This window comes from Balaenoptera acutorostrata, chromosome 4 (assembly GCF_949987535.1).
Source record: "Balaenoptera acutorostrata chromosome 4, mBalAcu1.1, whole genome shotgun sequence".
Lineage (NCBI taxonomy): Eukaryota > Metazoa > Chordata > Mammalia > Artiodactyla > Balaenopteridae > Balaenoptera > Balaenoptera acutorostrata.
In genome coordinates this window covers 148,277,910-148,349,018 of record NC_080067.1, presented here as the reverse complement: position 1 = coordinate 148,349,018, position 71,109 = coordinate 148,277,910, and the positions used below count along the sequence as shown (strand labels likewise).

The window sequence follows — 71,109 nt, the reverse complement described above, 5'->3', positions numbered from 1 at the left end:
TGTAAGGCTGGGACGTGGGTGAGCAGGTCGTCATGGTCACCAGAGCACCTGCTGAGAGAACGAGGGATAAAGATCAGACACCAGGACGACTGTCTCACGTTTCCGAGGTTCCCCCTACACCACGCCTCAACCGACTCTAGTCTCGGCCAAGTCAGAGCCCCTCTGGGTTCAAAGATACAGGCCAAGGGGGAAGAGGGGGAGAGGGAGGGATGGAGTGGGAGTTTGGGGTTGGTAGATGCAAACTATTAGATAGAGGATGGATAAGCAACGAGGTCCTACTGTAGAGCACAGGGAACTCTATCCAGTCTCCTGGGATAAACCCTGATGGAAAAGAGTATTGACAAAAGAATGGATATACGTGTATAACGGAGCTACTTGGCTGTACGGCAGAGACCGGCACACTACTGTAAATCGACTACGCTTCAATTTAAAAATAAAAAGATACAGGCCTCCGAGTCTGGAAAAATCCACAGAATGGACCTGCTGCTGCAGGGCCAACTTAGGGCAAAGTAGGGAGCTGGGGGGCAGGGCTCTGGGACGCGGGGCTCCCCCTCCCGCCTGCTCGGGGGTCTCCATCCGCTGCCCCTCCCTCTCCGGGCTGAGGAGCATCGCGACCGATGGGGGAGGGGAGGCAAGACCCTCGACCCTGAGCGTGGGGGGGCTGGGGCCTGGGCTGCCTCTGCCCGCTCAGCCCCCAGGACCGCTTCCCTCCGGGGACGCTTGCGCCTCGGGAGAAGACGAGGCTCCGCTTGGCAAGGCATCGGGACGGTCCCTGTGCTGAGGTCAGATGCTGGCAGCCGAGGGATGGGCAGCGCCGCCAGGGCTTCGGGACCGTCTGACACTTGGACGGGGTCTGAGGTGTGCTCAGGGACCCCAGGCCCAGTGTCCGTGTCACCCAGAACCACAGGGACCCCCTTGGCCTCCCATTTCTTCAGCCCTGCCGAGGGCAAGATGCTGGCTGCCAGGAAGAGGGGAGACCCATGCCAGCCCTCGGCCGTGAGGAAGGCGGCCGCGCTGCCCTGGACCCTAGTCACAGGGCAGCGCGGGGAGGGCCCTCCTGCCCAGTTCTCACGGGGCCCTGCGTGCACGTGGGGGCCCAGGGAGAGAGAAGGTCCAGAGGCTCGCAGGACCTCAGGTCAGACTCGGGCAGGCGGGGCCGGGGGCGGGACATCGGCTCCCGCTGGCTTAGGGGACGGGCGCTCGGCTAGGCAGGGAGTCCCCCCGCCCCGCCCACAGGGCCACCGCCCTCTCTGCCCCCAGCCCCACCCCTGGCAGTTTTCTGCTTCTGACCTGAGTTCTGGCTCTTCTTGCTCAGTGAGAAGACCTCGGGGCGGGCCTGGGTCTCGGCGGTCTTTCCCGCCGCAAACGTCTGTCTTCGCTTCTGCATAGTAGGTGCTCAGCCAGGACTCACTTGATCAGCGGTTCCACGGCTGACCCTACAGGGCCCTATAAAGTCTGCCTGAGGCTCAGGGCCTTGGGGAGGGGAAGGATTCGGCAGCATCTCCAGCGCCGCCTCCCCCGAGCCCCCTGGAGCAATGAGGATCCGCCTGGGGCTCGGAAATCTGCAGACTCCAGCTGTGCTTGGAGCACCTTGCAGGGAAGCGCCGAAGCTTCTGAGAAACCAGGATACAGATGTGGCCTCCTCCCACTTATCGAACCAGAAACCCTGCGGGTGGGGACCCGGGAACCTGTAATACAATCCCCGCCCCGGGGAGGGGCTGGTTCCAGTGCCGGTGAAAGTTCCGGAAGACCCTTCCCAGATCCACTCGCTCGCAGAGCGCTCCCGCGTCACGGCGCGTCCCAGCCCATTTACAGGTGAAGCCTGGCCAGACCCCTCCGCGGGGAGCGCCGCTCGGGTGCTGCCTGCATGCCGCCAGCCCCAGGAAAGGCTCCCTCCACCGAGGGCTGCCCGCCCTCACCCCCAGCCCAGCCAGGCTCCCTGCCCTGCTCTCTGGTTCAAGTTTACACTCTCCCCAGTGCCTGTGAGAGGGCTTCACGGTGGGAGGGGCTGCCAGTGCCCCCTTGGGCCCCAGGGGCCCCCAAGGGTCGCTGCTGCTGAGCACCCAGCAGGCTGGCCCTCCCTCAGCTTGGCCTCCGTGGCTGTGCCCTCCTGACGCCCAGCCTTTTGCTCATTTGAGGCCACAGAACTTTCTAGACTGCATTGGAAGGAGAGGGCAGAGCCACAGGAAGGAGACTGTGGCCCTTGCTGTCTGCATTTTCTAAAGATTCTGAGATAGTTTTCACAAAACATTTCTTCTAAGACTGCCAGCCCCAGGTAAGCTCACGCCAACAGTGCGTGCGTGCCCGGCCCTGAACCCTCGGACCAGCCGCTGGCTGCGCCCTGGCCCCTCTCTCCTCCCTCCCCGGCCTCTGTCCTGTTCCCTGTCCCCTGGCTTCTCTGCCCCACCGCTGTTTAAGGCTCTCCTGCATCTGTCTCTCATTACAAGGTGCAGAGGACACACCCTTGCATCTTAATACAGACACGGCGTCCAAACTCAGTCACCCTGCAGGGGTGTCCTCTCTCACCTCAACTGGCGTGAATGTGATGAGCTGAGAGCTAGTTAGAACTTTTACAGACGGGTGTAATCAGAGCTCCACAATTTGTGGAGATACATGTTGTCGATGATCTGGGGGTCATTTACCATTGAAAATTCTGCATGCTAATTATAGTTTTCTCTCCCTCTTGGTTCCTTGGGGTTTTGTTGTTGTTGTTCTTTCTCTCATTCTCTCTTTTTTCTTTAATCACAAAATCTACAGAGAGAATACTGGAGTGAGCTGGTCAACTTTGCAATACTCGGGCTTCCCGGCAACAACTTTGTGAAAGAGAAGCGCAAACAGATCATCGGTTCGGGCCACAGGGAAGGAAGCCTCGCTGTGCTGCAGGCAGGACTCTGGCCCCAGGTGGGCAAAGCTGGCGCCCGGAGAGCCGGGTGTGGCCTCGGGGGACCAGCCTGGGGCTTCAGAGGTTGTGAAAGGGGACAGACACCCTGCAGAAAGATGAGAAATACTGTGACCGTTTCAATCTGATCGATTCTACCCGGAATCAAACCCCAGGATAAACATATTAAATCCTGGGTCCGCCTGAGGTGGTTTTTACGCTGCGCTGAAACACGCAAGTCCCCATGGTTACCCGCATGTTTATTTTGCTGAGCTGACGGCAATTTCTGCTACGCTCAAAAGCGTATTTGTAAACACTTTGTGAGATGTGTAAATTACGATGCAGCCCCAAACGACGGAGAGAACGTCTTCCCCTGCACACTCTCGTTGCCTTCACTGGTCGGTGCTGGTTGTTACACGTGGCCGGGGTCAGGCGCCTCTGAGCCGAGGCCCCGCCCCCTTAATCCAGAGCTGCCTGGGTCCTGCGGTGATTTCCCTGCTCTGTAAGGAAATCAGAGGGGGAAGCAGGGAGGGCCGGCCTCCCAGTAGCCTGGGCACCTCTTTAGGAGGACTCAGCCCTCAGAGGGGCCCTCAGGTGCCCTCAGACATCTACTCCCCTTGGCACCCCTGGTCCCTGTGCAGTAGAGGGTTAGCTCAGCGGGGGTGGGTGTTAAACCCTGCACCTTCCCAAAAAGGGCCCCTTTCTGCTGGGTCCTGGGAATGTCCAACCTGCTAAGAGGGTGTCTGTGCACCTGGGGCCTGGGACTCTGCCTGGTATTTGTGCTAACGGTGCGATTGATGGGGGGGGGGGGCGTGGGCTGAGCACATCAGTTTTTTCTTTTTTTTAATAAATTTATTTATTTATTTATTTTTGGCTGTGTTGGGTCTCCTTGCTCCTTGGCTTTCTCTAGTTGCGGCGAGCGGGGGCTACTCTTCATTGTGGTGCACGGGCTTGCTCATTGTGGTGGCTTCTCTTGTTGCGGAGCACGGGCTCTAGGTGCATGGGCTTCAGTAGTTGTGGCACGTGGGCTCAGTAGTTGTGGCTCACGGGCTCTAGAGCGCAGGCTCAGTAGTTGTGGCGCACGGGCTTAGTTGCTCCGCGGCATGTGGGATCTTCCCAGACCAGGGCTCGAACCCGTGTCCCCTGAATTGGCAGGCGGATTCTTAACCACGGCGCCACCAGGGAAGCCCCTGAGCGCATAAGTTTGACCTGGCGGGGGGAGGAGGCTGCGTTCTGAGTAGTTCAAGTCGCCCACGTGGGTGCCTCACACCTACGCAACTGACCTCCAGTAAAACCCTGGACGCCAAGGCCCACGAGCCTCCCTGGTTGGCAGTGCCCCACACAGGTTATGACACGCCGTTGCTAGACAATTAGCAGCGTCCGCAAGACTCCACTGGAAGAGACAGGGCGAGCTCAGCCTGGTGTCTCCTGGTTTCCTCCCCGTGCTCCTCCCCCTTGTTGATTCTCATCTGCATCCTTTCACTAGAATAAACTGTAACCTCTGTGTCCGGTGAGTCTTTCTAGAGGGTCATCAAACTTACAGGTGGTCTTGGGACCCCGGCACACCCTTCTCCCCAGAAATGTCCCCCACTGGAGCCTCCATCAGAGCAAGATTGAGATGATTCCTGCCCTTCATGGGAGAAAGGGACCTTCTAATATTCTCATAACAGGAGGATGGGTGGATAGCTGTGAAGGGGAAGAAAATGACATCGCCTCCTTTTGCTGCCACTAAGACTTGAGGTCCCAGCAGATCCGGCCCAGCCCTAGTCCCCAGCGTGAATCCCAAGGGAGGGTGTTGGGCCTCTTGTCCCGGGTTCTAGGACGGTCAGAGCAGTGTCGTGCCCGTCCTGTTAACAGCCTCGGTCTTGCTCTCAAGCCGGGTTCCTACACTGAAGCCGCCCGTGGTGGTCAGCCGCTCGGAAGCCTGACATCACCACCACCCATGGGCCTCGTGCGAGGTCCTTCCTCTCTCCGGGCTCAGTTTCTCCACCTGAAGAATGAGGAGCAGGGCTCCTGCCTCAGAGGGTAGATGAAACCATACGATCTATGCAAAGCACACGGCTCAGTGCCCAGCACGTCAGTGTCAGCACTGGAAATGGTGTCGGGGTGCAGTCTCAGCCCTGAACCCCAATCAGCAAGGCTGGCAGCTGTCACAGCCTCCCAGGTTACTCAGCTTCCACCGGCTTCTGTGCCACCTGTGAGACGGGGACGGTAACAGTTCCTGCACAGCGCTGCTGTTGGGGGCCATGAACCCCGACACACACCTGAGACGAAGTGCATCTCCAATGAAAGCCAGCTGTCGTTATCCGAGGGCACTAGTCAAGTGACTTTGATCAGCCCCCTATTGTGTCTTAGCATCAAGTTCCTCACCTCGGAAACCAGGAACACACCCACTACTCACTTGGTCTGTGTGGGGCTGGGTGAAGCTTAGCCCATGCCTGCCCGGCTCCAGGACCTTCCTCCCCAGGGTGGGCCTGGGGGAGGGGTTGCCGCCTTGGATGAAGCTCCAGGGGTGGGGGCCCCCGACAACAATCCCAGGTCTCTCTCTGAGCGGGCCACTGGAAGCCATCCCGCTGGGACTTCGTCCAGGACGGTGAAGGTCAAGGTTACAGCTTGGCCAGGCCTGGGTTGGAGGCCCAGTCTACCATGCGGTCAAGCAGCGGAGACGTCCCATCGTAAAAACATCCGTGTGGCCTTGCTGAGCCAGCCGTTCTCACATTTGTTTGAACACAAACCCTCTTCTCCACGTGGTCCACACTTTGGGAAGCGGAGTAATGGCCATGGCCGAGGACAGCCCTGGGCTGACGTCCAGCTCCTGTGCTTACTGCTTAATCAGGGGAACTTAGAATGTCTCAGGGCCTCTGCTTTCTTCCTATGGTCTGACGCTTGCCTCCCAAGACCTCAGGGCTCATGGTGAGCGTTCTGGAAGCATCATCACCGCCAGACACACTCAGAGGTTGAGTACCAGGGCCCTGACTCTAGAGGGTAAGTGGTTTCTCGGCATCTCCCTCAGCTGCCACAGGCAGACTCAAAAGAGAACTCACTCAGGCCCACCCAGGCTCCCCCAGGGCCCCTGGGCGCACACCCCTCACCACTGTCAGGGCCCCGGCCTTCCTCCTGGGGAGGGAGTCTAAGTGGGAACTATCCAATCAGAAGCCATTGCTCGCCCACAAAGAACATTCTGGAAGAACGATTTGACAAGGCTGGGTTATTCTTCCTCGGCTCCCAGAAAACATCCTGGGAGATGGAGTCCATGGAACCCAAGGGAGAGAGGCAGACGTCCACACAAAGTGATCTGAACCATTTCCAGTCCTCTCCTCTTCACTGGCGCCAGGCCTGGGCTGCGTGAATCAGGAATGTGTGTGTTGATTTCCTGTGGCCTCGGACTGGCTGAAACCGACCAGCATGGTGTCACCCCTCCACCTCCCATGGAAATGGCTCCGAGGCCCAGGCCTCAGCAGTCAGCACAGGACGTCCTTCTGGCCGGAGCAATTGGCTCAGGGTTGGGATAGGACACAGGATGTTTCAATCAAGAGATAATCCCAGCCCCTTCGGTCAATAGTTGAGGAGACACTGTCTTTCTTTCACTGGACACAAATGAGAATTTCGTGCTGGTTACTGCTTACAGGTATTTGGGAACTAAGAGGGAACTTCTGGTTGAAGCTGGAGCCGTGGAAGAAGAGCGAAAGGAGGAACAAAGCCTGGTCCTTGGTTGCTGCACGAGAGAACCGCACCTGGAGTCCACCCTGCCCTGGACTTCGCACTTGCAAGATGTCGTAAATTATCGTTTATCATTAAAGCCCCTTAGAGGTGATGCTTCTATTACTTGTAGCCCCAAACTCCCTGATTAATGCTAGTACCATCCCCATTTCACAGGTGAGAAAACTGAGGCTCAGAGAGATCAGGTGACAGGCCCTGCAAGGCAGAGCAGGTGCCTTCAGCCTCAACAGCACCCTGACTCCCACAGTCCCCGCTACCTTGTGAGGTGCAAACTCTATTGCCTGGGCTGAGGAACCCCAAGCTAAATCCTTACTGTCCATTTCTTTCCACCAGAATCGCTTTGGTGTCCGGGATCTCGACAAGCAAGAACCCACAGTCCCTGATGATGGAATGACGTTTCCCTGCCCACAAGGGCGCAATGTCCAGGCCAGAAGCACTTCCACTGGTGACACAAACGCTTTCCTCCTCACGCTGGCTGGATCCCCAGCTTTGCTGGCGGCCCCAGAACCTGCGTTCCCCACCACACCCCAGCCCTGGTCCAGGGAAGCTCACTCACTCAGCCCCGGTTCCACGGCACAGAGACACTGTTTCCTGCTGAGGCTGCCCTTTTCCTCCCAGAGACAAAGACGGATGAGAGAGAAGGCGTCCCCTCCCTCGGGGAGTCCAGGCAGGAAAGCAGAGTCCACACGGGCTCTGCCCCTGCAGTTGCCCAGACCGGCACCTCTAGTGCCCCTGCTCTGAAGGCACCGGGTCTGTCCACCCTGAAAGACCAGTGATGAAATAAAAAATTCCCCTTTTAAGGCAAGACACGTAAACTTTAAATATAAACCTTTTTCTCTGCTGTTTGGCCTGTTCCCTCCCTTCCCTCCAATGTGCATGGTGTGTTAACCAGACCTCCGCAGAGCAGAAATACCTGCTCAACCATAAAGACCAATTTTTCTTCTCCTGACACCGGCCACGTAACTCCTTAGAAGACAGTGTTCCTTTCTTAATCCTGTAAGGGGTCACGATGACCCACCACTCACTTTGTACACGCAGACATCTTCGGTGACCTTTATGTAAAACACCAATATATCATTTCCCTTAAAGATAGCGATTAGAATAGACTGCTCAGACGACCTGGGGAGATACTGGGCCGCACTTCTTGGAAGTTCCGAGCTTAAATACTTACTCATGACCTTATTAATGTTACTAGCTGTATTACTTGTATTCTGTCTATTTTACAAGATTATTGTTTCTTGTATCACCAAATGTGTGACTGAGCCTCAGATAAAATTAATGATGACAAGGTGACCAAAAATGATTGACCAAATATATAGTCCTATAAAATCAATTATTGTTAATAGTGTAGCTCTAGATGTGGGGAGAAGCAACAAGGGGGACCATTTCCTGGACCAAAACAGACCAGTAAGACAGGTGGTCCAGAGGCTTTCGGCCCCTGTTAACAGGGCCTAGTTCAGGGAGAGCACGTTGAGGGGCCGATCAACGAAGTCCTCGCCTGACCTGGGAATGAGCGTTCCTAGCGCTGTAGGGTAAATTGGTCCTGAAATGCCTCCCAAACTTTGGCTGAAATTAAGACCGAAAGGGAGGGGATTATAAAATAAAGAACGTTGCCCACCCTCCAGTTCTACAAGAATCAAGCCCTCAGCCACTGCAGTCGTGGACCTACAAGGAATTCGGGGTGAAGATCAGGATGAGGCCCTCTGTGCTCTGGGAAAACTGGCAGAACTGGCCTTCAGATAGATATTTCAGGAGAAATTTTGTATGATCCTGGATTCTTGCCTCTTTCCATACTTAGAAAAGCACCCAAACCATTAACTGAGTTGTCTGTTCCTGGTGACCAGCAGCAGCCTTCTACTGACGTGTGTGCTTGGTTGCACGTACCCCTTCCCCCAAATCACACACATGCTGACCCCCCATCTCCTCGGAACAGTCCCCAGAGCTCCTGAAAGGCTGTCTCCTGGGTTATAATCAGGTTGGCTGGAATAAAAGTTTTCATTTCTTTCATTTATTTCTTAGAATGACTGTTGATTACTTTTTCTCGTTACCACCAGCGTGGTTATCTGAGCCTTACGCCAGCATACACGTGCGCTGGGAAGCTTTGTGGAATGATTTCGGATTCCCTTCGTTTGCAGGCGAGAGGCTCAAATTGGGCGAAAAAGAACAAACCGGAGAAGCAGCGCTCTGGTTGCTGTGGAAACAACAGGACTCCCGCCCTGGTCTGCGGCGCCATCTCGTGGTACCCCCGCGGTAGTGCAGCCTGGGCCGGAGAGTGCGAGGCGGGCGCCGGTGAATCTCCATCGACCCTCCGTTTCTATCAGACCCTCCGCCACAGAGCAGATCACAGGGCTTTACAAGCAGGCAGACCTGGTTCCAATTCCACCTCCTCCACTTATAAGCTCTTTGACTTTGGGAAAGTTGCGTCCCCATTTCCTCCATTTTAAAGTGAGAAGGCGCGTAATTAATATCTGCAAGGTAAGGGCACAGCGCGCACACAATCCCCGACCCTCCCTGGCGGGAGAGACCACTCAGTCCGTGAAGGGGTCTTCTGAAGGGTCTCCAAGGCTTCCAAGTCTGGCCTCACAGGTTGTGCCTTGCACAGCCCTGGAGGTGACCTCTGCATTGGAGAGCAGTGAACAACCTCTACAGACGTCCAGGGCCACCCTGGATCCCTCCCTTCCTTCTTCTGTTTCAACATGCTTTTAATCTAACTCCGGAGCCATGCCAGCAGAAAGAGTCTGGGATCAGAGGCATTAAACTACAAGCAAGATGCAGACTGAGTCTAATCCTACACAGCAGCATCCCAGAGCCCTCCCGTAGAAGTCTGTCTCCCTGCCTCCCTTCTTGGCCTCCCTGACTTTACTGCGTGTAGTATTCACAGGGGCTTTTCTTTAGCTGGATTTTGAGTTCCCCAGGGCAAGCACCCTACCTCATTCTTTTTTTCTTCCTAATGTCAGCCTAAGAACTGGAACTCAACAACATTCCTTGGTTGGATGGATGGATGGAAGGAAGGACAAATGGATGGATGGGTGGATGGATGGATGGATGGATGGGTGGGTGGGTGGATGGGTAGATGGATGGATAATGGATGTATGGGTGGATGGATGGATGGATGGATGGATGGAAGGACAGATGAGTGGATGGATGGATGGATGAGTGGATGGATGGATGGATAGATGAGTAGTTGGATGGATGGGCAGATGGGTGGATGGGTAGAGAGAAGAATGGTGGATGCTTAGATGAGTGGAGGGGTGGACCAGGTCAGGGTACCTCACAGCACACATGCACTTGTCCGTTTCAGCACATGACCCCCATCACCTGTTGATCTGAGTAGCTCTCTCTCCCCAACAAGACCATGTGCTCTGTGAGGGCAGAACCAAGCCTGCCTCTCTCACAGTCATCCGTAGCACCGAGCCCAGGGCCTGGTGCATGGTGTGTGCTCAGGAAATATTTGTTGAAAAAGTGACTGGGGCAGTGGAGGGAAAAGGGGGTGGGGGGGAGACCAAATTTTCATAATTACAGAAAACACAAACGAATGGACACAGTAGTTACTGAGATTACATGAACACTGTAGATGGAGTTTTTAAATGCACATCAACTACTTTACCTGAGATCCAAAGAGCCACACGGTGATGGGGCTCAAGCCTGGGTTTACTGAATACTTATTGTCTCTTCCTCAAGAAAGGTAAGTTAGGGCTTCCCTGGTGGCGCAGTGGTTGAGAATCTGCCTGCCAATGCAGGGGACACGGGTTCGAGCCCTGGTCTGGGAAGATCCCACATGCCGCAGAGCAACTGGGCCCGTGAGCCACAACTGCTGAGCCTGCACGTCTGGAGCTTGTGCTCCGCAACAAGAGAGGCCGCGATAGTGAGAGGCCCGCGCACCGCGATGAAGAGTGGCCCCCGCTTGCCGCAACTAGAGAAAGCCCTCGCACAGAAACGAAGACCCAACACAGCCATAAATTTAAAAATTAATTAATTAATTAATTTTAAAAAAAAAAAGACAGGGTAAATGCTTAAACCTTTCCCTTTAAAAAAAAAAAAAAAAAAAAAAAAAGAAAGGTAAGTTAGAGGTACCAAGCTGATGTCAGAACAAGTGGACGCAGCTCAGGAAGAGCCAGAGATGGGCTCTTGGTCTCCCTGAAACGCACAGCACAGCGTCCGCCCTCTTGGATGCCGGGTGAGCATGTGATGTGGGTGGAGCCAGACAGAGCAGTCAGCACGGTCACTTTTCAGTGTCACAGCAATTTATTCCACTTGTTCAGAATTGGCATCCATGGTATTACATATTGTAATTCTGTACTGACTATGTGACTATTCAATAAATCAAAATAGTCACATTTCCCAAATGTTCTGTGTTAATGGCAGTTAATTACCTTTGACAAAATTAACCTCATCAATTAAAAACTAAGACCAGGTGGAGGCCGAGTCTAGAAGGCAGTGAGGAAACATGCGGAGTTGGAGTCTCCCCACAACTAGGGCGCCTGCCAGCTGCTGGTGTGGGACTCTGATGCCCAAGGAGACGGGAGGAACCCCCAAGTGAACTGGTAGGATGTGGGGGGACAGAGGGGGAGGAGAAGTGGAGGCCAGACAGGATCGGCGCCCCTGAGGCCGGGGAGATCAGGAGAGGCAGGCGGGAGGGGCCCTCCCAGACCGGAGGAGCAGGACAGGAGTGGAGGGCAATTGCCCCGCCCACTCGGGCACGGGGAGCCTCCTGAGCTCCCAGGCTGGTCCCCCATCCTCCAAGCCCCCCCACAGCCACATTGGTCCTGGAGGCATAGGAGGGAGGCTGGGGAGATCAGGAGAGGCAGGCGGGAGGGGCCCTCCCAGACCAGAGGAGCAGGAGAGGAGAGGAGGGCAACTGCCCCGCCCACTCGAGCCCAGGAAGCCTGCTGGGCTCCCAGGTGAGGTCCCCGCCCTCTGAGACCAGGGGTGGGGGGCACGCCTGGGCCCTGTCTGTTCCCTGAGCCTAAGCCCCACCCCCCCAAGCCCCAGTGCCTTTCCCAGCCCTGTGGGTCCTGAGCATTGGCCCCGCCCACCACCCAAACCTCGCCCTCGCTTAGGCCCCGCCCTCCAGAGCCAAGGCCTTTACCCCCCTTTTTTTTCTTTTCACTCCTTCTCTTTTTTACTATTGTGGTACTGATGTACCTTCTGGTTGTTGATTCATCTATATTTTTACTTTCATATTCTTTCTAACATAGCTGTTAGTTTCCCAGTCTAATTTTATTTTTTACTTTGTTATTGTTTTTTTTTTTTTGGCCACCCACGTGGCTTGCGGGAACTTGGTTCACAAGCCAGGGGGTGGGCCAAAGCTCCTGTGGTGGGAACTCCAAGTCTGAACCACTGGACCAACAGAGAACCTCAGACCCTAGGGAATATTCATCAGAGTGAGTCCTCATGGAGCTCCTCATCTCAGCACCAAGACCCAGCTTTACCCAATAGCCTACAAGCTCCAGTGTTGGAAGCCTCAGGCCAAACAACCAGTAAGACAGGAACACAATCCCACTCATAAAAAAAAAAAAAAAATGAGACTGCAAAAAAATATGTCACAGATGAAGGAGCAAGGTAAAAACCTACAAGACCAAATAAATGAAGAGGAAATAGGCAATCTACCTGAAAAAGAATTCAGAGGAATGATAGTAAAGATAATCCAGAATCTCAGAAATAGAATGGAGGCATGGATTGAGAATATACAAGAAATGTTTAACAAAGATCTAGAAGAACTAAAGAACAAACAGAGAGCAACAACACAATAACTGAAATGAAAAATACACTAGAAGGAATCAATAACAGAATAACAGAGGCAGAATAACAAATAAGTGAGCTGGAAGACAAAATGGTGGAAATAACTGCTGAGGAGCAGAATAAAGAAAAAAGAATGAAAAAAATTGAAGGCAATCTCAGAGACCTCTGCAACAACACTAAATGCACCAACCGTCGAATTATAGGGGTCCCAGAAGAAGAAGGGAAAAAGAAAGGGTCTGAGAAAATATTTGAAGAGATTATAGTCGAAAACTTCCCTAACATGGAAAAGGAAATAGTCACCCAAGTCCAGGAAGCACAGAGAGTCCCATACAGGATAAACCCTAGGAAAAACACACTGAGACACATATTAATCAAACTAACAAAAATTAAATTCAAAGAAAAAATATTAAAAGCAGCAAGGGAAAAGCAAAAAATAACATACAAAGAAATCCCTATAAGGTTATCAGCTGACTTTTCCACAGAAACTCTGCAGGCCAGAAGGGAGTGGCAGGATATACTTAAAGTGATGAAGGAGAAAAACCTACAATCAAGATTACTCTACCCAACAAAGATCTCATTCAGATTTGATGGAGAAGTCAAAAGCTTTTCAGACAAACAAAAGCTAAGAGAATTTAGCACCACCAAACCAGCTTTACAACAAATGCTAAAGAAACTTCTCTTGGCAGGAAACACAAGAGAAGAAAAAGACCCACAAAAAGAAAACCGAAAACAATTAAGAAAATGGTAATAGGAACATACCTATCAATAATAACCTTGAATGTAAATGGATTAAATGCCCCAACCGAAAGACACAGGCAGGCTGAATGGATACAAAAACAAGACCCATATATATGCTGTCTACAAGAGACCCACTCAGACCTAGGGACACATACAGACTGAAAGTGAGGGGATGGAAAAATACATTCCATGCAGATGGAAATCAAAAGAAAGCTGGAGTAGCAATACTCATATCAGGTAAAATAGACTTTAAAATAAAGACTGTTACAAGAGATAAGGAGGGACACTACATAATGATCAAAGGATCAATCCAAGAAGAAGATATAACAATTATAAATGTTTATGCACCCAACATAGGAGCACCTCAATACATAAGGTAAATGCTAACAACCATGAAAGGAGAAATCGACAGTAACACAGTAATAGTAGGGGACTTTAACACCCCACTTATACCAATGGACAGATCATCCAAACAGAAAATAAAAAAGGAAACACAAGCTTTAAATGACACAGTAGACCAGAAAGATTTAATTGATATTTATAGAGCATTCCACTCAAAAGTGGCAGAATACACTTTCTTCTCAAGTGCACATGGAACATTCTCCAGGATAGATCACATCTTGGGTCACAAATCAAGCCTTGGAAAATTTAAGAAAATTGAAATCATATCAAGCATCTTTTCTGACCACAACATTATGAGATTGGAAATCAGTTACAGGAACAAAACTGTAAAACACAAATACATGGAGGCTAAACAGTGTGCTACTAAATAACCAAGAGATCACTGAAGAAATCAAAGAAGAAATTAAAAAAATACATAGAAACAAATGACAATGAAAACATGATGACCCAAAATCTATGGGATGCAGCAAAAGCAGTTCTAAGAGGGAAGTTTATAGCAATCCAATCTCACCTCAAGAAACAAGAAAAATCTCAAATAAACAATCTAACCCTACACTTAAAACAACTAGAGAAAGAAGAATAAAGAAAACCCAAAGTCAATAGAAGGAAAGAAATCATAAAGATCAGAGCAGAAATAAATGAAATAGAAATGAAGAAAACAGTAGCAAGGATCAATAAAACTAAAAGCTGGTTCTTTGAGAAGATAAACAAAATTGACAAACCCTTAGCCAAACTCATCAAGAAAAAAAAGGAGAGGACACAAATCAATAAAATTAGAAATGAAAAAGGAGAAATCACAACCGATCCTGCAGAAATACAAAGGATTATAAGAGACTACTACAAACAACTATATGCCAATAAAATGGGCAACCATGAAGAAATGGACAAATTCTTGGAAAGGTACAATTTTCCAAGACTGAACCAGGAAGAATTAGAAAATATAAACAGACCTGTCACAAGTAATGAAACTGAAAGTGTAATTAAAAATCTTCCAACAGACAAAAGTCCAGGACCAGATGGCTTCACAGGCGAATTCCATCAAACATTTAGAGAAGAGCTAACACCGATCCTTCTCAAAGTCTTCCAAAATATTGCAGAGGGAGATATACTCCCAAATTCATTCTATGAAGCCAAAATCACCCTGATACCAAACCAGAAAAAGATATCACAAAAAAAGAAAATTATAGACCAATATCACTGATGAACATAGATGCAAAAATCCTGAACAAAATACTAGCAAACAGAATCCAACAGCACATTAAAAGGATCATACACCATGATCAAGTGGGATTTATCCCAGGGATTCAAGGGTTCTTCAATATATGCAAATCAATCAACGTGATACACCACGTTAACAAATTAAGGAATAAAAGCCATATGATCGTCTCAATAGATGCAGAAAAAGCTTTTGACAAAATTCAACACCCATTTATGATAAAAACTCTCCAGAAAGTGAGCATAGAGGGAACCTACCTCAACATAATAAAGGCCATATATGACAAACCCACAACAAGCATCATACTCAATGGTGAAAAACTGAAAGCATTTCCACTAAGATCAGGAACAGGACAAGGATGTCCACTCTTGCCACTCTTATTGAACATAGTTTTGGAAGTTCTAGCCACAGCAATCAGAGAAGAAAAAGAGATAAAAGGAATACAAATTGGAAAAGAAGAATTAAAACTGTCACTGTTTGCCAGTGACATGATATTATACGTAGAAAATCCTAAAGATGCCCCCAGAAAACTACTAGAAATAATTAATGAATTTGGTAAGGTTGCAGGATACAAAATTAATGCACAGAAGTCTCTGGCATTTCTATACACCAACAACAAAAAATCAGAAAGAGAAATTAAGGAAACACTCCCATTTACCATTGCAACAAAAAGAATAATATACCTAGGAATAAACCTGCCTAAGGAGGTGAAAGACCTGTACTCAGAAAACTATAAAACACTGATGAAAGAAATCAAAGATGACATAAACAGATGGAGAAATATACCATGTTCTTGGATTGGAAGAATCAATATTGTGAAAATCACTATACTACCCAAAGCAATCTACTGATTCAATGCAATCCCTATCAAACTACCAATGGCATTTTTCACAGAACTAGAACAAAAAATTTCACAATTTGTATGGAAACACAAAAGACCCCGAATAGCCAAAGCAATCTTGAGAAAGGAAAACAGAGTTGGAAGAATCAGGCTCCCCAACTTCCAACTATACCACAAAGCTACAGTAATCAATACAGTATGGTACTGGCACAAAAACAGAAATATACATCAATGGTACAGGATAGAAAGCCCAGAGATAAACCCATGCACATATGGGCACCTAATTTATGACAAAGGAGACAAGAACATACAATGGAGAAAAGACAGCCTCTTCAATAAGTGGTGCTAGGAAAACTGGACAGCTACATGTAAAAGAATGAAATTAGAACACTACCTAACACCATACACAAAAATAAACTCCAAATGGATTAAAGACTTAAATGTAAGACCAGACACTATAAAACTCTTAGAGGAAAACATAGGAAAAACACTCTTTGACATAAACCACAGCAAGATTTTTTTTGACCCACCTCCTAGAGTAACAGAAATAAAAACAAAAATAAATAAATGGGACTTAATTAAACTTAAAAGCTTTTGCACAGCAAAGGAAACCATAAAGAAGACAAAAAGACAACCCTCAGAATGGGAGAAAATATTTGCAAATGAAACAACGGACAAAGGATTAATCTCCAAAATATGCAAACAGCTTATGCAGCTCAATATCAATAAAACAACCAATCCAGTTAAAAAATGGGCAGAAGACCTAAATAGACATTTCACCAAGGAAGACATACAGATGGCCAAGAGGCACATGAAAAGATGCTCAACATCACAAATTATTAGAGAAATGCAAATCAAAACTACAATGAGGTATCACCTCACACTGGTCAGAATGGCCATTATCAAAAAATCTAGAAACAGTAAATGCTGGAAAGAGTGTGGTGAAAAGGGAACCCTCCTGCACTGTTGGTGGGAATGTAAATTGATACAACCACTATGGAAAACAGTATGGAGGGTCCTTAGAAAACTAGACATAGAACTACCATATGACCTAGCAATCCCACTACTGGGCATATACCCTGAGAAAACCATAATTCAGGAAGAGACATGTACCACAATGTTCATTGCAGCACTATTTACAATAGCCAGGACATGCAACCAACCTAAATGTCCATCAATAGATGAATGGATAAAGAAGATGTGGCACATGTATACAATGGAATATTTCTCAGCCATAAAAAGAAACGAAACTGAGTTATTTGTAGTGAGGTGGATGAACCTAGAGTCTGTCATACAGAGTGAAGTAAGTCAGAAAGAGAAAAACAAATACCATATGCTAACACATATATATGGACTCTAAAAAAAAAAGTTCTGATGAACCTAGTTGCAGAGCAGGAATAAAGAGATAGACATAGAGAATGGACTTGAGGACCTTGGATTGGAGGGGGAAGCTGGGGTGAAGTGAGAGTAGCATGGACATATATACACTACCGAATTTAAAATAGATAGCTAGTGGGAAGCAGCCACATAGCACAGGGAGATCAGCTCTGTGCTTTTCGGCCACCTAGAGGAGTGGGATAGGGAGGGTGGGAAGGAGACGCAAGAAGGAGGGGATATGGGGACATGTGTATGCATATGGCTGATTCACTTTGTTGTGCAACAGAAACTAACACAGTATTGTGAAGCAATTATACTCCAACAAAGATCTATTAAAAAAAATCTTTTTAATAAAATAAAAGCTTGAGAAATGAAAAAAAAACTAAAACCCTGTTATATATAATTCTGTCTAAGTTCATCACGGAAAAACACTATCCTCTCAGGTGTTAGGTATCAAATACAATTCCATTTGCTTTAAATAAAGTGAAAAGCATTATCAGTTAGCATGGTGTAATGAAGAAAATTCTAGACTAAAATACTTAGATTCTAGAGCTATTTCCTCATGAACTCATTTTGTAAACTTATGTAAATAACTCACCCATTCCTTCTCCGGTTTCCCATTATGCAGTGGGTAAATAGTGCCTCACCCCTGGTAAAATTATTTATTTAATATCTGTGAAAGTGCTTGGAACAATATAAAATAAGGATATATATAATGTTATTTCTACTTGCTATAAAAATTTTTGTATTAATAGAGTGCCTTTTGAGTCACTGCTGTGTAAATAAAAACAATATCCTAGTAATGCAGGACAAAAGTTAAAGAGTATATATGTCTACTAAAAATCACATTGGCAGTATTTTTATGACTCACCTATTTTTATTTTTTTATTTAATTGTATTTTTTTATACAACAGGTTTTTATTAGTTATCTATTTTATACATATTAGTGTATACATGTCAATCCCAATCTCCCAATTCATCCCACCACCACCCGCCCACCCCCGCTTTCCCCCCTTGGTGTCCATATGTTTATTCTCTACATCTGTGTCTCTATTTCTGCCTTACAAACCGGTTCATCTGTACCATTTTCTAGATTCCACATATATGTGTTAATTTACAATATTTGTTTTTCTCTTTCTGACTTACTCTGTATGACAGTCTCTAGGTCCATCCACGTCTCTACAAATGACCCAATTTCAATGACTCACCTATTTTTAAAAGAACTTCAACTGCACTGTCAAATAGTTTCGAAAATGTTATGTATTTGACAGAGGGTCAAATGGATGGATGGATGGGTGGCTGGGTGGGTGGGTGGGTGTTAGGTGTTAGATGTCAATGGTGAGCAAAGCCAGGAAGGGCTGCCTGGACCACTTAGGGTGGTAAGGGGCCTGGGAGCTCTGTGTGGTGGAGGCGATTGCGTGACGGCAGAGCTGCGTTCGAGCTTGGTTCGAAGATCCCTGTGTCTGAGGCTCTGGGCATCCAGCTCCCGGCCTGCTTCTCCACCAGCTCCGCTCGCCCACTTGGTGCTGCCTTGTCTGGGACCCAGGCAGAGGACGGGCCTCCTGGGGGCAGGCAGAGGCTGTGTTTTCACCACTTCTGGAGCTCATCCAGGCTCTGGATGCGGGACAGAGCAGACTGCCATCAACACTTGAGTGAAGACTGGAGCTTGATTCACGGCTACCTGTGCGGGGAAGGAGATCACCTGCGTCAGTCTGCAGCAGGAAAGGTTGGGTTGATGCTGGAAAGCCCAGAGTGGGTCGCGGAGGTTACCACCAACCCCCAGGACACGACATCTGTGCTTGCCGAATAGTGAGAGATTGAGCCCAAATAAAAGGGCAGCGAATCCCAGGAGGCACAGGAACCCCGGTCTCCGGTGAGTGCAGCTCCTGCAAGTCAGCAGTCAGGTGAGACAGGTACACACACCTGAGCCGGACGGCCACACCCTCGGGGCTTTGTGCCTTTGCACTATCTGTGGACCACCCACCCGGACATGGGGTTCATCACCGAGTGGGGCTGTACCACTGCCAACCTTGAGGATGTTTATTTGTTTGAGATTTTCAAAAAGCAGATTTTTTCAGGAACTTGAGAACCAGATATAGATGTTTTTTACTTTGGAAGACAGAAGTCCCAGCAGAATAAGAAAAGAAAAGGGGCCAATTTTCCCTCTTTTAATTTCGAGGAGGGGGCCATCCAGCACGGCTGAGGCGCCAACACACAAGATTTCCTTAGAAATTCCCCAGGACAAGTGTTGGCCTCCTTGTTGGAATTCATTTTCTAAATATTAAGTAAAAGTTGCTGAAATTCCCTTGCGATTCTATGCGGGGAGGTGATTGGCCCTGGTCCAACCCTTCCCATCCAGGCTGTAATGGCTCCGAGGCCCTGGAATCACGTGAGCTCTTGGGTCCTCGGAGCAAAGGAGGCTGAGACAGGGTGAAGACATCACGTTTCCAGTGTCTGCAGGACCAGCCCCTGGAGGAGGTGACATTTTCTCTGACGACGCTGAAGTCACCCAGAAAGGGACGTTGCCTTGAGGGGAAGTGCGCTGTAACCCCGCCTCTGCTGTGTGATGGGGGTGATTCACTTGAGCTCTCTGAGCCCCCTTTCCTCATTTAAGGGATGAGGCCAGGAACTGCCACACTTTGAGGAGCTGTACCAAAGGTCCGTTATCTCGAGAGAATGAAGAGCTGAACGTGGGGAAGGTGGCCCAGCTGGGGACGCTGCTGACCCAGGCAGGAAACAGGGACCTGGGCCGGCCACTGCGGGGCATGTCCACGTGACAGGACTCCCGACGGGGGCAGGATGGAATAGGATGGGGAAGTGGAAGGGTCTTCGTGACCAAACCTTGCGGGCCCCCAACCAGCCTGGAAGGCACCCCGCCAAGGCAGCTGTTATCTTTATTATTAGAGGAAAGTTGAACTGAAGTTACCGCTGTTCGTCCCCTATCTGGAGCCTCAACGGAGCACATCTAGCCCTCTAATCACGCGGCAGTCTCTCCCAGCAACCGGCCCCCATCCTAAGGCACAGGCCAAAGGTCACCTCACTAACATAGCAAAAACATCTTTACTGCCCTCAGCACTTATGAAGTTCCAAGGGTTTCAGGACCTCTGTGCCAGGAGCAGCGGATGAAGACCAAATATATATTTCTGATTATAAATCACAGTATCACAGGCACGAGACGCCGAAACCCACAGATCTACCCTTTGCCAAACCCCGCGGGACGCGCTGTGCAGGCACCCTCGGCGGCAAAGGCAGGACTGGTGCATCAGACGAGACGGGCCTCGCTCCTCACCCACCTGCGGGCAGCCGGGCGCCTTATTCATGGAACACCTGGTAGCTGAAGTTGTCGGACTGGGTTTTGAAGTTGTATTTTCCGGTCATCCTCTGGTAGCGCATGATGAGAAGGGCAGCTGGCCCCGCCACCAAGGCAAAGGCGGCCACCAGGATGAGGACCAGGTAACCGGCTCCCAGGCCCGGCTTTGCAGCTGGAGGTTCTCCTGCAGGGATGAAACAGGCACAGCTGGGAGGTCTGCCCAAAGCAGCTGGGCCTGGTCCCAGCAGGGCCCCAGCATGGCCCCTGGATGGAGGGCTCGGGCCGGGACGAACCTGTGATGGAGCAAGTTCTCACGCGTCAGACGTCCAGCGTGCCCGTGTACCCGTCCCAAGCCCAGGAGAGCACAGCAGCCAGGACGGGTCTGCCTGCCCACGTTCTGGATAATCACTGGCCAAGAGGAGGAGGCCGCGTGGGGGCCACAGGCCCTCCAGGTCGGGGCAGAGCGCTCAGCGTGCCCCGCACAGAGACACACTGTGCCCGCACACTGCACAGCGCCGGGAAGCCGGCCTTCCCCGGACTCGGGGGCAAGAAAGCACAGGAGAGCCTGGACCCCAAATTGCTGAAAACAGGGACTCAATAAATACTCATACACGCGGCCTCATAGCAGCATATCCAGAACAGCCGAAAAGGGGAAACAGCCCCCAAATCCATCAAAGGATGAATGAATAAACAACATGTGGTCCATCCACCCAGTGGAATAATATTCGGCCGTAAAAGGAATGAGATTCGGCCACAGGTTACGACATGGATGAGCCTTGAAAACATTCATTGTGCTGAGTGAGAGGCAACAGTCTCCAAGGACCACACGTCGTCGTGTGACCCTGTTTCTAGGGAAACCAGAGACAGGAAGCCAACCTAGGTAGTTTCAGGGGCAGGGGAAGGGCTGGGGAGTCACTCCCTCCTGGGGGCTCGGAGGTGCTTTGGGTGATGAAAATGTTTTGAAACTAGAGAAGGGTGGTGAATGTGCTAAATTCTGCCCAATTATTTATTTTAAAACAGTTAACTTTATATTAGGTGAATTTTATCTCAATTTTACCACAGGAGCTTATCAGAAAGGTCTGGGTAGGAAAGCATTCCTGGACGATAAGGGACACTCGAGATCCCATTTTCCATTTCTGGAGCTGTTTCCGGAAGTGGCCGCAGCTCTGGGTCTCCCAGTCATGGCTCAGACGAGTGCAGACACCAAAGTGATCCAACAATGGCCTAGAAGAGGCTCCCACCCGACTGCCTGGAGGGTGGGCCAGCTGGAACCAGGCAAACCCCTCCTCCAGAGGGAGGACCACACTGGGCTAGGGATACTGGGGACAGTTGCTGGAGCGGCTGCAACCTCCCAAGGAACCTGAGGCCTCCAGACTCTGGGGCACCAGCTTCCTGACAACTCCTTCATGGCTGGATCTTAAATCCATCCTCCAGTGGGTGCTACAGTGGACCCTTCCCCCTCCTCCTGTGCCTCATGTAGGGGACCAACTTGTGAGCACAAGGGGGGCTGTCTGCCCTGAGGATGCTGGAGCAGAAAGGCAGAAGAGGCCCCCTTGTTGGTCTCGTGGAGCCCAGCCCCAGCCCCAGACTGGCAGCTACAGAGATGACCGAACCTGTTCGGTCGCTGCCTCTCCAGCTGGGTTTCTGTTCCCTGCAGCCGAGCACTCTTAACTGGCCACTGGCTCAGAGCTGCTCCGAGTGGGGTCCACAGGCCAGTGCCGTCCACTGGTTACCATGGTCCAGGAACGGTTACTGGTCCAGGAGAGATGTTTACAAATAGAGAGGGAGCCTGTGTCGCAACGTGACCTGCGCTATCAGTGGGGGTATTTCCTTAAATATAGTATCCACCTGTCAGTCCATGATGGACGAGATGCTTAAATAAAAGACACTGGTCCTCCCGCAGGATAGCAAGAGCAGTCGGCACCACGCACAGGGCTGTTGTGATATCACGGCGGTGATGCACGTGATCAATCTTTTTGCAAAGACACTAACCTATCGCTGCTCTTGTGAAGGGGACACATCTCGGTGAGGGAAAGTGATGGAGGACCTCCCGGCACGCAAATAACCCAGGAGCAGGGTACATATAACCCAGGCCCCTTCCAGAGGGTCCAGGTCCTTCCAGAGGTCTGAGGTCCAGCTCAGCTGTCCTCTGGGGACACCCAGGCTCTTCACTTCTGAGCTGCCTCAATAATTGTTCCAGACCCTTCCCACTGGGACATTTCAGGATCCCACGGACATTAATCTCAAACATTCTCTACCTCTTCACACAAAAAACTCTAGTGAGTGAGAAATAATGTTCTCTATAAAGCAAATGGCCATGGATGATTTCCAAAAATTAAGTGCAAAAATTACAGTGCCGATATATGATTTGTTGGTAGCACAGATTCAGCAACGATTACCAGTTGGACGCTGCCTTAAAATTGCCAACACACAGTGTTATGTGTTGAAGTGTATCCCTCCGAAATATGTATGTTGAGTCCTAACCCCCAGTGCCTGAGAATGTGACCTTATTTGGAAATAGGGTCATTGCAGACATCTTTAGTTAAGTTATACTGAAGCAGAAGAGGCCCCTAATTCAATGACTGGTGTCCTTGTAAGAAGACGGAGACCTTCAGGAGAAGCCATGTGATACAGAGGCAGAGGCTGGAGGGATGCAGCCACAAGCCAAGGATGCCAGAGCAGAACCACCAGAAGCTGGGAGAGAGGCCTAGAACGGATTCTCCCTCAGGGACTTTGGAAGGAACCAGCCCTGCCCACCCCATGATCTTGGACTTGGGTCTCCAGACTGTGAGAGAGTATTTTCTGTTATTTTAAGCCACCCAGTTTGTGGTTCTTAGTTTCCTGTGTCACTAGCCCCAGAAAACTAACACCCGTGGTGTGAAGGCTGGGGTGGACTGACCCCTGGAAAGGAAGCCAGTGCAGCCCCTGGAGACCAAGGGTGGGTGGGTTAGGAAAAGCCTGGAACTGCTGGGAGAGGCCCAGCTTGTCCAGGTGACAGCTGTGTGAGCTTGGACATGTTCCCTGAGATCTCCCAGTGTTCTCATTCTCCCCCAGAGTAGAAGTGATGTGATAGCAAGGGACAGGTCATGGGTGCCCAGTGGGAGGGGCCGGGGTGCAGGTGCCCAGTGGGAGGGGCAGAGATAAAATCCTGAAGGTACTTGTCTGCCAGCTTCTTTTCACTCTGTGTCTCCAGCAGTATTTCTGTTACTACACAGTATTAAAATGTAATCACCTGCCTACCAGCTGAGAGATTCCATGTTTCTAAATGATGTTTCTGTATATTTGTATGACACAGTTATGAAGCAAAAAAGCTAATAATACAATGAGAAAGAATGATGAACAAAATGAGTAATTATAATCCTTGTTATTGAGCTTGACCGTCTATACCCTTACTGTGTTTGGTGTTCTCTGCAATGGTTGTGTTAGTAAAGTGCACTACCAGTTAGGAAGGACAACAAATAACACTTACCAGTAACTTCTATGGACAAGGCACAGTATGAACTAGGAATTGCCATCATCATTATTGTTGTTCCCATTTTACAGATGAGGGAAGTGAGGCAAATGCAGCATGCCCAAAGTCAGACCCAAGTTTTGTCTCCAGGCAACCTAGCTCCAGCATCACAAATTTTAGCCTCACAGAGGATTTTTATTTACTGTAATCTTATTGGCCAGGTATGTAGGACTGTTGTAATAACTCCTATGATGTAGAGAAAAAGCACAGGCCTGACATACAGTAGTTAGAGGAGATAATGAATAAGTGGGTAGATGAGTGGATGGATGGAGGAATGATGGATGGATGGATGGGACTCAGAAGACTCAGGAATGTTCCTAAGACCACACAGCTCAGAAGTGTGAGAGCCTATATTTAAACAAAAGCCTCCTGACTCCAAACCCAGTGTTTTTTTCCACTCTGGTTTTGACATTATCTGTAATATCCACGAATAAATAGAAGTTCTGTTTCTATAAATAATAATGCAATTCACATACATTCTCTTTCATATTAGATCAATCAGTTCTCAGCCATTTAAGACAATGAAGAGGGTAGGAAAAGCACATTGTCCCAGGACCCAGGCCAGCGATCACCCAAGGACCCGTGCAAACACCAGGGCCTGGAATCCAGCTCCAGAGACGTTGAGTTGGTGGGCCTGGGGCATGGCCTGGGACCTGTGATTTTCTTTTTTTAATTTCCAAAATCCTTTGGATGAGAACCAGCAGTTGAATATCACTGGCCAAGAAGACCTCCCTTCCCAAGCCCTGGTTAGCACACCCATGCCGGTTTACACCCTGCATCCAAAACCCAGAAGTTCTTGTATGGGAAAATAGGGAGGCAAGGAGGGCCATCCAAATCAGGAAGAAAAACAATAAAAAAGGAAAGTCAACTAGGATTAGGTTTAGCTGTAAGGAAGAGAAAAACCCGAAATAGCAGCGACAAAGAAAATGGAAGCTTATTTCTTTCTGGCATAAAAATTGGAGGTCAGAGCCCAGGCCTGGCCCTGCAGCTTTGCTCTGTGGTGCCCTGGGGCACCCGGCTCCTGCCCCCATGGTGCTCATGGCCCCAGATGGCGGCTGGCTGCAGCCGCCTCCCCTGAATGTCAGGCAGCCGGCTGGGTACCAGATGTTTATAAGGCAGGCACCCTTAAAAAGTGGTCACTTGACACTCTCTTTTGCATCTCATTAGCCAGAGCTCACTCATATGGCCACTCTTGCTGTGAGGTCGGTTGGGAATTACAGTTTTTATTCCTGGCAGCCCCCTGTCCCCTAAAAACTGGGGGTTCTATTACCATGGAAGGAGAAGAAAACAGATATTTGGGGACAGCTAGCAGTTTCTGAATCAATACCCGAGTTTAGTTGTCTAAACCAAGTCACCAACTCACCTTCGGACCGAATCAGGGGCCCCCAGGACATCTGGTGCGTTGCAGAGGGCTCACCATTTCTCAGCGACCGAAAGTCATCGCAGTTCTGTAATTTTAAAAGGAGAAGAAGTACAAATTAGTTGAACAATGTTTATGAGAAATGTACCCACTATCAGCGTTGATACTCTGATTCATACATGTTCCTTCCAGCTGGAAACGTCAAGTCACGATGGATGAGTTCAGTCAGGGGAGAAGGAGGAGGGGGGAGGCTGGACCACCTGGGCCTCGGGGCCGTGCCAGATGGGATGTTCAGTGGGACGGGGGAGGACTGGACCTTATGGCTGTGCAGGCAGGGTGCCCAACTGGATGGGGGAGGGCTGGGCAGCAGGAGGGTTGGAGGAAGCAAGATGTAGCCCCCTGTGCCGTCTCCAGTTTCTAGCTCTGGCCCCTTGGCCCCTGGGGGCATCGTCTCAGAGTCACCCTTTGTTCTCCACAGCCTGCGGCAGACACCTGCTCCTTTTAACACCTTTGCCTGATGAAAAGTTTCAATGACATGATAGAATCTGTCTACCATATACCTGCTATGGGGTGCAATGTGTCCCCCAAAAGATGTTGCAGTCCTAACCTCAATACCTGTGGACGTGACCTTATTTGGAAATAGGGTCTTTGCAGACGATCAAGTTAAGATGAGGTCATTAGGGTGGGCCCTAATCCAATATGACTGTGTGCTTGTAAAAAGAGGAGATTTGAACACAGACACAGATATGCACAGAGGGAAGACATGTGAAGACACAGGGGGAAGGTGGCATCGATCAGTCAGGGAGCTGGACCTGGAACAGATTCTCCCCCAGCCTCACAAGGAACGGCCCAGCCGACGACACCTTGATCTCAGACTTCCAGCCTCGACTGTGCAAGGATAGATTTATGTTATTTAAGCTGCCCAGCCTGCAGTACTTCGTTACAGCAGCCCCAGGAAACCAATACAACGCCCATCCTAGAGGAGCTTGGAAAGAAATACGTGAAGCTCATAGTGTAGAGAATTTGAGAACTGGAAGCTCCTTGTCAAAGCTGTCGTGGTCATTAACACCCTAGGGTTTCTAAGGGGCTGATACAGGCTTGGAGCCCCTCAGCGGGCAGGCACCAGGAGTCTGTGTTCCTTTCCTACTGTTGTTCCAGAAGACCTACTGTCTGAGAAAAAGTGACAGCAAAATCAGGGCTCACTGGATTTCTTCTGCTGTGCATTCTGACTGATGTTTGGCTCTGATCACCCAGGAAAACCGCCCAAGTTTCGTAAGGAGCACAGGAACAAACGCGTCCCCAAAGGAGAGAGAAATATGCAGTTGCTGAACCAAAGGCCAGCAGAGCCCTCCGTGCCTTCCCCAGCCACAGGTGACACATGACAATCACTTCACATACTTGTCTGTGGATGAAGAATAACTCTCCAACCCAGAAGTGCAAAGCACATTTCAAATTCAAAGTTCTGAGGAAATGAGAATGTAAAGTTATTCATAATCCCAGCATAAATGCTGAACAGGAAAGAACAAAAACCTGATTAAATAACCTCGTGGCTAGGATTCAGCAGTGTGCTATCGACTTGCTAAAAATAATTTCAAATTAAAATAACATTTTTACACCGAAATATGCATTCGATCACCTGGAGGAGAAGCATTACAGCACCATGACAAGCAAGGTCTGATGTGATGGCCAGTGGAATGGTATGGTCTAAGGAAGGACTCAAGTTAGCTGCCCAGCGACACTGGTTCTCCACCCAGGACTGCCCACCATTGAAACCTCATTTCATGTCTTTTAAGGGCCAAGTCTGCAGGGCCCAGCACCTCCTCCCTGAAGTCTGGCCCCAGAAATGCCCAGGCCCTGGGCTTCTGATCACAGAGCAACCCTCCTCATAACAAAGAGGATGAGTCCAGAGGTTTAGAACAGCAAAACACCTACTATTTTGCACGTGGTTCCAGGGGATTCCATGCAGATGCGGAGTTTGCAGTGCAGATAGACTATGGAGTTGTTGATGAAGGAAAAGATTTTCAGCTTAAACTGGGCCTTGTTGGAGTTCCCGTTCTCAATCACATTCGTGTGTGTATTGGGGATAGGGCAGCTGGGAAGAGGGAAAGTGGCTCATTAGTTCTAAACTGGCCCTCCTGTCCTTGTTCCCAGGTGAGTTTCCTTACCGTGCACCTGAGTGCACACAGGGCATCCCCACTAGGCTCCAAGAAGGCAAGGATGGCTAGGTCTCCAGTTCCCAAGAGGAGGGTCTCCTGAGGGCACCACCTAAAACCCGGGTCTGCATCCATGCACGTCTGGAAATTCAGAGGGTCCAAAGAAGGTTACACAGAGGGGGTGGGTGCCCAGTGCCCCCTGAGCCCCTACCTGTTGTTAATGAAGCCAAACATGACCGGGTCCCTGGCATTGCTGGATGGCGTTGCCCAGCACTCGGTCAGGACCACCTTGAGGTTGCTTTTCTGTTTATAGAGCCCTACTTCAATCTTGACGTCATCACTGGCAGACACGGTATAATTTTGAGGAATAGGAGAGTCTCCAATAAATAACTGCATTTCAGTGACAAAACTTCCAGCACCATGGAGGTCCTCGATGATGGTGTAAACCCTGCAAGAGGGAGCGTTTGCAGGGGGGGGTCTGCTTCTGTGACCCTCCTGTTCCCATTTCTCCCCGAAATACTCCAAAGAAAGATGGAATTAAAAGAAGACCACCCAAATGAGAACAAGAAAAGAAAGGCTATTTTTTTTTGAGCTGGCTAGGGCTGGGGTCAGCCCCGGTCACTAGAGTTTGGTGGAGACTCAAAGGCAGGCAGAGGAGGGGTGAGCTTCACAGGGGAAACAGGGAGACAGGCGTGCCCTGATGGGGGCATCCTATGTGACTGGCTAGGGGAACAGATCTGGCTTTCCCTGGTTGGTTCTAAACTGGAAATGGGGACAAATCTAGGGAAGCTGGCAGTTATTAATCAAGTCTTGGCCACTGCCTTTTGTATGTTCAGTCTCTCAGAAGGGTCCTCAAGTGATTAAAACCCTAAAGAAACCCCCAAGTGATGGTGCTGGGAGGAACGTGAGCTGCAGGGAATTGGGGAGAGACCTCTGCACTCACCCCCACTCCGGAGTGTAGCCCGATGACGTCAGGAGGTCATTCTGGAAGGCACAGTGGATGGGGCTCAGGATCTTCAGGTGATGGATGATGCCCTCTGGGGACAGGTCGTTCCTCAGCGTGGTCCTCACCACCGTATTCGTCATGTTCTGAACACAGACGGGAAACGAGTGAGCTCCTGGGCCCCAGCAGGCCCCCGACATGGCTACGGACCACAGTTCTGGGTGCAGGGGTTGTTTAAAGCTTATCCCCACAAATATGAAAACCTTGACAACTTTTTCCCAGTATAAATTGCAAAAGAGAACATAACGTCGTGACATCTGGTTTAGCCTATTTCCTGTATCCGCTTTCTTCATTAAAAGAGAACCAGAGACAGACTAGATCAGATGATACCCCAAACAATAGATTAGATTCTTCCCCAAATAATCCCCAAGTACATTTCTGAAAATTAGAGAGCAAGCCCTCACCAAAGGAATCGAGTTAAAATAAATTGGTTAAAGTCTGCAAGTAAGAAGTACTAGGAATGTCATGATAAATATAATTAGCACTGCTGTACTTTATATATGAAAGTGGTGAAGAGGGTAAACCCTCAGAGTTCTCACGCCAAGGAAAAAAGTTTTTTCTATTTCTTTAATTTTGTTTCTATATGAGACGACAGATGTTCATTTAAACTGTAATAACCATTTCATGATGTACGTAAGTCAAATCATCATGCTGTACATCTGAAACTTATACAGGCTGTATGTCAATTACATCTCAATAAAACTGGAATAAAAACTTTTTTAAAAAGAATCTTTAGCTGTTGAATATTATTAGTCTCTCTAAGTTTTTATACAGATGCTGAAATTAGAATGATTGAAAGTCATAGTAATTTTTAGAATTCATTTTCCTTGGTAGAGATTCCTGATGCATTAGCTTCTGGGAACAAAGGTGGATAGGTTCTTAATTGAACGATCCAAAATGGAAACATTTAAACACATTTGAATTGACGCTATCTTCTTTGTTTGCTTTTTAAAATAAAGTGCTTGTGTTCGTATCTCCTATTTTTAATTATCTGCATGATGTTTACAGGTCCTGTGGTTTCTTCAGCTCAGAAGCAGACCCTCATTCAGCACATTAGTTTTACAATAGCCATGAAGCCACGTCTCGGATTGGGCTGTATTAGAGGCACCAAGTTTAGAACATGTGTCCTCACGGTGGTGGACATTATGTGCCTTGACTCACTTTGAAAAATGCCTCAGAAAACCTGGACAGTCCCCTGCTATCTTCACAAGAATTTTACACGTATTTATGAAGATGATTCTGTACTTCGTGAATCTCTGGGGCACGGGCTAACTTCTCTCTTCCTAGTCATACTCTAAACCATCTGAATATGGTATATCAAACTGAGAGGTGAGACCTTAAATTTAACGGAAACGTAGATAGGATGAAACATAGTCTGATGTATATAGTACATTAAACTGAGAGATGAGACCTTAAATTTAACTTTTTTTAAAAACAAGGAGGTCAATAAAATTTAACCCCCTTCCCCCCAAAAAAGAGGAAGAACCTGCTAACCGTATCTAATCTGTTGTATTTGTATAACTATGTCTCCAGGGGGAAACTTAGTTTTTGACAAATTTCAGAACACAGAAGAGTTCCTGTGGTTTCCAGGGCCTGGATGACTCATAAGAGATGAATTTCCCTCTGCTCTGAAAGGACCCTGAATTTCACTGAATTTAATTGCTAAACCAGGTGTTTGTCTACCACGGAAAAACAAGCAAGTGGGAGAGCCCACGCCTGCAGCCTTGTGTCTGTGCCTCCGAGTAGGAGGCGCTGACTCCCCCGAGGGCAGCCTGGCCGGCCCATCGCACCTGAGCACTGCGGGCAGGACTGTCTTATTTTCTAGCATCTGTCACTTGAGGTCTGCAGGTCCTGCACCAACGTGGACCTGAGAACCACAGCGGCAGCTCTGCCCACACCCGTGCCCGCCCCCCGCCAGCTTGTGTGCAGACTCTGGCTCAGAACGGAAGTCGCCCAGAAGCTGCGGCCCCCCGCACTCCGCACCTCCCACCATGGCTGCTTGCCCCCTCTCCGTGCGCCCACCTCCAGGTGAGAGTCTTAGGAATCTTTAAGAAAGAGAAGCCAAACCCTGGTTATTTTTCAGTTGTGCTGGCTGGAGGGCTTGGAGGGGGACTGATGAAGGATGTGGTCACTGGAAACGTCCCAGCTGGTCCGTCAACCCAGCGGCCCTGTGTGTGGGTCTGAGGACCACCCCACCCCCATCAAGGGGAAGGTGGAATCACGCCTGAGGGCGGCCAGCCGGGCCCGCAGGTGCGCGTGGTCCTCCAGCTGCCCGGGCAGCACTCGCCCGTGTCTGACCTCCAGGCAGGCTGGTACCTTGGAGCTGCCGTTGCCCCGTGCCCCGTGTCCCCTGCCTGCCCTCCCCGGGTCTCTTCTGCGAGAAGTCCCCCACTGTGTCTGCCCTGCCTCCCCTCCCCAGGGCACTTCCTACTGAAGCCCACGCCAACTCTGAGCCCTTCAGCCCGCGATGTCGCCTCCCTGTGCCCCTGACCTGGGGTCATCAGCAAGCCTAGCCCATCCAGAGCGTGGGCTCACCTGCCCCACGAGGGAGCTCACCCAGGGCTCCAACCAGAGCCTCTGAGGGTGAGGGTCCCTTGCCCACCCCGTGCCATCTAGGCCCCTGGAGAGGCAGAGTCGCAGAGGCCGCAGGGCTGGTCCTCGGAGGCCAGGAGACCTTGACCTTGACCACCGCCCCCATAGACCTTGGTGAGCCTCCAGGTCCCACTGGTTAAACGTGGATGACAACACCTGGCCTGGGGGTGATGAGGGGGCTAGACACCCAGCCAGCAGGTCCTTGGGGTCCTCAAGGCCCGGTTCCCTCTCCACCCCTGTGCTAGGAAGCAAAGCCGGAGACCCTCAGCCCCACCCCCGCCCAGCCCAGCAGCTCAGCATCCCTGAGGACCACCTTCCCCCCAGTGCCATGGCCGGGCCCCTGCTGAGACCGTCCCCCAGCCCACCTCCCACAGGAGGCCCTTCACCTTCGGGCCGCCATCCCACCCAGGCCCAGCCGTCCCACTGGCCAGAGCCACTCAGACTCCCTCCACCTTGTAAAGCCTCCCCCATTTCTGGCCTCCCTCATCCGGCTATCTGCACTTGCCCCCTGGGGTCATGGTCCACCCCCCATACACCCCTTGGGACCACTTCAGCCTCCTTCCAGAAGGCCCCTCCCCCCCCCCCGGGCCCAGGAAGCCCAGCCCCACCCTGCTCTACTGGGTGAAGGCACCTCCCGTGCCAGGACCTCACATCTCTCCAGGGACAACACCGCCCGATGCTGTTTCCGCTCTCCCCGTGCCCGGCGCTGGCTGGACCCATGGAAGGTGCTGCCCGTCGGCCTGGCGTGGCCTTGAAAGCAGCGGCCAAGCGTGGGGAGCGGGAAGGATGGGGGGTGAGGGGTGCAGGAGCGTCACTGTGGCCTAGAGGCAGCATTTGAAGACGCAGGACCTGGAGCCATCAGCCCACCACGTGATGGATGCTGCAAACCAGAGGTGCTGACATGGGCCCAGGACCCCCAGCCCAGAGTCACCCCAGCACTCGGGGAGGCATGGGAGCCCCTCTCTGCACATGAGATGCGAATGCCTCCCGGCCAGGACAAGCCCACTCCCCGCACTGCGCTACAGAGGAAAGGCCCTCAAGTAAGGAGATTTTGGATGGGCCACGGCTCTCCAGCCACCCCGCATCCCCACCAATGCACGGGCACATACAACCGTTCACACATTCTTCACAAACACACTCCCACATGCACACACATGCTCGCCAACACACATGCACACGGACACATGCTTATACACGTGCACGCATGCGCACACACACGCTCGCCTACGCACATGCACACACGCACACTCACCTATGCACATGCACACGAACATGTTTTCATACACGTGCACACGTGTACACAGGCACACACGTTCACGCACAGGCTCCTGGCTTTCCTGCCCTTTCTCCTCCCCCACTGGCTCTCCACCCCTCCTGTGCATCAAAATCACTGGGAGGCTTTTGTAAACCCTGACTTTCCACCAGAATCCCTGCACCAGGGTGCAGCCTGGTCCCCGGTGAGAGCTCGGTCCTATTCTAACCCTTGGCTGGGTCCTCCTGCACTTAGAGTCGGAGGCCTCGGGGTGCAGGGTCTTCCTGGCCCCCCAGGCCACACGCGGACCCTCCCCGGATCGAGATCCAGCCTCCCGGAGCCCCCTCCCCGCGCCCCATGGTGGGTCTGAGCCCGGCCTCACACTCTGCACGACGGTTCCGCACTCGCCCCACGCGGCCACCAGGATCACGTGTGTGCTGTTGTGGTCGCTGACATTGCAGGACGGGTGTCCCAGGTACAGGGAGGATTCAGGGATGGACTCCTGCTGCAGGAAGCGTCTCTGGATGGCGATGGCCACCTTCTCGATCTCACAGAGCACCCTGACGGCCCCGGTCAGGTTCAGCCGTGGGGACAGGCCCTGGGGGGCTGGGCGGGCACCCTGCACAGAGGCAGCCCCAGGTCCTGCTGGGGTAGGGGGCTGCTCTGGGCCGGGGATCTGGGATGTGTTGCCAGGAGAGTCGCCTGCAAGGCACGAGGAGACAAAGGCATAGGGTGGGTCTGTGCTTCAGGACAGCCATGTGAGCCTGGCCAGCAAGGTGGCACAGGGTGGGGGCAGGGCAGGAAGCAGACAGCAGGCGGACCACTCTGCACCCTGCAGCAGCGCACACCGGGGTCGCACGTGCCAGCAGAGCCACACACGTGCGTGTTGCATGTTCCTGCCAGCCCAGGCATCTGGGCCTGCCCTGGTTCACCGTGGCCCCCGTGGCTGGGGGACTGAGGGGTCCCCTGCCCTCCCAGACTCTCCCAGGCTGACACTGGGCGTGTGCTGAACCCATGGGCTTGGGATCAGCCATCACCCCTGGGGGCCCCTGAGTCTTATCTGCAAACTGGTTTAATGAAGTTTACTTTCTGGATCCTTGCGTCCCTTGCTCCTACTTCAGCTTCCTGCTTCCCTAAAACACACTGGGTTTCGACCTCTAGAAGAACACGAGGCTCTGTAAGAGCATCCACCGTCCTCGGAGGGCAGACCCAGGACATGCCTCAGCCCTCCCGGAGCCTCCTCTACGGCCCGGCTCTGCCGCCTGCCACCCCGGCATCTGCCCTCTCATCTCAAGGTGCTGCTCACCTGGCTCCCCGGCCCCAGGATGCAGTCCAAACCCCTGCTCGTGGCGTTAACAGCCTTCTCAACTGGCCTCACCCGGCCTCGCTGGGCGGGGTGCTCCCCCTCTCTCCCACCCATCTCCTGTAGGCACCACGCTGCAGCCAGACCACGCTGCGTGCCTGGACCATGCCCGCCTTCAACAGCTCTGTTCTTACTGTTGCACCCACCCACCACACCCTGCCCCACCTCAGCCCCCTCTGCTGGTGCTGTCTGAGCCATCCTTTAAGACTAGCTGGAAGACACCTCTTCCAGGAAGCCTTCCCTGACCACACTCACGGGACTGAAACAACTTAGTCTCCTCAGGGCCTCCTGCTTCTGCCTCAAGTAGAGCATATTCCATATTCCTTGAGACACAGTGTTCACTCCTATAAGCATCTGTCTCCTCTACTTGACCACAGATCCCTGGATGGCAGGGGCCATCTCAGGGTCAACAGTGAATCCACGAAGGCCCCATGTAATGGGAAAAGTGCTGCGTGGACAGTGGGGCTGAGTAGAAACGCTTCCATGTCATGTGTCATTTGTCACACAGGCTGTATGTTTTGCAAGATCATCTTTTAGCATCTGAGAGGACGCACCTGAGTTGATGTGTGTATTTTCTCATCAAGGGCATCAGAAGAAGCACTCGGAGATGAGGCACCGCCCAGAAGGCTGGAGGGATGTGGAAGGATGGGGCGGCACAGGCATGTGCACACACACACACAAACACACGTGGTGCACACATGTGCACACACATGCACGGTACACACATGTGTACACACATGCATTGTGCACATGTGCATTGCACATGTGTGCACACATGCACGTGTGCAATATGCATTTTGCACGTGTGTACACAATGCATTGTGCACACTGCACACATGTGTACACACATGCACATGTGCACGTATGCATGCTTGCACGTGTGCACACACACGGAAACTTGCCCAAGACATAAAAACATGCCAATCTCGTTTAGAAAATACGCACTTTGGGGATGAATGTCCTTCAAAGAACAGGCTATCTGAGCGTATTCCGGACAAGGGATCCTGAGGCTATTACCTTCGCAGGGTCTTCCAGAATATTCCACGGGGAGGTCGGGGGTGCCTCCCTCGCAGCTGCAGGTGAAGGACCCCAGGCTGTTGCGGCAGGAGGAGCCCGGGGCGCAGTCGTCCTCCCCGCTGTCACACTCATCGTAATCTGCAGCGTTTAGGAAACAAGACAGGAAACCCTCACAGGAGGCTTGAGCATCGCGGCTCTGCCCACTGTTACAGGCAGCCTGCATCTCAGGAACCAAGGTTAAAATTATCAAATGATAGCAAAGATGGCCAGTTCTGCAGGGTTCAGGAGACAGGGCGGTACCCCGATTTTCTGCCGGGGATGGGGGTGGGAGGCGGGTGGCAGGAAGTCTGCAGGGGCTGTTCTGGAAGGAGAATGATGGGGGCGGATGCGGGGGGTGGGGGAGGGTGCAGGCAGCTCAGCATCCCCTCAGCTCCCTGGAGACCAGGAGACCAACGGGCCCCACCTGGACCCTGGTATCAGGCAGAGGGACCCCGGCACACACTTGCTTTCATCTCTAAGCTCAATTACCTTATGAACCATAATGCGGCTTTACTGCAGAAAATGGATAAAAACCAGGACAGCTTAGCAAAGAACATAAAATCCCCCCGTGAGGCCACCTCCCAGGTGTAAGTGTTTGCATGTTGGTGTATTCCTTTCCAGCCTTTTGAAAGGCAGACTGCAATGCAGCTAAGATCACGTTTTATACACAAACGTGAGTCCTGCTTCCATCCCATTTCCTTGGGTCAGGAATATTTTCTATCTCAGCAAACCGCATTTTTAATAATTGCCTGATAGTCCATGGCATGGATTACCAAAATTGACTTACTACCTTCCCTATTACGGGACTGTGGGTTATTTCCAATCTTCTGCTTTTAAAGTAACACTGAGAAGAATGTCTTTGCATGTAAACTATAGTCCACATGAGTTCTGTTTCCTTAGGATGGAGTCCTATAAGTGCTATGATCATGTGCTACATGCAATAAGCAGGATAAAACATTAAGGAAGAAAGACAAATATCATTATGATATAGCTTATTGGTGGAATCTAAAAAATTGGTACAAGTGAACTTATTTACACAACAGAAATAGAATCACAGATGTAAAAAACAAACTTATGGTTCCCCAGGGGGTGAGGAAGGGATACATTGAGAGACTGGGATTGACATATACACACTACTAGATATAAAATAGGTAATTAATAAGGACCTGCTGTATAGCACAGGGAACTCTATTCAATACTCTGTAATGACCTATATGGGAAAAGAATCTAAAAAAGAGTGGATAGGTATATATGTATAACTGATTCACTTTGCTGTACAGCAGAAACTAACGCAACATTGTACATCAACTGTACTCCACTAAAAATTAAAAAAACAAAAACAAAAACAAAAAAGCAAAGTAAAAAAAAACAAAAAAACAAAAAAACAAAGTGGATGAAACATTTTTAAAGCTCTTGACAAATACCAGGAAGTGTGAGCAAATCCTATTCTCCCAGCATTGTGTGCAGGGGCTGCTTCGCTATCAGGATTATCTTTAAAAAAAAAAAAATTCCTTGTAGATGGGCAAAAAGAGTAACTCATTTTAATGGGAATGCCTTTGATTCTTCCATCTTTGTTAGTCATGTGGGAGTCATCTTTCACATATGGTCTATTTGGGTCTTTTGTGCCTGTGTCTTTTGGGTTCTTAGTATTTTATTACCAATGTGTGTGATCGCTCTTTATTTAGGATATAATACTTCATCAGATTGTTGAAATTACTTTTTGGTTCACTGCTTGCTTTACAATGGTGACTGTTTTGTTTGACATGAGAGCTTTAACTTTTTATAGAGTCAGAGTCCAGGCTCTTCCTCTGCAGGCTTAACCCTTCTCATTCCAAAGATCAGAAAAATATTCATCTATATTGTCTTTGACTTCATCCATACATGTAATTATAAGCTTTTTATCGTTTATTCCAGGCATGCTATGTGCTAGGGTCTGAACTGTGTGTCCTCAAAATCTGTGTGTTGAGGCCTTGACCCCCAGTGTGACTGCATTTGCAGGTGGGCCCTTTAGGAGATAATTAAGGTTAACTGGGGTCGTTAGGGAGGGGCCCTGATCCCATAAGACTGATGTCCTTATAAAAAGAGACAGCAGAGCACTCCCCCTCTGCACACACAGAGGAAAGGCCATGTGAGGACACGGCAGGAGGGCGGCCGCCTACACGTCAGGAGCGGGCCCTCACCAAAATCAGCCGGCACCTTGATCTTGGACTCCCAGCCTCTAGAACTGTGAGAAAATAAATGTCTGTTGTTTCCATCCGTGGTATTTTGTTACAACTCCAGCTGACTAATACAATGTGAGAAGAGACTCTAAATTGCCTTTTCTCCCTGCTTTTCTTTTCAATTATTTTTCCTAGGATCTCCTTGGAAACTGTGCTTGGGAGGAAGTCTGACAGCAGAGAGGGACCTGTCTGCCCTCAGCCCATGGAAGAGCAGCAAAGGAGGGAGGGGCAGGACGCAGCCTGCAGAAAGGTTGCAGCATCCCCGGGAATCTTTGCAGGTTCACCCGAAGATTTTTCAACCCTTAAACCTTTTTTTTAAAAAAAAAAACATAGGAGCAATAAGAGAGATGAGGGTCCTATCTGTGTCACATTCTCATCTAACGCAGGGAAGCCCTCAAGAGGAGGCGTGTCTTTCAGGAACAAAGCCAGTGGCTAGGATTTCACTGCCTCTCCTTTGCAGCGTGAGCCGCCATCAGGGTCCAGCCTCTGCCTACCCGTTATGAAGGGGTCACCTCCGACCACCTCCAGCAGAGGGGCATTCTGAAAGGCGGCCAGGAACGTGGCAGACACCTCCCGGACATCCACGTCTGCGATGACCAGCAAGTTGAACTCCACCACGACGCTGCCGCTGGAGATGCGGGTCACTTCCACCTGCACCCCACCTGTGTCCAGGTGCTGAAGCATGGAGGCTGGCAAGGAATTCCGCACCTTTAGAGAAACAGGTCTGGTGAGAAGAACCGCGTGCCGAGAGAGAGGAAATGGGGTCCTCGTCCTAAGGTGGCTCCTCTGGGGATTGCAGCCAGCAGCAGCGCTGGCCTTGGGAAAGATGTCAAGGCCACAGGTCAGTTCTGCCGAGTCCCCAGGCCCAGCACGAATGCCGGTGGGGTCTGAGACACGGAGCCCTGTCCCCCAACCAGAGCCAGCCGGTCAACGTGGGGCTAAGTGCCAAAGCTCCCCCGCTACGGGGCTTGTAACTTGGTAGGGGGCTCACAGCGGCATTTAGGATCTGCTGCTCTTAGCTCAGAGCCCCGGAGGGCAGGGCTGAGCAAGTGGTCCTAGGGAGGGACACCACCTCCCCGACTGCATTTTTTCCAGGACAGTCCTTGTGACCCGCATACTGCAGAACACTTCCCCTTCCTTTCTTCCTGCTGCCTTTCCGAAAACTGCTTCCCCGTGAGCACCCTACTGAGACAGATAGTTCCTGCCTCTAAGAGCCTTGTTCATTATTCCATCAATTTGGACAGAATCTTACATCACACACCATATTATTCCATTCTAGCCCATCATGGCCAAAATGCCCAGAAAGGTACCCAATCTTGTAATGAGCTTTAAGTTGTGCATATAATGCAAATGTGCTATGGAAGAGCCCACCTCCACGGTTTGCCCTCACAGAGAAAACCTGGTCTGCATCTGAACTGCATGAGGTTCAAGGCACAGGCTCGTGGATTCCCAGCCTTGGGACAGCCAGTGTGAACAAGTCTGTTGTCACCCATCAGAGGGTGCAGATGCCCAGGAGACCCCAGAGCCTCCTGCAGTCACATGGCTGCAACCTTTATCATTGGAAGAGTTGGTCTTCTCTCTCTCTCTGTCTCTCTTTCTCTCTGGGATTTCCAGAGAGGGATCTGCCAGAGTCCTGGATTAATATCACTTTTATCTGCATTTCAAGCCAGTCTCAAAGCGAAATGAGTGAACTGTTCAGCGAACTGTTCCTGTCAGTTGCTAGGAACTGACAAAGAACAAAGTGACACATTAACCCACAACCTCCCAAAATGTATCCTAATGTCCTATGTAGGTGTTAAGTTGCATAATTATTTGCTATCCTGAAACTCTAGACAGACAAAAACTGTCCCCCTAAATAGGCAAAAGATGAAAAGTTTTAAAAAGGAGAGATTAATCAAGGAACTTAGGGTAGCACTGAAGCTGCCTCATGTGACCACCAGAGCTATGTGAACTGATTTCAGTGATTGTTGTTTAATGTGACGTGTAACTATCATTTAACCTAAGGAAGATTTGATATTGTTGTTTAATGTGATGTGTAACTATCATTTAACCTAAGGAAGATTTGATATACATATGAATCAAACCATCAACAGCTCTTGAACCCACACACTGGGCCAGAAGCTGGGGACCTCAGAATAAGTAAAGCAGGATCCCCGATCCCCAGAATAAATTAAGCAGGATCCCCGATCCCCAGAATAAATCAAGCAGGATCCCAGATCCTCAGAATAAATAAAGCAGGATTCCAGATCCAGAGGAGTCCCAGTGGGGCAGTTCCTGGAGGCAGCATGACTGTTTTATCAGGAACGCTGATGGGATTGAACGGAATCACCAAACAGCGCGGCCACCAGCGTTGCTAAGGCTAAGGCGCCACCGTGTTATGACTCCACCAACAGGTGGCGCTGCCGAGCTCTCTCTAGTCTGCGTCTTAAACCCCCAGAACAAGGAAAAGCTAAAATGTATGAGACGTCCTCTATGCAAACAAGATCATGACAAGTGCATTCTCTATTCATCAAAGGGTAATCTAACCACCAGCAAAAAGAATATTGAGATTGCTCTTCTAACTAGATTGTAACAATATACCATCCCAAAGAATGCCAGTGGGTTGGCGGAGGGCACTGCAAGGAAGAGTAGGAAAAAGAATTTTTTTAAGGTCGGATCATAGTGGCATTATTCACAATAGCCAAAAAGTGGAAGTAACCCAAATGTTCATCAATGGATCATGGATAAAGAGAATGTGGGGCTTCCCTGGTGGCGCAGTGGTTGAGAATCTGCCTGCTAATGCAGGGGACACGGGTTCGAGCCCTGGTCTGGGAAGATCCCACATGCCACGGAGCAGCTGGGCCCGTGAGCCACAATTGCTGAGCCTGCGCGTCTGGAGCCTGTGCCCCGCGACGGGAGGGGCCGCGATAGAGAAAGGCCCGCGCACCGCGATGAAGAGCGGTCCCCGCACCGCGATGAAGAGTGGCCCCCGCTTGCCGCAACTGGAGAAAGCCCTCGCACGAACCGAAGACCCAACACAGCCAAAAATAAATAAATAAATAAATAAATAAATAAGAAAATCCTTTAAAAAAAAAAAAAAAAAAAGAGAATGTGGTCTGTCCATACAATGGAATACTATCCAGCCATAAAAAGGAATGAAGTTCTGATGTTGGTACAGCATGGATGAATCTTGAAGACATTATACTCAGTGAAATAATCCAGACACAAAAGACACATACATATTGTATGATTCCATTTCTATGAAATACCCAGAACAGGCAAATCCATAGAGACAGAAAACACATATCTGGTTCCAGGGGCAGAGGGAAGGACAGATGATGAGCTAATGGGTTTCTTTCTGAGAGAATGAAAACTTTCTGGAATTAGCTGGTGGTGATGGTTGCACAATTCTGCAAATACAGTCTAAACCACTGAATCACGCACTTTAAAAGCGTGAGTTTTACGGTATGTGAAATAGATCTCAATTTTTAAATTTTTTTCTTTTTAAGGCCGGGGGAGGCTTTCTGCTCTACGGGATCCCACATCAATAAAGAAGTTTCACTGAACAGGAAATGATGTGAAGTAAGGATGCAGCAGAGGAAAAGGTGTGTCTCCCACCTGCTGATGTGTCTGTTTAATGGCAGATCCAGGACACAAAGGCACCACACCAGAGCTGGAAGTCCCAGCTTCCTTCGGAAACGAGAAGTCTATAGCACCTTCAGGTCTGGGTCCCATTTGGCTGCCACTAGGATGCTACCACCTTCCTCCTTCACATCCCAAGAGAAAATAAGGACCGATTCCCCAACTTACCATCCTAAAGAATAGCTCTAGGAAGGCCTGGTACTCCTTGCTGCTTGCGTTGCGGAAGGATTCTGAATAATTGACATTTGCTATTTTGACTTTTCCACTGAGCTTCTGGGCCGCTGCAGGATGGAGAATAAACACGTTTGCAATGGTATCAGGTAGCAGATTACCATCTCTATCTTAATAACAGTATTTTTACGTTGGCCAGGAAGAACATCAAACTGAGGCTGATTTGCACTCTGTAAAGAAGGAACAGCGCCTGGTACGCACAGACACAGCCCCCAGCTCCGGAGGACGACGGGACAGAGGCTGGGTGCAGAGGGAGACCCTTCCGGAGGCCGCAGAACCAGCTCAGCCCCTGCGTCTCTCTCCTGCCTGCCTGGAGAGAGTGTGGCAACAACTGGAGAGTGTGACCTGACCTAAAAGCCATCAGGAGCAGGAAGGTGCACCGGTGAGAGCAGAGGTGGACCCATCTCAGGCCGGGGTCACACACGCGCGGGCCGCTCCTCCCCGTTACCTGTGCACGAAGTGGCCACGTAATTCACCAGCAACCCGGGATAACTCTGAGAGTGAAAGGAGGCACGATCTGGTAATGATGCCGAGGCTCAGCTGTACGCCAGCTGTGCAGGCAAACCAGGATATAGATAGTGTCGCCTTGCCATGCGTCTGCTTGGATCCCACAGCTCAGGACAGAGCGCCCAGAGGTCCTGCAGCAGCCAGCTCTCCCTCCGCCATCCCCACAGCCCTGCCTCTCCCTGCTTCGCACTGGTCTGTTCCATCTGAATCTTCTCCCTCCGAGTAGGGCTTCTAGGAGTACGTGGTCCAGGAGCATCGCCCCGCTGCATGCTGGGTCCCGAGTAGCAGCCGTCTCAGTTCTTGTTCAGTGATTCATCAGGTATCTGTGAAGCCCCTGCTATGTGCGGGGTGTTCTGGGCAGTGAAGGAGGAAGGCTACGTTGTCCTGTTGAGTCTGAGTGTCCCTCCCCCAGGAGCGTGTTGCCCAGACGTGTGACAGACCACAAAGCTGTCCCACTATGCGTTCCTGGATGAACCCCAAACCCTGTATCTTCGGGATCATGGCTGTCACTGTGCCTGAGGGCCACCGGTCCAGACTCACAACAACTGGATAGTGTGACCCGACCTAAAAGCCATCAGGAGCAGGAAGGTGCACCGGTGAGAGCAGAGGTGGACCCATCTCAGGCCGGGGTAACACAGAAGTGCAGGCCGCTCCTCCCTCCAAGCACGGGTGAGACCTTCAGATGGCAGATGTACACGAAAGCCCAGCACCAGCTCTCCTCCAGGGCTGCCCTGCCTGACCGTGCGGCCAGCAGCGACCTCCACTTCTCCAGCTTGCCATGAACTTGCACTTGCCTTCATCACCCACATCTCCTCTCTAATTTCCCAGTTCACAGCTAATTCGTATTTTCAAGCATATAAAAAGAAGTTCTAAACGTTTATGACTTAGGCATCCCCCAATGGGTCATCTTAGGCATCTCCCAAGGGATGTGCACCCCATCTCGAAGACCACTGTCATCAACTCTTAGACAGTTGCCCAAGATTTGAGGACTAATCTGCAATATCAGGTCTGCCCTTGGCTGTTCAGGTAAGCTGGACATCCAAGAAGACATGTGGATGAAAAATGCTAATGAGGAGAAAAGAGGAATTTTGTCTGAATATATAACTATTGACAAGGATCAGCTCCACCTTATCAGAGGCTACGTTTGACTTGCTCAATTCTACTCCTCTCCCTTTTACTCTGCGGCCCCAGGCTCAGTGGGCGGGGAGGGGGGCACTCACAGATCTGTCCATCATCATCCTTCCTGAAAGCCAAGTCCAGGTCTGTTAGGAGTGAGGATGGTCACAGGAAATGGATAGACTAGCACTGCACCCATTTCCCTGCCACGTACCCATGAGGACACAGATGAGCGAGCGTCTGCAACCTCTGCAGAGTCTGGAGCGCTTTGCAAAGCAGCCTCTTTGTCCACCACCTGTCCCTGAAATAAGCCCCCTCCTGTGTGGCCTTTGAACACCAGCTGAGTATGAAGTGAGCCAGACATTCCTACACTGAGAGGAAAATGGAATCCCAACATCCACAAGTTCATGCAGCTATTTTAAACCTTAACCCACCAAAAATCTTTTTCATGCCTTTTCTCCTCCTTTTAAGAACCAATGGCAAAAGCGTTTCTGAAGCCCGTTACCTGTCCTCACTTTCAGGTGGGCTCTGGCACTTTCTTTTCCACATGCTTTGGCCACGATCTCCACCAGGTACAAAACGCCAGGCTCTAGGCCAGACAGTGTCAGGCTTGCGTTCCGGGTCTCCAGGTGCACAGTGGGGGTCCGCGCAGAAATCAGGGTGAGCTGGAAAGTGGGGCGCAGGGTGAGATCCGCCACCCATGCCACGTGAAAGCCCGTGCTGGTCACATTGGAGACGATGACCCTTCTGATGGGCATGGGAGCTGAGAAGTGGAATATAAACGCCCTGATTAAAATCAGTCCAACGTTCCCAGGAGACAGGAAGGAGAACCAAACCCCCTCCTCGGGGACATGAGAGTCCTCAGGGGAGGCCATCCCAGGGGAGTCAAGTCCCCCAGCTGCCAGCTGCACATGTGGATGCAGAGTCCCTGGACAGACCCTGAGCCCTGGGCTCCCAGGGACGGCACCCCTGACCCTTAGGTTTGCTCTGTGTCCACCCCTGAGGTCCCGGGACCTCTGGCAACAAAGTTTTCTTGAGCAGGTTCTGGGCGGCTCCTTCAGAGCGGCTGCCCCCCTCAACCCCTGGGAAGACTTCCCAAGGAATCAGCATGGTGGGCTTTGCTGGCTACAGACCATTGCTATGGGGGACTTGGGTGATTTACGTGGGCTTAAGAGCTTAGTTTTGGATCTAGCACTGTGCAGCAGAGGAAATGCATCCACGGAGCTGCATTTAACAGTTGGATGCAATCCAGGGCCAGGCTAGCTCAGTGAGCTCACACAGGGATGCCAAGCCAACCTCCCTCCGTGGGAGTCGCAGGGCCAGGCCCGTTCCCTGCACAGAGCGGCTGCCTGTCTCCTGGGGTATCACCCAGGGGTCTTGGTGATGGCTCAAGCCTCTACAAGTAATGGGTAATGTGGAACTGCCGGGGGTCAGTACGGCTGGGAGGGTACAGAGCTGCTGGGGGAGCTGCAGCAGGCTGGGGGGGGGACAGAACTTCCGGGGAGGCACAGAAAGGTTGGGGGCCCAACCCTGCTGGGGGGGTGTGCCCCGTGCTCAGTGCACTTAATGCAACACATGCCCAGCTTCCTGCTCCAGCTGTTGGCAACCGGGAGGCTTAGGAAGGGGGAGGCCCGGGCTGGAGAGAAAGTGGGGAGACCGAGTCCTCACCCTTACGAGACCGGAAGCCGACCGCCAGGGGACAGAGCTGCACTGCGCTGGGTTTGCCCTACCCAGTGCTGCTGGACTGCCCTGGACTGGACGACTGTGTGAGCCTTTGCCCAAGGGAGCTCACACACCAGCAGCTCCACGTGGCCCCTGGGACGCACCCTTCTTGCCACTCACCGCAGGTTGGGGTCTTCAGAGATGCAGGCGTGGTGGCCGAGGGCAGGTCTGGGGAGCCGGAGGGTCCAGGGTCTGAGTTTTTTGGCCATGCGGGGTCCAGAGGTACTGGCGGTGTGTCCCTTGTGGGGAGGCTGGCATGCCACTCAACGTGGTCCATGGGGCCCTGGGTAGGAGCGGGCCGGAAGGGCGGCTCCGTGGTGGAGTTCGGGGGCAACCATCCAGGGGAGTCTGGTAGGCTGTCCATGGCCCCAGGAGGGGAGTTGTGGGTTGGCCCAGGAGCCCGGGAGGAGAAGGTGGTACCAGCCACCCTGCTGGCCGTCCACCGGCTGGTCCCCAGGCCTGGGGCCACGCTGGCCTCCTCCTCCACGGCTTGCCCAGTGCTGTTCCTGCCATGACCGAGCATGCCGCTGCCCCCTCTCCTGGGTGGGAGCCCTGGGGTCCAGGCCTGGCCTGCTGCAGTGGTGCCCCACGGGTATCCAGGGCTGGGGGACAAGGTGGGGGTCTCCAGGCCGAGGGCTGTTGTTTCTGTGCTGGGACCTGGGGCTGTTTCGCCTGTCACCGGAGATGGTGCACCACCCGTGGGGCTCAACGCATCACCTGCCGAGACACATCCTCTCTCAGACGGGGCGTCTGGTCTACTCTGGTCAAGAGCCCCCCCAGGTGACCTTGAGAGGGGGCACAGGCTATCCCCACGGGTGGTTAAGAATGTTTGACACGGCCCATGTTCGTGGTCTCCCAAGAGCTCTCTCGGAAGGCCATGGAGTCTCTCCATTTGATCAGTGAGGATGCCATGACCCCGAGATTAGGGGGTCCACCTGGGAGGCTGCAGAACCAGGACATAAACGCAAGGCTTAGTTCTTGCAGGCCTCAGATGGATCATGGATCCACGGGCCTTTGGGAAATTGGGATAATTTCCTCCAAATGTGTGCTCAGTGTGGGGCTAGGCTCTGGTCACTCTTATCAGCTTGCTGGGCGACACAGGTATAAGAAAAAGGATGGGAGAAGAGAAGCTGTGTGGGTCTTAGGAAGGAGGACAATATACACAGTAGTTAAGGACTAGAGGCTTTCTCCCAGGGAACCATTCTCTGCTGCTTCCTCCAGCCAGAAAGCCTTTACAGGGATGGCAAACAGGTAGCTGAGCACCTATGCTGCCCACCCTGTGTCCAGAGCAGACATTGCTAGTCGATCACAGCATTTTAAGTCTGTATATGACCTCCTCCTGCTTCTGAACTCAGCACGCCAGGTAGCCCCAACAAGCTGATCAGACCTGGCCCCAAAAAATATTAGGGCAGAGACATGCCAAGAATGGGGCTCAGAGGCCCCACATCAAGGCCTTCTCCATGCTCACCGGGCTCCTACACCATCTTGGGCTCCTGTCCACACAGGGAGGGACCCCTGCCCACCCAGGGAGGGACCCCTGCCCCCAGGGGTTTCATCATGACTTTCTCTGACCCTTTCGTTCATAAAAATAATTTAAAATCATACTTTCAAACGTCATTGGTATAAAGACTAGATTCGTAATTGATATTTACTGTTATTAGATTATTTTTTTCTTTTGATTTTAAAAGCAATTGAATCATTCTCATGGGCCCCTGACAGTATGGTGGGCCCCGGGCACTGTGCCCACCCTGCCTGAGGGAAGCCGATGCTGCTCCACCCCAGGTCCTCAGGGAGGGGGCTCAGCCCAGAGCTGGGGGCTTGGGGACGGGGCGCACCGTCACAGGCCCGGCCCGGTCTGGAGGGGTGGGCGTCCCTGGCCGTCCGGCACTGGCAGGTGTACGAGCCCTCGAGGTTGATGCACTGGGCTGCCGGCGAGCAGTCGTGCTCCAGGCTGTCTGCGCACTCATCCCAGTCTGTGGGCGGGAAAGAGACAGGACGGGAGCGGGTGAGAGAACCGCCGGAGGCTGCTCAAGCAGAGCTAGATGGTGGCAACTTCCTGCTGACCGTCTTTGCAGAGAACGACCAGAAGGATGGAGCAGGGCGTCAGTGAAGCCCTTGGCATCCAACACCCGGGGCTGGCGGTGGGGTTCCCTGCGCAGAGCCCTCCCTGAAGCTCCTATTTGGGCCAAGGCGACGAACCGAAAGCCCGCCCTTGCCCACCTCCACCGCTGGCTGATCTGGGGGCAGAGGTTAGGGAACGTTGGGATTCCTGTGGAGGTATTAGCACCCACAGGTGTGAATATATTCCCCTCTTGTTTATTCTTTGTTCATAAGGTGCTTTCTCTTCCCTCTGATGTGCAAACATCCCCTCATATTTAGTGTCTCAAGAAAGAAACAGAAAAGTAACTGAGCCAGGAGGTGTCCAGTTAGTATAACATGAACTTTCCAAGACACAGATAGGACGGCTGTAAATACAGCCTCCCCGAGTCTGGGAAATGACTGTGAGAGACCCCAGAGCCCCGTGCCCCCGGGAAGCCCTGACCCTTCTGACCTGGGCAAGGAAGGCTCAGTGAGCCCCCCAGCCCTATAAATCCCCCCAAACCCTCCCCTGCCACCGTCCTTTCTTGGCCTCTGAACTTGAACTTATTTATAAAACAGAAATAGAGTCACAGATGTAGAAAACAATCTTATGGTTACTGGGGGGAAAGAGGGGAGGGATAAATTGGGAGATTGGGATTGATATATACACACTACTATGTATAAAATAGGTAACTAATGAGGACCTACTGTACAGCACAGGGAACTCTGCTCAATTCTCTGCAATGACCTGTATGGGAAAAGAATCTAATAAAAGAGTGGATATACGTATAGGTACAACTGATTCACTTTGTTGTACACCTGAAACTAACATAACATTGTACATCAACTCTACTCCAATAAAAAATAAATAAATAAAAATAAACCCTTAAGGAATCAATACTCAAGCTGTATTTCAGGCTGGGAGGAGCCGGGGGTCGGGGGGCAGTCTTCCCACGGCTCTAGAAATCCATCCTTCAGCCCAGGTCCGGCTCCACGGGTCACTGCCTGTCCCATCCCCGCCCAGGAGAGCAGGTGGTTGTTAACAGAGTTGCATCTGCCAGCTGGGGAGGCTGGGTGCCTCGACGGGGTGAGGTTACCCTTCGGAGGTGGCTACCAGGCTTCCCGAGAGCTGCAGGCGGGGTCCCCGAGCCGGGCTCAGGGAGCCAGCGAAGCCTGGACTTGGCTGGACTTCAAGTCAAGATAAGGCATGAGTCCAGTTTCGTGCAGAGAAAACTCTGCCACTGGGTGCTCCGAGGCCCGTCTTGTGGTTTTCAGTTTTGCTTCATGTGATCTTCACAGAAGCAGCCCCCACCGAGCCCAGCAGACTCATCAGCTGACGCAGCAGTTACACCCCGACCCAGATCCCCCTGGAGAGCAGCCTGACCTCCAGGTGGCTCGAAAGTGCTGGGGCGTTAAGGCCGGGGCTGGAGCCAGACCGGCTGGGCAGCAGGGCCACGAGGAGAGCGGAAGCCCCCGTGGAGACCTGAGCTCAAAGCGCAGAGCACTGGAAGTTATCTTGGGGAGGTGACTCCCCACCCCCTTCTCTCCGCCAGCACGTGGCTCAGGGGTAAGTCTGAGTAAGATTCAGACAGCTCTGCTTTGTCGTGTACAAAAGCCAGAGGCCTGGCAGTTCTTGGGTTCAGAGCGGGAGGCGGTGTGCGAGCTGTGAGAGCTGCCAGGCGGCCTTTGTGCCTCCTGGGCCGCCAGACGAGGACGTGGACCAGCTCCTGGTGCAGGACCCGCCCTCTCCTCCTGCCGGGCCTGAAGCCGGGATGAGGATGTAGCCCACTTCCCGGAGGAGGGGGCAGCTGTGACAGAGCCAGGACTCCTGGCACAAGTAAGCCCCCAGGAATGAGGCAGGGAGGCCCAAGGATAAGCCGCCCCATCCCTGAAAAGGCAGGCTCCGCGGGAGGCCCCAAACTGTCTTTGGGGCCCAGGTGGCCTTCAGAAGTGAAGCCTGGCCAGAGCCCTCAGCCCTTCCTGGGGGCCAGAGTCAGATTCTCACTCAAGGAGGAAGGTGGTCACAGAGAACTGGTTTCTAACGGCGGCAGGAACAGAGACTGGACCAAAGGCAGTGCCACCGAGTCTGGAGAAAGCAAGCCCAGCCCAGCAGGCCAGGCGGACGGTGACAGTCCTGGGGCCAGGCTCCCTGCTCATGCACCGTCTCCCACCGCCCACAGAGGCGACAGGAGGGTCCACTGCGTCTAGGATGCTGTCAGGGGTGCGCGGCCGACTGGAAGCTTCGGGGAGCATGGCTAGGCCAGTCCTGAGATCACAAGAGAGGGCGCGACCCCCCAGTACTGTGGTGACCCCAGGGGAACCCCTCACACAGAACAGTGCCGCCATCAGGCCTCGTTTGGCTGGCGTCTGCACAGAGCATGAAGGCACGAAGGGGCCACGTAGACGCACGTGGAGGCCCAGTGGGTTGTCTGCACCTGGAACAAATGAGCAGGACGGCCCTTCCGGAGCAGATTTTAAGGAAGGGGAGGGGCGAGGGTGGGAGATCCAAGGGGAGCGAAGGGAAGGCAGGAGGGACGGAAGGTGAGGGCTCGGGGACACTGCAGGACCTTCCGGGCCTGAGAACTCCCCCGAGATACGAAAGGGCATCCTAGAGAAGAGTTAAACCGAAATGTTGGCGGTGCTGTCAGACGTGCGCGGGGCACCCCGCTAACCCCACACCTGCAGGATCCCTTTATTTACCCTCCAGGGGGAATGGGTCAATCTTCCTGTCTCTCAGCTGAGCACACTGAGGCCCAGGAGGTGACATGCCTTGTACAGGGACCCACAGCGAGGGAGTGTCAGAGCTGGGATGCCAGCCTGGCCCATGAGGCCCCCACCCGCCGGGCAGTGTGAGCAGGGCCGGAGACCAGGCTGCTGCTGAGCTCTGGGCCTCCCCACACGGGGCACGGCCGCCCTGGAGGAAGACCAGGACACGTGGCCACCCAGTGACCCGGGCGGGGTGGCATGGGCCTCGGGGAGAAGATGAGGTCATGACAACATGACCGCCACGCTGCTGGGACACATTGATTCACAGACGTGAGAGCTCCCAGATAACCTGGGAAAGCTCAGCAGTGCCAACACCACCATTTCTGTGGGCGTCGCTGAGGACAGGAGCTTTCTGTGCAGTGGTTTGTTGAATTTTTGCAGAATAACAATGAATGTGCTTCTCCAGTTCCCCGGCTGTGACTGCGAGGCTGGGGGCTCTGGGCCGGTGGGGAAGGCGGGGGACTTGGGTTCGGGCCTCCCCAGGTGAGGGCTGAGGCCCGGGGGCTGCCCCTGGGGCTCTGGATCAGGGGACTCTGTGCAGGGCAGAGCCGCCTCGTCCGCCAGTAACAGCCGAGGTCCCTCATGGTCCTGGGAGACCCTCCCACCACGGCCCTCAGCTCTGAAATGTTAGGCAAACAGCCTACCGTTTTTCAAGGATGTTGCAAGGTGAGAGCCTGCTGGGGGCTCCCAACTTCCAAGGATACTTCCAGAACTTCGTGGGAGGGGGCTTCAGAATGATGAACCCTCGGATATCAGCAATGCAGGGCACCTCTTCTTCCTTTGCATGAGTTTGCTGAGGCTGCCATCACAAACTGTCACAAGCTTTCAAGCTGGCTTAAAACAGAATTCATTCTCTCACAGTTCTAGATACCAAAGTCCAAAATCAAGGTGTTGGCAGGGCTGGGCACCCTCTGGGGCTTTCGGGGAGGGTCCTTCCTGCCTCTTCCGGCTTCTGGTGGCCCTTTGGGCTCCTCGGCCTGTAGCTGCGTCACTCCCGCCTCTGCCTGCATCTTCACGTGGTCTCCTCCACGGTCCCTGGGTCATCTCCTTTTCTGTCTCTTCTAAGGGCACTGTCATTGGACTTTGGGCCCACCCTGATCCAGGATGATTTCAGATCCTTAATTTCATCTGCAAAGACCCTTCCTCCAAATACGGTCACGTCTGAAGTTAGGCGTGTGCTTATCTTTGGGGGCCACCATTCAACCCACAGCATCACTTGACAAAGCTCTGGAATAACCTAAGCCCTGGGGCCAGGGGATGAGGCTGGGAAGCATCTCGAGGTTAGGGCTGGATCTCCAGAAGACGGCTCAGATCTGTCTCAGGTGGGCCCTGGGGGTGCAGGCCGATGAGCCACCCACAGGCTGCCCGGCGTCTGCCCGGCACTTATCCCCTGAACCCAGGCAGGCAGGCCCACCAGGTGCAGAGGGCCACCGTCATCTCCATCCCCGAGGGGGTGAATGACAGTGGGACCCCAGGCTCAGCAGGCAGCTGTTTCCCAGGTGTGACTTCAGGTGTGATACTCCCGCGGTCCCTTCCCTGCATTCGTGGGTTGGGGGAGCTTGGGACAGCAAGCTGGCAGGTGACGGAGCTCAAAGGAGTTGACAGCGCTCACTCTGGGACCTGCTCCACTGGGGGTTCACGCATTCCATAGATTGAGCCCCAGACAGGCTCTTTGATGTAGAGACTGCGGTGCCCTCACCGCACGAGGGAACTTCATCCCTGCTTTGACAGCAAGACCTTCCTGACGTGACAGCTTTCTGTCTCTGTCTCTCTATGTCTGTCTCTCTCTGTCTCTCACTGCCCCCTCTGCATCCCCTGCATCTCTCCCTCTCTCTGTCTCTTGATGTCTCTGTCTGTTTTATCTCTGACTCTGTCTTATCTGACTCTGTCTCCCCCTCTCTCCCCATCTCTCTCTCTCTCTCTCTCACTGCCCCCCTGCCCCCAAGCCCCTCTCCCCGCCTCTCTCTGTTTCTCCATCTCTCCCCCCTCTTCCCTAATCTGTGACTTCCTGTATCACCAAGTAAAATTGCAAGCCTTTGGGCTAATGCAATAGATCTCCATGTTAACAAGGCGCTCCGCAGCCAGGCTGTGCTGGGCCCCGACGCAGACACAGTAAGCTCCCGTCCTCGTGCCCCTCGTGGACCCTCCAGCCCGGTTCCACCCTGGGTTCTGGTGGCAGCTGAGAAACACCATCCAAGGGAATAAGCGTCCCTGAGCTCCGAGGGGTGCTTCTCCCATCAGGAATAGGAGGTGTGGGACACAGGTGGGCTCACAGTTTCGGGGTGGCAGCCCTAGGCCCCAGTTCCCATGGAAGAACACAGAATAAGGACTCAAATTTCATTTGCTTTATCTTTTGGAACAAAGTGAATGTTGATCAGAACTAACGCAGCCTGGGCTTTGGAGGGCATTGGGGCGGCACACCCTGGGCACGGGGACGAGGACCCACCTTGCACAAGCGTCTCCCACTGGTCCACCTGGAACATGGTGTTCGCCCACAGAGGCGGGAGCATGGGGGACAGCGTGGACACGCCCACCGGGAACTCGGGGTCCTGCACCGTCAGTCTGAGCCTCACCACCACGCTTCCGGCCCGGAGAGACACGACCTGCATCCTCAGCTTCCCTCTTCGGTACAAGTCAGAAAGCGCCGGCGGAAAGGAGGTTGCAACCTGGCCCGGAAGAGGCAACAGATGCTCAGACGTATCAGACTTTTCCATCAAAGTCTTCAAAACCGGTCAGCGGGGCCCCGGGTGTGACACATGGACGGTGCACAGAATCCACGTGTCCTCTTCATGACCTAGAGGAGGCGCCCAGCCCCCCTCCTCTGGGGACAGCAGAGTTACCCCCCCGCTCACTGCAGCCCTGGGACAGTGGGCCGGGCCTGGTCGGTCTTGGTAAGGACTCAGAGACCATGACAGGCGGCTCTCCGTCCTGCAGCCCTAGATGCACGGCCCACTCTGGGTGCCCTGGAAACCGGTGCGAAGATAATGTGTGTGTGAGAGAGACAGTTGGATTGACTGATGGATTGGCTGAGGGACCGAGAGGAGCAATCCCGTGGCTCTTCGGAGCTGCCCGCCCCCACTGGGCTGTATCCCCAGGAAACATAGGCACAGCCAGGTGCCCGAGCAAGGAGACCCAAGCCTCGCCCACATTCCTCCTACACCATTCCTGCACCCACAGGCGAATTACTGCTAGAAACAAGGGAGAATTCTCCAGAAAAGTTCAAAAACCAACCCCTCTCTGCAAGTGAACATTGAGAAGCAGTCCTCCTTCGGTCCCTCCCATGTCCACACATCCTGCAAGTAGAAGCCTGAACTGCCCTCTTGTTCCAGAATATCTTTCCAAGACGTTTGTATGATGAACAGCCTTGGGAGAGAGAGAGGATGGCCCCGTCCAGAGCACAGAGCAGATCTGTTCACCGTCTGATGTGGTAAAGACAACGTCTCTTTCTGGAGCAAGGTTTAGGCGGGTTTGCATGGGGGTCCTCAGCTGTGATGCAGATGCACTGCACGTGCGTCACCCACCGGGTTCCCTCTGCATCACCCCCGTGGGACTTGGGGGCCAGCAGGGGACCTGGCACCAACGTGCCGCTCGTGCCGCCTGCTGTGCTGTGAGTGAGGGCATCCTTTGTCTCTGACCCAGGCATCTCGTGTCCTCTGCCAGCATCCATGCAACAGGCTAACTTACTAGCTTGCAGGAAGGGCCAAATCCTAGACCTTTCCCCGTTACTGACAGTTTGGCAAGTCGCTTTTTTCTCCAACTCAGCATCCCAGGATAGATGATAGCTGCTACTGGCCTGGTCCTCCCAAGCCTCATGCTGGTGCTTGCCTTCAGCCCCAGGGAGGAACGGATGCTTTGATCACTGGTAAATGCTTACTCAATGAAGCTGCCCCAGAGAAGGAGGACAGAGGCCCCAGGTCCCCCAAACAGAAGGTTCTACAGAAAACCCAGCCGAGCCATCAAGTGGTCCAGCCCATTTGAATCAAAGTTGGTTTGGCCCCAAACCTATTTTAAGTCATGCATAAAAGGGGGCATTTTGAGCAATGACCGTGGGATTTGAGTCTGGCCCCTCCCTAGCCCTGGTGAGGGGCACTTGTCTCACACCCGCGCAGGGCGGGTTTCTGGCTCCGACTCTCTCTGAAAGCTCCTCTGCCGGGCTTTACCTCGTGCAGCAGCTGCTGGGAGAAGTTCTGGAACTCGGGGCTCCCACGGTCCAGCAGCCCCTCTGTCACGTTGCGGTTTAGGATCCTGATTTTGACTTCGAACACCCGGGCCTCTGAGACAGACGGCAACACAAATTAGCTGAAATCCGGTGAGCACGAATCACATGCTTTTCTGTCAGTGTTTTCCAGTTTCCCCTACTCTTTGGAGGGGAATTTTTTAGAAAACAGATTGAGGCATGAGTCTTAGGTTTTAGTAGCCAAATTGGGGGAAATCAGCATGAGGAATATATGCCTCTGCGCTGGAGTGAAGGAAACTCAGACTTAAACACACGCTTTTAGAGCCAAAGCAGGGGAACAAGGTACATATGCCACATGGCTCACCCCAGCGGGAACTGGGGTTCAACCAGCCATGTAGGGTACGAAGGCCCCTCCAGCAATTCCTCACCCAGTGTGGCCGCTGCTTTCCTTGGCCTCAATCACAAGCACACGCCCCAGCCAGGCCCCTGACACTCAGGTGACAAGTTCATCCTGATTTCTCTGGGACTTTCCAATTTTCCCACCAAAAGTCCCACCTCTCAAGAGCCTACTCTGTCCCGGACAAAATGATAGGGTTGGTCAACCTGTAAGGGAAGTGTCCTTTTCTTTGGACATAAGTGAAGCTGCAAAAGATTCAAGATGGGACATGGGAGCATGTCTCTTTCATTACCAAGAATGATACCCACATCCACAGCAGACCCTGCAGCAATGATCTAAATTCTAATGATCTAAAGGCACTCGCAGTTTGTCCCACCCTGGTTCTCCACCAGCCGGCGAGCTTCGGGCCGGTGGGGCAGAGTTTATCACCACTGCACGCACACAGCCCCAGAAATGACACCAACGTTGTATAGCGTACATTTCTAGACGGGAGCCCCTCTGAACCTTTTCCCACCTTAGCAAGAGGAACGGGTATCCCTTAGGGCCCGGGATTCCCAGGCCCTGGTCCTGCCCACATCATAGAGCCTCTCGGGAGGTCAGTATCCACCAGTGCTTTGGGAATCCGGACTTACCGTGAGGTCCTGGGTCTTCACTGCTACGATAATCTCTATGGCCTCCAACATAAGCAAGCATTTAATAATGTCAAATTAATTAGCTAAGACCTTTAAAGTGAATCGAGCTTCTTAAAAAAAAAAAAATAAGGCTCTGCAAACATAAGGCATTTTTACAATACAGAGAAGGAATGAGAATCCAGCTGGGGAAGGAATAAGCTGGTAATCAGGAGTCTTATGGAATCTTCCATATTATCTGCTCTGCGTTGGAATGTAGGTATTTTTTCCCGAGGGCACAGCGTCCATGGGGTTGGGGCGGAGCTGCATGTTCCTACTGCACGTCCCAACTGAGATGAATTTGCGCTGGGACGTTGGTCCCACCAATTTTCACATCTGAGATAAGTTGGGAGGGGACAGAGGGTGGAAGTGACCTGTGGGGATGGGGCCCCTCACGGTCCCAGTTTCCTCAAAGGGAAAAGAGTGTTCCCCCCATTTTCTCCGTGGAGCAACTTGAAAATAAAACAAGAAGGTGAGATAGTACCAGTTTGGAAATTAGAGGCTTGTGCAAAGTCAGGGGCTCGAGTTTTTGCATGGCTGGGGTTCTGGGGGCCCTCTGGGGGCCCGTTCCGTGTGTTTGCAGTTTAGCATGGGTCAGCCCCCACTCAGTGCATAAAGGGTGTAGGCCTGCCCCTCCCATCCCTCACTCATTCACTGCCGCCATCACTGTCACTGGCGTTATCCCTACCCGTGAGACAGACCCCCCAGAGGGTCCTTTTTTTAATTTTTATTTTATATTGGAGTATAGTTGATTAACAATGTTGTGTTAGTTTCAGGTGTACAGCAAAGTGATTCAGTTACACATATACATACATCTATTCTTTTTCAGATTCTTTTCCCATTTAGGTTATTACAGAGTATTGAGCAGAGTTCCCTATGCTGTACAGTAGGTCCTTGTTGGTTATCTATCTTAAATACAGTAGTGTGTTTATGTCAATCCCAGACTCCCAATCTATCCCTCCCCCCAACCCTTCCCCCCCCCCCACCATAGCATCTTTCATACAGTGATTTCTGCCCTCTGCCTGCTCTGAACCCCCAGGCTGGGTCTCCCCCGCTGCTCTGGTCCCCAGACCAGAATGTCTCAGAGCCACACTGTCCTTATGCACACTTCCACATCCCGCTGCCAGAGGCCAGCCTAGGAGGGAACTCCCCGGGCCGAACCTGACAGAGGTCTACACCACCAGGGTAGCACCACGACCAGGCAGAGGGGAGGTGGCATCATGGGGCAGGGCCAGTGTCGGCCACCTGGCAGAGTCATGTGGGTCACGCCAGCTGCCTCCTGGACACTGGAATCCCCAATTCATGCCTACGCTGTGTTTGTTTGGGGCACAAATTTCTTCAGGGCTCCAATGCAGTGGGCATCGTGTTAGTTTTGCAAGTGCACGGCGTGGGAAATGAGGCATACTTCGTGAAGATCTTACAGATGCTCAGCTCTTGGGTTTGGGGTAGTTATACAGACTCAGCCGTGTGGAATTAAGTGTGGCAAAAGGTCCTTCGATGCACGCAAATCGCTACCCTCTTCTGCTTTACTATACTTTGGGCTTCACTCTATCTGACTGCATTATGCATCCTTCAAACCACAGCAAGATGGGATCTTGCCCTCATCACCGCAGGTGTCAGAAGAGCCCCCAGTCAGGATGAGACGCAGGGGAGCGAGGGGAGCATTGCGGCACCGCTCTGGAACACAGAGCGCGCTCACTGCCCCCCAGGAGAGCTGGGGCCACGTCAGTGACGGCCCCTGCCCTGCTCGTAGGAAGCACATGATTGGAATCACCGGGGCTAGCAGACTAGGCTAGAGAGACAGACTCACAGGTAATGTGGATTTCAGACACGTGGCCTTACCGGTCCTGACAGTGACCATGGTGGTGACGTTGGCCCAGCACGTCTGGTAGCTGGTCCTCACCCCATACAGCACTCCGGCCTCCAGCCCGGCCACCTCCAGGCTCGTCCCCCGGGTGCTGGCCTTCCTGAGCATCTCCTCACCCTGGTAAACCTGCACCTGGAAAGTGCAGTTCTGGGTGGAATGTAAACTCCAAGACACTTGAAAGCTGCTGCTGGTGACGTTGAGGATCACGAGGTCTCTGACGGGAGGGCAGTCTACAAAAGGACAGGATGAGGAAGACGCAGAAAACGTCAGAGGGAAGCAACAGAGGCAAAGGTCAACAAGTGGGCCAACCTCAAAGTGAAAAGCTTCTGTCCAGCTTGAAACCATCCACAAAGTGAAAAGGCAACCTACAAACCGGGAGAAAAATCTGCAAATCATATATCTGATAAGGGGTTAACATCCAAAATATATGAAAATCATACAGCTCATTAGCAAAAATAATAACAATAATCATAACCCCATTTAAAAATGGGCAATGGGGCTTCCCTGGTGGCGCAGTGGTTGGGAGTCTGCCTGCCAATGCAGGGGACACGGGTTCGAGCCCTGGTCTGGGAAGATCCCACATGCCGCGGAGCAACTAGGCCCGTGAGCCACAGTTACTGAGCCTGCGCGTCTGGAGCCTGTGCTCCGCAACAAGAGAGGCCGAGATAGTGAGAGACCTGCGGCCTGCGCACCGCGATGAAGAGTGGCCCCCGCTTGCCGCAACTAGAGAAAGCCCTCGCACAGAAACGAAGACCCAACACAGCCATAAAATAAATAAATAAATAAATGAAATTAAAAAAAAAAAAAATGTTACTCACTTTAAAAAAAAAAAAAAAAAAAGGGCAATGGATCTGAATAGACATTTTTCCAGAGAAGACGTACAGATGGCCAACAGGCACGTGAAAAGATGCTCAACATCACTAATCATCTGGGAAATGCAAATCAAAACCACAACGAAATATCATCTCACACCTGCTAGAATGGCTATTATCAGAAAGACAAGAGATAAGAAATGCTGGAGAGGGTGTGGAGAAAAGGGAACCCTTGCACAGCTGGTGGGAAAGTAAATTGGTGCAGCCACTGTGGAGAACAGTATGGAGGTTCCCCAAGAAATGAAAAATAAAACTACCATATGATCCAGCACTTCCTTTCCTAGTTATTTATATGAAGGAAACAAAATCACTATCTCAAAGAGATACCTGCACCCCATGTTCATTACAGCATTATTTACAGTAGCCAAGCCATGAAAACAACCAAGCTGTTTTTGTAGCTGTGGTCATTATGGTGTGTGATGGGCTGAACTGTGTTCCCCTAAAACTCGTGTGTGGGGTCCAACCCCCAATGCCTCAAAATGTGGCTGTATTTGGAGACAAAGTCATTAGAGAACTTGCTAAGTTAAAGTGAGGTCATCAGGGTGGGGCCCTAATCAAAGTCATTAGAGAGCTTGTTAAGTTAAAGTGAGGTCATCAGGGTGGCCCTAATCCAACCTGACTCGTGTCCTTATAAGAAGAGGAGATGAGGACACAGCCAGGCAGAGGGATGACCACGTGAGGACACGGGGAGGAGACGGCCGTCTGCATGCCAAGAGGCCTCTGAAGGCACCAGCCTGCCAACACCTTGCTCTTGGACTTCCAGCCTCTGGACTGTGAGAGAGTAACTGCCTGTTGTTTAAGCCCCCAGTCTGTGGTGTGTTTTATGGCAGCCTGAGCAGATTAACGCATGGTGTGATGTTTCTGGGCTACTTCTATAAATACTATCTCAACACAGATCCAAAGGGCCTGCTCTTCTGAGCCACAAGTACTTGATCATTTGCCCGAGGTCTTCTGCTTGGCTAATTCATCACCAAAACAATGGCCCATGGGGAAGCAGGACTCCGGAGTCAGGCTGAGGTGTCCTGTGTTTTCATATCGACATTCATGCTTTAGGGAGTAATACTCAAATATAACAACCAATATGTATTTTAATGCTCAGATGGAATTAAATCTCTTTTTTGGGGAGAAAAATTCTGGCTTCACAGCAGGCACCTGGCCAATATGAATTATACAAAGCGTAGGGTGGCCCTCAGTCTAGACACCATCATTTTTACAGCAGAATTTGATTTCTATAAGAAACAAGCAATGAGGAGATTTTTAAAAAATCTTTTGCAAAACCATAGTAAAGAAAAAAGAATTAAAATATATGTGAAGTTTCCAAAGCCCTTCCTGTAAGGATTCATAGGATATATGCTTTCTAATATTATGAAAAAATTGTCTTTCTGACAAATGTGTACGCTTCCTTTCAGTAAAAATTAAAATTGGCACAATTCAACCCATTTCCCTTTTTGCCTTGGCTGCCAAGAGGCTCAGGATCAAGATTAGTGACCCACCCTCATCCTGCAACTCAGCCCTGCTGGGTCTTCCCCGAGCTGCCCGTTAGAAATGGCAGTGCCCTGTGGCTGTGCTCCCCTACCGTGAGCCCCTGCAGGTCCCCGCAAAGCACGGGTATAAACTGGTGGATGCTGGAGAGACAGGTGAGCCCAACCCTCCCTCCATCTAAATTCTTGCAGCTTCCTGAAAACTCTCCTTGCATGCAGAGGTAGCGTGTACTTTGAAGAAGACATGTCTGTCCTTTTCACTGAATTGTCCTGTATTTTTCTGTGCCTTTGTCTCACAAGTGGTTTTCATTCTTTACGACACTGTCCTTTGTTTCAGCTGAGGACTGGCCAGCAGCTCAGGCCCTGAGACCATGGGTCTCATCCCCACCTCCCGGCCACTGGGACCATGAAATCAAGACGATCACCTTCTGGGGGTCTAATAACCACATAACTTTTCGGTCTGTCCCCAGGAACGTGTCACTGAGAAAGTAAGGAAAAGCTACAACTTTTCTAAAAATCTGCTAAAAGCACTGAATGTTCTGATTCACGCAAACCACGCAACACCCAACATTCTTTCAATCCCGCAGGTGACCACACGACGCCTGGCAAGTAGGACAGTGGGGCTGAGAACGAGGCCTGAGACCTGGGCAGCAGCCTCCAGTTCGCAATGGGGCTGCAACCCCACGTCCTGGTTGCCATTCAGGCATCGCTCGATGTGGAACGGCAAACGAATCCGTATCATGGGCCTGTGTGTGGCCCTTTACAAGCACGTGCTATAGCGAGTGCCTCCAGGCTGAGGGGAATTAAAATAGAAAGGGTCCCCTAGGTGTTGGAAAGAACCCCGGGACTGGCATTTAGGAAGTCTGAGAGGGTATCAGGCTGACTGCAGACATATTCACTGTTTAAATTAAGATGCCAGAGGGTCCCTAGATCACTGGGCTAAGGAGCCACCAACAGGGTCGTTTCGATGGCTATGACACCCTCAGAAGCATCTGCAGAAGCTGCCGTCCGCCCATGGTTCCTGCAGCTAAGGCGCTGTGGGCATGTGGCCCTCTCATCCATAGAAATAAATCCTCCCTGCAGAGAATGCTACAGCCGAACATTTGTGTAGCTCTTTCTCCAATCTATTACCTTGAGACGTTTATAATTGTCCAGATTCAACCGTGTTTGACCAACCACAGTGGCAATTTCATATGGTTTGACATTTATTGAGCACCTACTATGTATCCAGCACAGTGATGGAAACAAGGATGGATTAAGGTCCACAGTGATGCCAGACACACACACGGGACGTCCAAGCCAGCGTGGCCAGTGTCATAGCAGCAGTGGGGACATGGGGCTGTGGGGACACCCACGGCGCTATGGGCACCCCCTCCCACTACATGCATCACACTGCCAGCCAGGCTATCAGTGACACACTTAGAGCTGCCGTTGGCTGAGTGCTGTGGCAGCGGGCATGTCATTCCACACAGCCCTTCTAACAATACCAGGTAATAGGTTCTATTGTACTATGATCCCATTTTACAGAGGATGAAACTGAGGCCTAGAAAGGTCAAGTAGAGAGTAAATGGCAAAGCCGTCCAATAACTAATGACAAAGTTCCCATGCTGTACTCCTAAACTATCCCACCACCGGCAATAGACTGGGTAATGACCTCCAAAGATAGCAGCTCCTAATCCCTGGAACCTGTAAATATGACCTTATTTGGAAAAAGGGTCCTTGCAGGTGTGATGAAGTTAAGGATCTCAAGAAGAGATTGTCCTGGATTATCCAGGTGGGCCCTAAATGCGATCACAAGAGAGAGTCAGGAGAGTGGACACACACATACACAGAAGAGAAGGCCACGTGAAGAGGGAGAAGAGAGAGGATTGAAGATGCTGGCCTTGAAGATGGGAGCAATGTGGCCACAAGCCAAGGGGTTTGTGCAGCCCTCAGAAGAAGGGCGAGGCGAAGAAGGGGTCTCCCCTAGAGCCTCCGCAGGGAACCTGGCGCTGCCGACACCTGAACTTGAACCCAGTGATAACGATGGTGGGCTTCTGCCCTCCAGAACTGTGAGAGAATAAACTTCTGTTGTTTTAAACCCCCAAGTTTGTGCTGTTTTGTTACACAGGCCCAGGAAATGAATCCACCTACCCACGTTTCTTTAAGTAGTTTTCAAGGCAGCTGTTGGTGAGACAGTACAACTTGTTGGAAAGTTCTTTGTGCTGCTGCAAAATCAGCCAACTTCTGACATACTAAGGCTAAGCGCTCTTCTGGAGGACAGACCTTGAGATACTTTAAACTGGAAATAATCCTTCTTTCCTGACCCTTCCTTCTTCCCTCTGACTTGGATTTCAGTTCATTGGCCAGGACACTTTCTGTCACTGCCTTTTGGCTTTGCAACGTCCCTCCCTCTGAAAATTGGCCCCAGAAGATAAACCCAATTCTTGACTGTGCGTGATCCCAGGGTACCACTGCCCTGTGGCCCTCCCTGGGCTACGGTTGTGAACCTGAATTCAGGAGTCGACAGTGACCTGAGTGAAGCACATCAGATTCTCTGTGTCCACGGGTCTGGGTCTTTGTTCCTTCCAGGCAGCCCTGACCTGTGTCTGGTGGGGCAGGAAGGGTGCTGCTGGGGCAGTGGTCTTTCCCGTGATCTCCCATGTCAGTCTCTGCTCCTCTTTAACCCCTGAACCTGTCAGCTGGACACCTGAACCTTGTAAAGGTAGAAACACTGGGCATTTGAGCCAAGATGCTGAGCATTCAGTTGTTGAAAACCTGATTATAGATCAGGTTTGGGAACTTGAGCGGCAATCCTTGGCAGCCTAGTGGACCCTCCGGCAGCAGCCCTGCCCTCACCAAGCAGTCACCTCAGAAGACGGTTCTTTATGGAGCTGAATAGCTATCAGGCTCCAGCTGGGTAGGGGACCATGTCGGAGGGAGTGAGGATGACCCTTGAATACAGTTCCACTCCATCCTAAAAGCAGAACGTGTTCCTGGAACATGAAGTGCAAACCGGGCAATATTTCTTATGGGTTTTTTGTGCAAGAATCCAGCTGCCCTGTGTGTCATTAACTGGGTGACTAATTTCACAAGAAAAGCATCTGAAATTTGCGCTGTATTTTCCACGGGTCTGTACCTCTAACCCGTTCCAGCAGATAGCTCATTTATTATATTAGCTTCTAAATTTAAAACATGTGCTGTTTCCCTTAGCCATATGCGATTGGAATTCACTCTAAATTTCTGATCGGGAGACGCTGGCTTTGTCTTTTCTGCCCTATTGGAAATGAGGTCGGGGTGGTGCACTTTCCCTGTTTATGTTCAGCTGTCGGCGTGGCAGTTTGGCAACGTTCCTCCCTGTGAACAGAGTCTGATGTCTTTTCAGATAACTGAGCAGAGTATTGTCAATAACTGTATTCCAAACTTCTGTTCACATTGGGGGTCAGGATGCCCCCCCACTGAGGCCACAGCGCAGGAGATCTAGGATGGTCTGCTAGGATTCTGTGCAAAGCTTTGTGGGCACATTGTGCACAGAGGAGATGCACAGTTCTAATCGGACAAAGCCCGCAAGGCACAGGAGAGGGGAGTCTGGTTGCAGAGGTGGGGCCGGTGGGTGCATTTTTTAAAATCCAGAGACCTTAGGAATAGCCACCACTCGATCACCCCTCTCCCGTAAAAGGGAAAAGAACATGAGGATTAAATCACTAATTTACTCAAACTCAGTTATAACAATATCCTCCCCAACCACTTCACAATGCTAGTGAAAGTTGCAGTTTTCAGAGAGGAATGTTGGAGGTGACATAAAAGTCCCCCACGAGGGAAATAGCTAAGAGCATTGTATCACTGCTATAGCATACCACTGTTACGCAAGCATTGAAAATCGTAATTATGAAGACAAGGTTGCTTCCTGGAAACCTTTACATGACATAATGGGAAATGAAGAAAGCAAAATACAAAATTGCATATGTGGCAGGATTTAAATAAGGTTAAAAAAAAAACTGGAAGGAAACAGGAGAAAATGAAAACAATTTGCCAGGGTGCTGAGACTGGGGGCGACTTATCCTTGCACTCCTGTAACAATGTTGTTAAAGCCATAAATCAGGTTCCAGAAAGAAGAGAGAATTCTAGCAGCCAAAGGGGATAAGGTGTGTCTGCATCTCAACTGAGGCTTCCTTAAGGCTTTCCTTCCCCACCTGGAGATCCCGGTGGCTCACCTTCACAGGTGCCATCCAGCTTCTGGGGGGACGAGTTGGGCGACTCCGGGTGACCGAGGCACTGGTACGAGCCCTCCATGTTTAGACACCGTCCCCTCCCAGGGCAGGCGTTGAGTTCGTCATAGGAACATTCATCTACGTCTGTGGGAAAGGAGGACGGGTGAGAATGCTCATCAGGGCCATCAGTCTTTCCCATTAACCTCCAAACGTGTATCACACGAGCTGAGGAAGTGGTTTGGGCCGAGTCCCCTGGGGCCTCTTGATGCCCTGCCTTAGAGGCCCCATCAGTCACAGCCCTCTTCACCGGCTCAGCTGGCCCACGGCTCAAGGCACAGCTCCATGTGCTTGGGTGGGCGCTGTGGCCTGAGCAGGTCACTTTGGGGCTGTGTTGAGTCTGAAATCATGAGGTCCAGACATCTTCCCCAAGCATCTATCCTGTGGACGGCAGGGTATGGATGGAGAAATAGGGCAGAGCAGCCCCTCACCTGCAGAAGGGGCCTGGCCCTCTCCTATCTGGCGGGAGCACCTGCCCAGAACAGGCAGCCAGACTTCTCCGCCACCAGGACCGAGCGAGACAAGGCAAGGCCATTTCACCATTTTATCTAAGCCAGACGGGAAAAAAAAGGCTGCCGTCACCCACTAAGTACCAACCCCTCTCTTGGCCGCAATGAGGGGCTATTCATTCTTTACTAATCCTAGCTCATCTTCATGCTGGCTACCCTTCCCTGTGGATGAGATTGATTGAAATACCCAATCACAGAACTGCCTCTGTGTTCTGACAGCACCCAACCTAGAACAAGCCCCACTTCCTTACCCCTCCCTCTCCTAAGCCACCCAGTCAGAGCTGCACCCCATAACGGATTCTCTCTGACACCCTCCTGCGGACATGCCCGCGGTCCCTGCCACGCCTTCTCTCTCGCTGCCTTGTGAGATAACCCCTCCTTGTTCACCTGCTGGGGAGTTCCTAGGGTTTCCAGACGGAAACCTGTCAGAACAGACGAGACAAGCACTTGGCTTATGGGCGCTGCTTGGTTTGGCTTTCAAGAACATTTGTAGAGTTGAAGGGAATTAAATGCCATCATTAGAGCTTTTCCTGGGCTCCAGACCCTGGCATCTTTACGTGTGACCTTCAGCGTCATAGAAGGAGCTGCCTCACAGGAGTGGCCATCCTCCTAAGGGTGCAGCAAACTTCAGCTGCCTTCTGTAGCGGGAAGGAAAGTGCTATTGGAGCCCAGCTGTCTGCTCACAGACTGTCCACGGTTACTTTCATGCCACTTGGCAAAGCTGAGCTTTTGAAACAGGCCATGTGGCCCACAGCCCAAAATATTTACTATCTGGCCTTTTTCAGAAAGTTTGCCGAACCCTGACATGGACAGAAAAAAAAAAAAAAAAAACAGGTAATTTCTTCCAGAAACACATCTATCTGCTGTACCAAACTCAGATTTGTGCAAACTCTGCTTTAAGAGCCTTCGAGATATAAGGATGTCCTTAGCGAGGGTGGGAGAGAGGCCAGAGGGAAATTTGGGAACCCAAGAACTGAGGAAATGGGTTATTTGTGTGCTGTTCTGGGACTTGTTCTCCAGCCCCACCTGGATGGAAGGAGCAGCTGGGCGTGAGAGGCTTAGGAGGAGGCCGGGAGGAGGGAAGGGAAAGGGGTTGCTAGCACAGAACGAGTTCTCAAAATCTCAGCTTCGGAACTTGGAGTTTAAACTCCGGGCTGGGATGAGCTAAAGGTGGGTCTGACCGCCCCTCACCCGCTGGATGATTCTCCCATTCCGGCGGCCCCCGCCCCCAAGGGGACCACAAAGGGAAGCCGCACCTTGCACCCGGATGCCAATCACTTCATAGACGCGTTTCACCACACCGTCCAGCGCCGCGGAGATGCGGGCCACAGGCTCCGGCTGTGGCAGACCCAGCAGCAGCTGGGACACCGTGATCGAGGTGTCCCCCCCGGCAGAGTGCAAGTGGTGGACAGTGGCGTCCAGTGGCTGCAGGGCACTGGTGACCTGTGAAACCAGAGTCAGAGCATCAGGCAGTGGAAGGACACGCCCATCGGACAGACAGGGAGACGGAGGCCTAGGGACGTTAAAATTAACTGCACACACACACACACCACACACACACACACACACCACACACACACACACACACACCCTACACACGCACCATTCTCCTGTGCAGCAAAAAACTCTCTCCAGTATTTTTATTTCTGTTGCCATTCCAATAAACCTCCCGCAAACCAGATTATAAATACTTTGGGGTTGAACTGCGTCTCCCCCCACCAAAAAAAATCCCCATGTTGGAGTCCTAATCCCCCAGAACCTCAGAATGTGACCTTATTTGGAGATAGGGCCGTTGCAGATGTAGTTAGTTAAGATGAGCTCATTAGGGTGGGCCTTGGTCCAAGATGACTGGTGTCCTTCCACAAAGAAGACGTTTGGACACAGACAGACACTGGCAGAGGAAACAATGTGAGGGCATAGGGAGAAGCTAAGGAGAGGCCTGGAGCGGACCTCTGCCGTGTGGTCTGCTACCACAGCCCCAGGAAGAGACACCGGTCAACCACGGTCCCCCCACCGGTCCCTGCCCTTGCAGCTGACAACAGAGAATCAGGTCTGAAATTAGGGAACTGGACGTCAAACCACATCTGATATTTTCTGAAGTTTGATGACCCCTTTTCTCATTTCATATGAATTCTTTTTGTTCCAGTCTAATATCCCGAAATCTAAAGATAGCATTGATATTTGCCTTGGGAAGCCAGGCAAACAGCGTGACTACCAGGCCGAAGGGCATCACCAAAGCAGGCTTTGCCAACAAACCCACAAGTCTCCCCTGGGAACCGGAAAGGTGTTTTGGGGGCTCTGGAGCCCGTGCCCTCCTCAGCAGACTTGAAACCCTTCACAGGGGGAGGCAGGTCAGGAAGTCAACACTGGCCTCGTGCAAAACCCTCAGTTAGGGCGCCCAGCACCTGCTGCAGTCGGGAGCCCATGTGGACAGGCTCTCCTGAGGGGAGGAACAAAACCTACACACATGAAGAGGCAAAGGGTGACAGGGAACAATAACGTTCAAAAACCAACAATCACAGCAGCTCAGAACCTACATGGATCAGCATGGTTTTAAGCTTTTTAATGTACTGTCTAAACCTCACAGCCACTGTCTCAGGTAGGATTATGATTATTCCTGTTTAACGGAGTAGGTATCTAAGGCACAGAGAGGTTAAGTAACTTGCGCAAGGTCACACAGCTGATGAGTGACAGTGTTGGGATTTGAATCCATGCAGTCTGGCTCCAGAGCCATATTCTTACTGGCCAACTGGGCATCCCCAACCCCCCAACAAGCTAAGAAAAGACAAAAATCTCTTCTAGCTGGGGCAGTTAACGAGGCTTCTGGGCCAAGGTGACATTTGGGAGTTCCTCTCGAGCCGTTTTACTGGACAGCCCAGAGCAAGGTGAGGGTGGGTACCATCTGTTTTGGGCTCACCCCGGCCAACTCTGGATCTGATATCATGACCCAGGGGCCGCATCTACGGGACCTGACGGTCAGGAAGGACCAGCCACACAGTGTGAGGGGTCCAGTGCGGAGGGAAAATGTGCAGCCCCTTGTTCAAAAATTATTAAGCATTTCAAGAGGCAACAGCCGAGCATTATACAAATGCAGGGCCCTTCCCAGCGTGGGGTGACTGCAGGTCACTCACCTGGGAAGCGGGTCCTGAGGTCAGACCACCACCCTGGGCAGGCACCGTCAGGTGGTGGTGAGCAGTGCCTGCCCCCAGCTGGGCGCCCAGGACCTGGGCGGGGTGGGGCGACTCCCAGTGCGTGAAGACGTCCTGCTGGTGGGAAGGCGCTGCCGAGGCGTCAGCGAGCGTGCGCTGTGTCTAGGCTGGGGCCCCCCCTGGGGGTGGGGTGCGGGCGCTGCCCCTCGGGGGGCCTGTGGCCACATCTAGAGACAGTTTTGGTTGTCACAGCTGGGCACGTTTCTGGCCTCTTTTGTGTAGAGCCAGGCCTGCTGCGAAATCCTGTGGGGACAGGCAGCCCCATGACAGAGCCATCCAGCCCCAAACATCGACAGTGCCGAGGCGGAGGAGCCCAGTCTACAGGTCCCCATCTCAGCACCTTCCAGAACTCCTGGGACTTCCCTAAAGCGGGAGCCAGAACTCGGGGATCCGTGAGGGAGGTGCTCAAGGGCACAGCTCTGGGGCCTGGGAAGGCTGCACCCGGGCCTTAAGCAACAGACCCTGAAAAGAGGAGGAGTTGCCTGCTTCACGTCGTGATGGGGTAGGGCTTGCACGCCATGTACCTCAAAACACACCAAACTGCACCCTTCCGAGAGTGCATTTTATTGCACAAAAAGCATATCTCTTGCAAGCTGTTTTTAAGTAAGAATCCACATTTGGTTCAGAGCCAGTCAGTTGGGGTCTCTTGTGGAACCCCTCCTGACACCCCGCCACCTACCATGGAGTGCAGAAGCCTCATGTGATCCAGGAGCCTGGGGTCCACCTGCTGGAGCTCCATGAAGTCCATCTTCACCAGGACGGTCACATTGTACCAGAAACTCGCCAGCTTCCTCTCTGGAGCTGCCCGAGGGCACAGGGATGAGTCACAGGTCCAGGACAGGCTGGGGGTCACAGGAGGCCCCTGGGGAACGGGGTGGGGCACGCTCCCGACCCCCTGCCCTCGCTTCTCTTATATTATATATGATCCTATTTACACTGTAGAATGTATTATTGTACACAAGGTATACTAGATAGCATGTTGTATATTACTTATAACATATATACTATAATGTATACAGTATAATAGTATCATTATATATTATATGTAATATAATATTTACATTATGTATACTATTACTTTATACTATGCTAATAAGATATATATTATACTAATATATCATGTTTTATAATATATTGTATATTGCACATTATATATATATACAATTTATATATGTTTCCCTGGCTCTGAACCTTGACCACCCCTTCTCCTGGGGGCCTGCACTGACTTGCCAGACGGGGGCCTGGGAAGGATTTCGGGTCCCCGTGGGGCTGCACAAGCAGACAGCCCTCAACCTCCCAGCTCTGACACAGCTCAGCTCCCAGCAAGCTCACCGGGAGCTCTGAGGGCCTCCCCAGGCAAACTTGGGAAACTGCAGCCCCTTCTCTTCCAGGAACGCCTCATCCCCTCAGGGCAGCTGGGAGCACACTTCTCCCCCAAGGCCTCAGTGGCCAGATTTTGATGAGTGAAATGGGCCCGTGCACAGGCTGCAGGCTCCCCATAAAACCCGGGCTGCTGCTACCAGAAACCCACTCCTCCCCGCACCTTCTCCCAGATCAGGCCTCAGCCCTACCTCGGGGAGCGGGGGCCGAGCAGCGGGGGCCCCCCGATGAAGGGCAGCACTTCTGAAGACCAGGACAGTCTGCATCCAGGGTGCATGGCGAGGTAGACGCTTCTGGCCTCACCACCGGGCAGATCCCGGGTCTGGATGCGAACTCCTCAGACCGATTCAGGGCTGGGGGACAAGTGAGCAGCGATTAGTGGTATTGGCTGTAGAATCCCTGATGGCCTGCGTGGCGCTGTGTCTGGATGCCGCCTGGCACTGGACTCTGTCTGCGGTTCCGAGGCGCACAGAGCAGCCCACTCAAGGGCCACCTCCAGGCCTGGGCAGGGCCTCGCCCTGTCCTGCAGAGCCGCCATCGAGGCCGTTTGCTCTGACTCTAACGTAGCCTGACCGTCTTTCCTGGGAGGAGGGCAGCTTCTCCCAGGAAGCTGGGGCCCCGGGTGACCTGTTCCTCTAGGCCTCAGGAGTCCATGTACAGGGCTCTCTACCACCCCCGTAGAGGCCTCCTTGCTGCTCTGTGTCCTGACAGCTCACTCACTCACTCATTCAATATTTACTGAGCACCTACTATGTGCCAGACACAAAGCAAGGTGCCTGGGACCCAGCAGTGGGCCAGAGGCAAAGTCCCTGCCTCAGGACACTTAGATTCCGGTGAACAGAGACCAATATGCCAATAGGCCTGCAAAAGCTCAGATGCACGAGAGCTGCGGGGAAGAAGGCAGGGCCCAGGGGCAGGTAGGCAGGGAAGGCCACCCTGAACAGGGGTCTCTGCAGGGGCCGGGGCACTGGCGGGACAGCCTGTAGCTTGAGGCCCGGGAAGTGGGAATGTCGGCCGGGCCCCCCAAAGGTGAGAAGGAGGCCCCCAGGGCTGGTGAGGGCGTAGTGGGTGAGCAGGTGGGCTGGGCCATGGAAAGACCCCCGCGGTGTTGAGGTGGGTGCCCTGGGGGTTTGGGGCAGGTCCGTGGTGAAGGGGACACTGTGGTGCCCTGCCCAGACTCTCACACCGCCAAGCTCTGTGTCCCCATCTCCTAGGATCCTCAGGTGGCCCTTGGGGGCTGGAGCTGCCGCACCCCGTATGCAAAGCCCCAGGTACCTGGGGTTTTGCGAACCACCTTCCGACCCCATGGCCAAGGCCGTGAAATCGCCCCCTTCCTCTGCTCCTTGCCTTCCCTGTCCTGTGTCCACAGCTGCCCTGAGGGCGGCCTGACTTGCTCATCCCTGCTGCGCTCTGGCAGCTGGGGTAGACAGCCGCCTGTCGAGAGCCTGTTGTGATGGTCCAGGCGAGAGCTGGTGGAGGCTGGACCAGGGTGATGGGTGGAAACAGCGGGAAGCCTCAGATCCTGAGTGTCTGTAGCTGGCAATGCCCGCGGGACGTGCTGACAGACAGGACAGGGTGCAAAAGAAAGAGAAGCTTCAAGATGGTTCCAAGGCTTCAGGCCTGGGCATCCACTTGGCACCATTTCCAGGAGAAGCTGCAGGAAGAACGGCCTCGGGTGGAGCCAGGGTTTGGCTGTGCAGATGTGAAGTTTGCCACGCTTTCTGGAGGTGCACATGGAGATGGGGGGCAGCGAGGCCCTGTCCCCTCCCCTGGTCAACTCCCGGGAGGTCCGCTGAGGTCAGTCAGTGGGGCTGTGGGCTTCACACCTCCAGGGCCAGCCCTCACAACGTGCTCGGTGGGACGCAGCTCCGGGCAGACGATGCAGACGTGCAGACAGGAGCCTGCAGGAGGCAAAGACGACGGGGGATGTGCAGCCAGATGTGGTGAGGGCTGGCGAAGGCGTGGGCTTCTAAAGCAAAGAGCTTTCAGAGATCTGAGAAAGGCAGGAACTATCTGAGAATCCGGGGGCTCCTAGGGGGACTAGCAGGGAGCCAGGGTGCTGATATTCAGGGGAGAGGAAAGCACAGAGGAGGGAGAGAAGAACGGGAACCCGGGGGAAGCGGGTGTGCTGCTCTCTGCACGGAGGTGGCCAGGGTGCCAGCTGATGCTGCCGGACACTCACTCGGTGGCTGGGCATCGGGGGCGGCAGGGCTGACCCCGCGAGAGCCTGCGGGTCTGTGCACGCCCGGCGGTGGATGGAGCTCAGGGTAGCGTGGGATGCAGGAAGCTGGGCAGCCGTGAGTGTCCGGGGGCTGAGGGCAGCAAGGAGGGAGCACAAGGAAGGCAAGACCCCAACATCAGCATCCGAGGAAGGGCCTGTGTGAGCTCTGGCCACCAACCCGGGGATGAGGGCTCCAGGCCTGATTGGGGGTCACTCAAACCCATCTGCCTCCTGCCCAGATCCACGTAAAGCTCTGTGTCCTACGTGACATTTAGAAGTGCCACTCTGGGCTCCTCAGACTCCACGAAAGTCAGAGAAGGCGTGACAGCCATGCTCTGGAAACACACCCTCAGAGCTGGGGAGGGCCAGCCCCTTGGGAGGATGCGTGGGGTCGCCAGGTGGAAAGGAAGAGCCGAGGGGCCGGGATCCTAAGGGTGGTCCTCTGGGGCTCCCCAGAGTCTCTGCAGGATGCTCCACAGCCAGAAAGAAGGTGGTGGCCCCTCCTGCTGGGAACACATCACCAAGGCAGCTGCATCGGCCAAGGAGGAGAAGAGAAAAGGCAAAGCTGCTGACATGCACGCAGGGTCCCCCTCAGCTCTCTCCTCGCGGAAGCTGAGCCCGGGCTCGGCGGTCACTGTCAAGAGCGTTCTCCTCTCCGTGCTGTCCTTGGCCCCCGCCTCACTTCCTAGCTGTCCCGGTGGCTATTCCGATGTCTGACGCCCTGGAGAAGCGGCCATGCAGGGACAGCTTTGGGGGCATGAAGAGCAGGCACGTGGTGCAGCCCGAGAGAGGCTGTGCTGGGATGGAAATGCCGAGACCCCTGGAGGGCCACCAGCCAAGGATTTGGGAGTACTTTGCTTTCTCTCCCATTAAAAACCAACCACCACAGTGCTTAAGAAACCTGAGACTAAATGTATCATGGGCTCCTGGGACTGAAACATGACATTAGGTGAAAAAAAGGGAAATCCAAATAAAGCGTGGAGTAGAATTGAACAGTAATGCACCCACGTTGGTCCTTATTGGGGAAAATGCTCCCTGGTAATGTAAGAACTAACATTAGGGACCCTGGGAGAGGGGTGAAGGGGGACTCTCTCTACTGCCTTTGCAAATCTTTGTCTGGAAATCGAAAACTATTCTAAACCAAGAGGTTTATCTAAATGAAAGGAAAATAGCCACCAGGAAAAACGGACTTCCAAAAACAGTCACCTGATCACAACAGAAGTGCTTTCGAGTTAAAGTTCGTGTTAATTGGGAGGCTGCTGGGAGTTCCCCCTCCATCCCCCAGGGCTGGCCGGCTTACGGAGAG

General features: G+C 52.0%; 1 protein-coding gene across 1 annotated transcript; it reads right to left on the bottom strand.

Annotated features, from left to right (window-relative positions):
- Nucleotides 1-17,942: 17,942 nt before the first annotated feature.
- UMODL1 (uromodulin like 1) lies at nucleotides 17,943-64,723 on the bottom strand. The gene is made up of 19 exons (XM_057545539.1): nucleotides 64,597-64,723; nucleotides 64,250-64,436; nucleotides 62,431-62,571; nucleotides 55,860-56,114; nucleotides 52,936-53,048; nucleotides 51,222-51,441; nucleotides 45,766-45,903; nucleotides 44,051-44,647; nucleotides 42,714-42,971; nucleotides 40,523-40,635; nucleotides 37,228-37,441; nucleotides 34,476-34,613; nucleotides 32,478-32,797; nucleotides 28,192-28,337; nucleotides 27,460-27,696; nucleotides 27,028-27,187; nucleotides 25,099-25,183; nucleotides 20,208-20,408; nucleotides 17,943-18,595 (listed from the first exon to the last, which is right to left on the bottom strand). The coding sequence occupies exons 1-18, from the start codon at nucleotides 64,597-64,599 to the stop codon at nucleotides 20,227-20,229; spliced, it is 3,507 nt and encodes a 1,168-aa protein (XP_057401522.1). The 5' UTR covers nucleotides 64,600-64,723; the 3' UTR covers nucleotides 17,943-18,595; nucleotides 20,208-20,226.
- Between the last annotated feature and the right edge of the window lie 6,386 nt (nucleotides 64,724-71,109).

What these genes read in the sequence shown, in the direction of transcription:
- UMODL1 (XM_057545539.1), bottom strand. An exon ending in ACCGGGCCGGGCCTGTGACG is followed by an intron (nt 44,648 to 45,765) that starts GTGCGCCCCGTC and finishes GTGTCTCGGCAG; the next exon opens with GTGATGCGTTGAGCCCCACG. An exon ending in TTTGGCTTCATTAACAACAG is followed by an intron (nt 27,188 to 27,459) that starts GTAGGGGCTCAG and finishes CCCTCTTCCCAG; the next exon opens with CTGCCCTATCCCCAATACAC.